At 45.2% G+C, this 70,319-nt stretch overlaps 3 protein-coding genes across 6 annotated transcripts in view; all 3 read left to right on the top strand.

The window, feature by feature from the left end:
• Nucleotides 1-11,649, top strand: part of LOC103064347 (tubulin alpha-1C chain) — an 11,724-nt gene extending 75 nt beyond the window's left edge. The window contains exons 1-4 of the mRNA XM_088138229.1: nt 1-69; nt 6,111-6,333; nt 9,457-9,605; nt 10,572-11,649. The exon at nt 1-69 is cut by the window's left edge and continues 75 nt beyond it. Coding sequence (XP_087994355.1) covers nt 67-69; nt 6,111-6,333; nt 9,457-9,605; nt 10,572-11,546 — 1,350 coding nt within the window. The 5' untranslated portion in view covers nt 1-66 and the 3' untranslated portion in view covers nt 11,547-11,649. The remainder of the gene's footprint in view (nt 70-6,110; nt 6,334-9,456; nt 9,606-10,571) is intronic.
• Nucleotides 11,650-30,191: 18,542 nt separating this feature from the next.
• Nucleotides 30,192-47,942, top strand: PRPH (peripherin). 2 transcript variants are annotated; one of them, XM_088138228.1, is made up of 9 exons: nt 30,192-30,842; nt 33,393-33,453; nt 33,887-33,982; nt 34,790-34,954; nt 37,509-37,634; nt 38,438-38,658; nt 39,583-39,632; nt 40,170-40,249; nt 40,522-47,942. In XM_088138228.1, exons 1-9 carry the CDS (start codon nt 30,277-30,279, stop codon nt 40,567-40,569), a joined length of 1,413 nt encoding a protein of 470 aa, XP_087994354.1. In that variant the 5' UTR covers nt 30,192-30,276; the 3' UTR covers nt 40,570-47,942. The 2 variants fall into 2 exon arrangements, with proteins under 2 accessions (XP_087994354.1, XP_007426284.1); XM_007426222.4 differs by lacking the exon at nt 40,170-40,249.
• A 1,520-nt stretch (nt 47,943-49,462) lies between these two features.
• Nucleotides 49,463-69,266, top strand: TROAP (trophinin associated protein). 3 transcript variants are annotated; one of them, XM_007426226.4, is made up of 17 exons: nt 49,463-49,563; nt 50,206-50,407; nt 52,825-52,981; nt 53,917-54,074; nt 55,778-55,859; nt 56,058-56,146; nt 57,060-57,184; nt 57,567-57,610; nt 59,921-60,078; nt 60,275-60,368; nt 60,466-60,590; nt 61,581-61,640; nt 62,682-62,756; nt 63,440-63,538; nt 64,271-64,586; nt 67,390-67,562; nt 68,772-69,266. In XM_007426226.4, the coding sequence occupies exons 2-17, from the start codon at nt 50,234-50,236 to the stop codon at nt 68,841-68,843; spliced, it is 2,001 nt and encodes a 666-aa protein (XP_007426288.3). In that variant the 5' UTR covers nt 49,463-49,563; nt 50,206-50,233; the 3' UTR covers nt 68,844-69,266. The 3 variants fall into 3 exon arrangements, with proteins under 3 accessions (XP_007426288.3, XP_087994353.1, XP_087994352.1); XM_088138227.1 differs by having other exon boundaries at nt 53,905-54,074; nt 64,271-64,448; XM_088138226.1 differs by having other exon boundaries at nt 53,905-54,074.
• The last annotated feature ends 1,053 nt before the right edge of the window (nt 69,267-70,319 follow it).

Here is a 70,319-nt window from a genome sequence, read left to right as displayed (position 1 = left end):
AGTGAGGAAGACTCTCGACCCGGTTTTTTGGGGGCGCTTTTCCCCGTGTCCTGCTTGCCACGAAATATGGTAAGTGAGCCCAGGATTCTCAGAATGTCCTTTTTGTCTACTCGGGAGGGAAAACTTTTCGGACTTTGTGACTTGTGCGGTGAAAGTGAGGTTGCGTGAGAAGTGTGATCGTGGGAAGGGGCTCCCGCGGCGCGTGTAAGAAGGAAGGGGTCGGGATGGACTTAAAGGGGTATTACATACAGTTACATGTAAATGAGGAAGGTGTGGGGAGTGATAAAAGTAAACTGTGTTCTCGCCTTGAGTTGTTTCTCCGAAGTAGCGCTACTACGTCTTTCACTTTCTCCCCCCCTCCCCCCCGCGGGAGACGCGACGCGACTCTGAAGTTTTTAAAGCCTTCAGAGCGCCGTTCTTGTCCGTAGAAGGGAGCGGGCCCTCGCGTGGAGCTCCGGCTGATAATAGCAGACATGACCGCCTGCGTGGATGGATGTTGGGACGTTTCGCCCATCGGGAGGTGGGAAGTCCGTGCGGCAGAGCGCCCAGCTCAGCCCCATCTCTTTGGGGCATCGAAATCCTCGAAAAGTATCGCGCGCGCATCTCAGCTTTACGGATTTTCGTCGCTGAAAGAGTCGAGCTCTGTCGTTGGTTAGTGTGTTGCTGCAGACTGGGGCTCCAGCAGACCTCTGATCGTCCATGATAATTAGAGGTGGGAAGTTGGCAGTTAGGAGCTGGTAAGAGCAGGCTCTGAGCTGTGCTGGACAGACTTGAATACTATAATAGTATCCGAAATAATTACTGATGGTAAAAATGCTTTTAGGATCTTAAGCAAGGGTTATCCTTGCCTCTGCAACTTAAACTCTTGCCCAAATCTTCCAGGCTTTATATAGAGAAAGAAGAGCATTTCTCTAAAATAAAAATAGAGCTACCAGTAGAATCTTTATCTTGCTTTAAGGAGCAGGATATGACTTGATGGCCAAGTTGGCAGCTTCAGTCTTGTGACTCATCTTCCTTGCCTTTGTTTTTTTTGTAGATACCTGTTGAGTCATTTTTCAGGGAAGAGGGGGACATCAGCATTTGAAAGACATTGAAATTTCAAATACTGTTGAATAGCCAGCCACACTGCTTTCCCAATACTTTGCATGTGTCCACTAGTAAAAGAAACCCTTTCCTAGATAATACTTCTCTATAGCAAATACATAAAACAATAAAAATGGGAAGTTGTTTCTAAAAACATGTTGCAAAATGACCAGCATTAGCACTTTAGGCCACACTTTCAAAGGCTTCCTTAAACACCATAATCTTGACTAATGTATCTTAAAATGAAAGTGGCCAAGTTTGAACTTGTAGACATGTGGCTTTGCTGCTGTAAAAAGCTTTGAGAGTGTAGCACAATGCCAGCTACGGGTGACCAGGGCAGGACTTCTGAATGCACGTGGTACATATGTGGTGTCCAGCCCAAATCAAGTCAGGACTGCACAGCCGCACTGCATAACTCAAAATGGTGGTTGGAGAACATAGGAGATGGATCTGGAGCATCTGTTAAACTGACATTGTTCAAAAACTTGATTTGAAGGATAAAAATTTTATTTTCAGTTTAGAAGGGAATGTGGTGTTTAAATTGGGGTTAAGGTAAAGTGCTGTTTAGCTTAGTATAAACTGAAGGTTTTTTTAAGGCTCGCTATAATTCTAAACTCTACAATGTCCGGCTATCTATCTGTAAGTGGTGCAGACTATATCAAATGCAGTTATCTTCCAAATGTTTTTGCTTTGAGTCCCGTGCTTCAAATATATAGGAATTCTGAAGTAAGTTCACTTCATGGTTTTTATTGTATTGCCCTCCAATGATCTCATGCCAAACTTTCTAGAATAAGAAATGAAGATGTCTCATATTGTCCTTGTAAATGAACAGTTGGTATCTACCTACGATGGGAAGGAGATGCAGTATATGTGCATATCTATTAAATCCGAAGCAGCTTGAGAACTATACAGTTGAGAGTGTGTATAAAGTAGTGCTGATCCAGCTTTTAGAGATTTGGGCTAACATTTGACTCTCTCATTACTTGTACTAATATTCTAAGCTCAGAATCAATTAAACATGATTTTTTGAGTTGAGGCCATCCAGATATCTTTGGACTACAGCTTCTAATCATCCCTACCCAACACCACCAGTGCCCGTGTTGTCTGGGAATACTGGGAGCTGTAATCTAAGGCAGCTGGAAATTGCTAAGTTGGAGAAGGCTGCTATTTTAATTCTCAGGCTGTTCTCCCCTACCCTTTTTTTTTTTTGGTGCTGAAAGATAAGATAATAAGGCTACATTGCTCGCCTGAAATGACTAATCTGTTTAGGTGGGTCAGGCCTGAGGATATTGCTGAATATTCTCTTTGATGCATGCACTAGTTAAAACAAGCCCAGTCCTGGTAGGATTCCTAAAATATTTTGCTCCTCCTCATCAAGCGGAAGGGTACTTTTATGAAGCAGCTTTCACAAATGTAGGAGCCATGTGAGCTCGCAACTCTATTCTGTACCCTTCGGGCTTTTGTTCAGCAAACCCCTCATAGCCAAGGGTTGGTAGTGTTTCCTTGTTTTCCTCTGATAATATATCTACCTTCTGGTTGGAAACCAAAAAAATGAAGACAAAAATCTAAGGGTCCCCTTTCCTCCAAAAGATGCTCAGTCTTCAGTACTACATGTGCTCTTTTCTTTGTGACACGTCTGTCTACTTCACACAGCTTCTCTTGTCTTAGCTTCGTTGTATAGTCTCTGCAAGGGTTGCACTAAGTTTTGCATGTTGAAGTCTGCCTTCATTAAAATGTCCCAACACTCCAGGATGTCCCACTCCAGAGCTGGGTATTTAGTGTCAGCCCTGGTACGTGAATGCATGAAAAAGCTATGGATGCTGGTGCTGAGTCTATGAAAAACAGAGCTCATCTGCTCGCAGTTGATAAGAGTGCCAGGACGTGATGATGCTTCCTGCCTCCTCTTTGCTAAATACAATGTGTTGCAACAGACATAGTGACTCAAGCAGGTTTGAGTCCCACCCAAAGCTTCTAGTGCTGATTAGAAGTGAGCAATATTGTCTGGGGGATTCAATGAATACTTCAGGGTTGTCTAACTTGCAGAAGATTACTAGATCATATACTGGTCTGGCTTGCACATTGTCCTCAGCCAAAATATGGTTTGTGTTTGGATTAACAGGCTGGGCAAATCTTGTTATTTGTGTATTATTCCACAAACTATGGGTAAGTGCATTGTGGCTTACCAAGATGTCTGAAAGTCACTGAGGACATGTTTGAGGCTGTCTTCCCTCAACCTGGTGCATTTCAAGAGTTTTGTACAACTCCAGTTCCTACTATTCTCTATCAAGCAGCATAGCCATTGGGCATGTCTGTTGAGTTATAAACTAAGGATCACCCATTGTGGAGTCTGATTTGATTTACCTGGGTTGTTGAATAAACCACAGTTGGGTAGATCACACAACAGGTTAAACCATGCACTAAGGTTTACGAACCACAATGGGTTTGTACAGTATGCTAAGCTGCAGTGTGTTTTCCTTGGTTCTGGTGTAGCATCTTGTAGGAACTATCATCCAATGGGTCTGGAGGAAGCCAGGGTGGGAAAGGCTGACAAACTCCTTTCTCATACAAACACATTCACATGCTACTGTAGTTGAGATTGTCTTTTCTGTCTTAACTCACTCAATTAGCTTCTTCCCATTTCTGTCACTGTTTACTTGAAGAAGGTCCATAGCATTCATCCTGAGTTAACCCGAAGTAAAAATTATGGAGGAATCCAGTGCAAGCCTGAAAGACTGAAAGAGCAGTTTGGTCTAGTGGTGAAGGCACCAGGCTAGAAAGCAGGAGACGGTGAGTTCTAGTCCTGCCTTAGGCACGAAAGCTGGCTGGGTGACTTTGGGCCGGTCGCTCTCTCTCAGCCCAACTCACCTCACAGGGTGGTTGTTGTGAGGAAAATAAGAGGAAGAAGGAGTATTCACTACTTTGAGTTATTTATAAGCATAATAAAGGTGGGATAAAAATAAATAAAAAATAAAAAAGACCCTTTGAAGAGCCTGATACAAAAAGGGGTGAGCTCTTTTAAGAGAGCTGCAAATCAAATAGGGAATGTCCATTGGCCTTATCTTATTCAATAAAGAGCATTAAATATTTTGGGGGAGCTTTTTTACAATTTATTGTAGGAATGTCTCCACTGATATGCTTCCCTTTGTGTAGGACTGAACCCTCCCTCCCAATGCTGACATTCTTCAGTACCTGCCCCTAAGGGAATTCTTGGAGGTGCATTGGCCTCCAAAGTGGCCACCAAGCCCAGCCAGGTCATTGTGACAGGCATCAAATTGTGCAATCCATTGCCTGCTCCTTTGAAAAAGAACAATGATGGCTGACCCTTAGCCCTTCAAATAACACCTTTAAAGCCATGCTGTTTATCTAATGTCTTGTGTGTTGTGAGCCAGATGATGACAGAGCCAGCAGGTTTAAGCTGGTTTGGGAAGTTGGGGGTAGGAAGGGAAGAGACATGCTAAGTTTAGGATCAAAGTAGAATTGAATGAGTAACTGTTGTTACACTGGCACTAGATTCTGCACACAAAGTTATCCTGGTCATGTAGCAATCAGGAATGTTCCTTGAGTTCCAGAAAGCTTGAAGCAGCCTGTTTAATTTCTTCAGAAGACAGGAAAGTAGAGATGTAATTCCAGCATTCTCTGCTACTGATTTTAAGCCAGTTTGTTATATGCTATCAGTACTGCTCAAAGTATGTAAAGACATAATTGGACTAAAATTAAGGCGCTTTTTAAATTATTTTGGAAGCATTTTTAAATATCTGTAGTGTGCCAATTTTAAAGATTGACATTTTTTGCTGGGGGTGGACTCGACTCTATGAAAGCTTCTATATTCTGTACATAACCGCATCTCAGGATAACACTTGCTAGGCTGTGCTTCACATTCAGGTTCCAAAAGGCGTTTGGAGTGTGCGGGATAACAACTAGAGCACCTGACTGCAATGCTGAAAACAGCTAGGTCTTGGGGAATAGTGAGGCAGGTATGAAGGGCAGCCATGTGATTCTGGAAAAAAATGTAGCTGCTTTAAGGTTCACTGAACAGGTGCCACATCTGCCCTCTTGCGCACACACAAGCATCTTTCAAAGATCAAATCTGAGGCCCTTGCAGCTCTGACATTTAATGTAGCGAATGAATAGGACTGCAGTCCCCCAAACACGTCGTAATGAGCCAATACTTTTTTAGATGCTGCACCTTTTAAAAATGAAGCTAGTGGCACTTCTAGCCTTTTCTGACCCATGACCTGAGTTGGCAACTGGTTTCTGAGTTTTTCAGCAATGGTTGAAAAATAAACTCGAATCCAACAGTGTAGTTCTTTAATGCACTTGGAGTTTTAAGAAAACGCAAAGCTAGGAAGTAAATTCTGAACCTGCACAATGCCTGCTTCTGCTCGTTGCCTCGTACAGATTTGTCATTTAAAAGAGTTCTTCAGATCAAGCTTCCCCAGCCTGACCCTGCCAAGTGTGCCGGACAATACTTCCCATAATCCCCATCATCAAGCCTTTTTCATGCTGGCTAGGCTTCATCACTGTCTACCTGAACTGGAGATCAAAAGGCTGGGAAAGGCTGCCTTGGCTGTTTATTTGCTAGCAAGCTATTAAGTAATATAGAATTGTTCTGAATGGGTGACTTTTGTGCTTTATCCAACTTCCATTTCCAGGAGTTGTGGAAGCAAGTGATGAACATACATATTGAGAAGCAGGGATAGAAATTGGCTATTGCAATGGCTGGCCCTCAACCACCCAGTGAATTAAAACTAAGTAGTTGTCAACATCTGCTTACACCAAAGTTTCAGACGTAGCTGCACCTTTACTTTACCCAGACAGAGTAAAGGAACAGAGCTAATAATTTCCAGCACAGCCATGCCCTTAAGTCTTGTTAATAGCTCATGCTTTACGTTGCGTGAAAACAGAGGATTATATAGTGCCAGATGGGACTTTCCTCAACTGGTGAGTGGTTTATTCATTGCAGCTAATTGCTAGTTGTGGCTCACTTGTTCTAGAATAAGTATAATGTAAGTGGTTTCTCTCCACAGCGTGAGTGTATCTCCATCCACGTTGGCCAGGCTGGTGTCCAGATTGGCAATGCCTGCTGGGAGCTCTACTGCCTTGAACATGGTATCCAGCCAGACGGGCAGATGCCCAGTGACAAGACCATTGGGGGAGGAGATGACTCTTTCAACACCTTCTTCAGTGAGACCGGAGCTGGCAAGCACGTCCCCAGGGCTGTGTTCATAGACTTGGAGCCAACTGTGATTGGTGAGCTACTGTCAGCAATATTAACATTTCAGAAACACTAAGTGGCACGAATGGCTAGAAGTTCATGGAAGAACAAACATTTTTTACTAAAGTCCAAGGTCCAATCCCTTGCATTTCAGGTATAAGGGGCAGTAGGTAAAAAAGAAATCAGACTTAGATTCTGGAGAGAATTGTCACATATCTGAATGGACTCTATTGAACTTTTTGACTGGATATATGATGGTTTCATGTTTTAGTATAAATAATTTGTGCTAAAATTATTATTTTTTACCTATTCAATCATGATTTTTAATTTAATATTCTTAATGTACAGTGCTGTGCAAAAGTTTTAGGCAGGTGTGAAAAATGCTGTAAAGTAAGAATGCTTTCAAAAATATATATTGTAATTGTTTATGTTTATCAATTTACAAAATGCAAAGTGAGTGAACAGAAGAGAAATCCAAATCAAATCAATATTTGGTGTGACCACCCTTTGCCTTCAAAACAGCATCAGTTCTTCTAGGTACACTTGCACACAGTTTTTGAAGGAACTCGGCAGGTAGATTGTTCCAAACATCTTGGAGAACTAACCACAGATCTCCTGCGGATGTAGGCTGCCTCAAATCTTTCTGTCTCTTCAAGTAATCCCAGACAGACTCAATGATGTTGAGATCAGGGTTCTGGGGGGGCCAAACCATCACTTCCAGAACTCCTTGTTCTTCTTTACGCTGAAGACAGTTCTTAATGACATTGGCTGTATGTTTGGGGTTGTTGTCCTGCTGCAGAATAAATTTGGGGCCAATCACACGCCTCTCTGATGGTATGGCATGATGGATAAGTATCTGCCTGTATTTCTCAGCATTGAGGACACCATTGATCCTGACCAAATCTCCAACTCCATGTGCAGAAATGCAGCCCCAAACTTGCAAGGAACCTCCACCATGCTTCACTGTTGCCTGCAGACACTCATTATTGTACCACTCTCCAGCCCTTCGGCGAACAAACTGCCTCCTGCTACAGCCAAATATTTCAAATGTTGACTCATCAGTCCAGAGCACCTCCTGCCATTTTTCTGCACCCCAGCTCCTATGTTTTCATGCATAGTTGAGTCGCTTAGCCTTGTTTCCATGTCGGAGGTATGGCTTTTTGGCCACGATTCTTCCATGAAGACCACTTCTGGCCAGACTTCTCTGGACAGTAGATGGGTGTACCTGGGTCCCACTGGTTTCCAGCAGTTCTGTGCTGATGGCACTGCTGGACATCTTCCTATGTTGAAGGGAAGTAAGCATGATGTGTCTTTCATCTGCTACGTTAAGTTTCCTTGGCCGACCACTGTGTCTATGGTCCCCAGTGTTGCCTGTTAGTTTGTGCTTCTTCAAAAGAGCTTGAACAGCACATCTTGAAACCCCAGTCTGCTTTGAAATTTTTGCCTGGGAGAGACCTTGCTGATGCAGTCTAACTACCTTGTGTCTTGTTGCTGTGCTCAGTCTTGCCATGGTGGATGACCTATGACATGAAACTGTCTTCCACAACCTCACCTTAGTAGCAGAGTTTGGCTGTTCCTCACCCAGTTTTAAGCCTCCTACTCAGCTGTTTCTGTTTCAGTGAATGTCTGTGTTTCAATCTACATATGAAATTGATGATTAGCACCTGCTTGGTATAACTGGTTAATCATACACCTGACTCTAATCCTAAAAGATCCCTGACTTTGTGCAAGTGTACAAAGTGTGCAAGTGTAAGAACTGATGCTGGTTTGAAGCCAAAGGGTAGTCACACCAAATATTGATTTGATTTGGATTTCTCTTCTGTTCACTCACTTTGCATTTTGTAAATTGATAAACATAAACAATTACAATATATATTTTTGAAAGCATTCTTACTTTACAGCATTTTTTCACACCTGCTTAAAACCTTTGCACAGTACTGTGCATAATTAACAAAATAAACTACCGTAAGTACAAAATATCATAAAATATCACAAAACCTCTGACATAATAACATATATTGCTGCATCTGATTAGTAGGAAATACTGTCCTTTCCAAAAGAGATCACACATTTCTGATAACCATTCCTTAATATCTGAATAATACCAGATTTCCAATTTCTCAGTATGATTCTTTTACCCACCCCCCATGTGCGGTATAACCATAATTCCTGATAAACACTCAGATTCCAAAGCTTTGGTATATAGTTCAACATCCCATTAATAACTTCCCATTTAAATATTTTCCCATAAATCTACTTATATACATTAATGCATTGTCCCAAAAAGATATCAGATAATCATATGACCCTATCGTATGGGTCAATGAATTCTCAAATTTTATACCTCCAACATAGAAAATCTGATTGTCCATCCTTTCAAATATATTCTTTGGGGAGTCCAATGTACCCTAAATACAATTTTTTTGATGAATTAACTTTAATCCCAGATCTGTTGACACCATTTTAATATTTTTAAGGGCATGAATCCATTGATGGGGCATTATAGGAGATTCCAGTTCTTTAGTCCTAGAAATGTCTGCTTTAAAAATATTGAGCTTTTGAGAGATATGTTTTAGGTTTTAATTCTGTCATGGATTCCATTAAGCAAGGAAGCATCTCAGGAGCCTTTGATGCAGCCAAAGTATCTGGCCCGTACTGATCCATTAGAATGTGCTTGAGTTGAAGATACACTACCGTTGGGCTAAGACCTGGTTACAGAATATACTTTTAGTCAAGCCTCTGAGCTTATTTTAAGTGCGATAAGCACCTGTCCCACATAGGAAGTCAAAGAGTAAGATAGAAAATGGGGTTTTTGGTGGGAAGCCCCATCATGTTCAAAGGAACAAAGTCCAATTTTAATTTACTTGGAAACAGAGAATGCAATTGAAATACACTGAAATTTGTATTTAAGGTGCCTTTACTCATCTTATACAGGAAGCGCTTGGCCACTTGCACAACTCTTCTTCATTCTGGATTTGTGTCCTCTGCAACCATCTCAGTGGTGTCTCTTACTTTTATCCCAGAACTTCAATTCTTCTGAAAAGACAAATCTCTTTGAAAGCCTTCTCAGTTAATACATTTTTGAACCAACATCTTGGGTTCATGTTCACACTATGTCACAGCAATCTAAATACCTTTCTCCTTAATTCTTTTCACAGATGAAGTGCGCACTGGAACCTACCGCCAGCTCTTCCACCCTGAGCAACTGATCACTGGCAAAGAAGATGCTGCTAACAACTATGCCAGGGGGCATTACACCATTGGCAAAGAGATCATTGACTTGGTCCTTGACAGGATTAGAAAACTGGTGGGTAATTTCTGCTGCCAAAGGAGCCCTGAGCTTGTAAGCTTAAAATAAAGGATTGTGGAGATGCATAGTTTTTTAAAATGAAAACCTCAATCTTAAGATGGGATAAAATCCCCTAATGTATCCCTTAGTTTCACAGTACAGAATTGTCCCCTGCTTCCAGTGTGGCTCACTGAATGTTCCCCCCCACCCTTTTTTTTTTCCTTTGTTTGCTGGCAACCCACTTATTCTCCTTTTAGCCATAATTGAGTTTTGCACAGCAAATGTGATGAATGAATGAGACAAGGGTGAAAGCATATAAAAACCCTATCCTATTTGCAGCCTTGCAACAAGTTTGTGGGAAGTTAGTTTGACAGTAGCTGAATTTGGATGCCATGTCAGTCATAAAATAGTGGGTTTCTTTTTGGCATAGTTATGTTTGAACCTACTCTTTGATTTCTAAACCACTGCTTATTGTTTTGCATCATGTGAACATGCCCATGTTTTACTGTACAAAACATGGTTTAGTGAACAGTGGTTGAATTCATGTTTCTCTAAAGAGGCTGGCCAGACTCACCAAATGAATGAAAAGAATTGTAGCTCAGTTCAAGAATTATATTCTGGAGGGCTGTGGAGGAGAAGTATAAATACCTAGATTGACAGGGAGCAAATGAGAAGGAAGGACAATTTTTGAGCAGCTCTTGAGGTTGTTAGATTTAAGTTTCCCTCATTCCTGATGATTGGTATGCTGCCAGGAGCTGGCAGAAATTGGCATTGACCAATGTCTGGAAGGCCAGTTGCTGTAGTCTGTGGCTGTTTGGAATTTATAGTGGCCCACAGACTATTCTCAAGCAACTGGCAGGGGATTGAATTTCTTCTGCCACTTTCTTAAGTGCTAAGTCTTTATTAAGCAAAGGCTTGAAAATCATTAATGAGAGAAGAATCTGGTTCTTAAAATCACTAAATCCCCTTTGCTGTTTTCAACAGGCCGACCAATGCACAGGACTCCAGGGTTTTCTGGTCTTCCACAGCTTTGGTGGTGGAACCGGCTCTGGTTTTACTTCCTTGCTGATGGAGCGCCTGTCTGTTGACTATGGCAAGAAGTCCAAGCTGGAGTTCTCCATCTACCCAGCTCCCCAAGTATCCACAGCTGTCGTTGAGCCCTACAATTCCATCCTCACCACCCACACCACCCTGGAGCACTCCGACTGTGCCTTCATGGTAGACAACGAAGCCATCTATGACATTTGCCGACGGAACCTTGACATTGAGCGCCCCACCTACACCAATCTCAACCGCCTTATCAGCCAGATCGTGTCCTCCATCACTGCTTCTCTGCGATTTGATGGTGCCCTGAATGTAGATCTGACGGAATTCCAGACCAACCTGGTGCCCTATCCCCGAATCCACTTCCCTCTGGCTACCTATGCCCCAGTCATCTCTGCTGAAAAAGCCTACCATGAACAGTTGACTGTAGCAGAGATCACTAATGCTTGCTTTGAGCCAGCTAATCAGATGGTGAAATGTGATCCTCGTCACGGTAAATACATGGCCTGCTGCCTGTTGTACCGTGGGGATGTTGTTCCCAAAGATGTCAATGCTGCTATTGCCACCATCAAGACCAAACGCAGCATCCAGTTCGTGGACTGGTGCCCCACTGGTTTCAAGGTTGGTATCAACTACCAACCCCCCACCGTAGTCCCCGGAGGCGACCTGGCCAAAGTGCAGCGTGCCGTCTGCATGCTGAGCAACACCACAGCCATTGCTGAGGCCTGGGCCCGCCTGGACCATAAGTTTGACCTGATGTATGCCAAGCGTGCCTTTGTCCACTGGTACGTTGGGGAAGGGATGGAGGAAGGAGAATTCTCAGAGGCTCGGGAGGATATGGCTGCTCTGGAGAAGGATTATGAAGAGGTAGGGGCAGACAGTGCTGATGGGGAAGATGAGGGAGAAGAATACTGATTCTGTATTGGGCTAATTTTTCCATTCATCACCCCTGCCTTCTTCTGGATTCTTATGACTGTCCATTGTGTGAAAGCTTATTAAAAGCCCTTTTCAGCTGAAAGCAGTCTTGTTTCTTTCTTCAGAGAACAAACTCTGCCCTTTCCAATGTTCTAGTGTCAGCTGGGAGCATGTTTGTTAAATGAATAAATGGTACGGTCTAGCTGTTAGCTTGGCAAAGCTTGAATGATTATGCATCAGGGAACATTAAAAATGTACAGTCAAGTGAAGAGTACAAGTGTAGTGACCCAGGCATTTTGAGTACCTGAACCCTCACTGCAAAAACCCAGTTTTCCCCAAATACCATTCTGAACATAGATTTATGATTCCCCTTGAGGTAAAATTCTGGAGGGGAAGAATTTAGGAATTGCTTGTGCTGCTTTAATTACATGAGGGAAGGTGGAGATCTGCAGTGGGAGGAGCTGTCCTTTGTAAGGACTGGCCGAAGGTCCTTTATCTCTCGAGGCAGGAGGAAGAATAATGGCTTTCTTTTCTTCACTTTTTCCCCCTTAGCATAGTTTACTTCCATGGATTCTCCTGAGAAGAAAATTCACTGTGCTAATTCCTTCATATGTTGAGATGTGAGAATGCTCTAGATTCTGTAGATTAGGGTACACAATCTTTTGGACTGCTACTAGTGACTTGGGGATGAAATGAATGCACATACCTATATACATGCGTTATGTAAATGTTCAGCTCAGTAATCAAGATGAATCTGAAATTGGCAGGGAGATGAGGGTAAAGCTCCTGCTTAATTTTGATTTATTGCGGTTGCAATTGCTCCGAGTTTTCTGGAGCAGTCTCTGCAAAGCCTTAGCATCTTAGTATTCTCGGTGGAGAAACCAAAGTGTCACTGGACCTTCTAAGGCTGTATTTCCTTCAAGACCTGACCAGAGAGTGTGTCTGGTACAGAAGCTTGAGCATTAGATGCTCTGGTTATGCATAGAAAGATCTTCCTGATTGGTGTACCTTACTGGAAGGGGCTTTTTTAAGAAATTAGCAGCAGCTGCTTTGTAAATCAGGTGGTGGGAAGTGTTGTAGGAACGTGCTGTAAGACCAAAAATCCTGTGTTGCCCATGGAAAGAAGAAAATCAAAATTTTTAAAAGTTGGGATGCTTATACCTAATTATCAAAGAGTCACAGAACTGGAAGATAAAAGTTCTTGTGTTTTCCTGGTGGCCATTTGTCACCTTTTCCATTGCTTGAGCATCTCATCCTTGATCATAGAACCTTTGTGTTGTTCCATCTGTGCATGTATGAAGAAGCAAACAGCAAGGACTGTAAATGCAATAGAAAGGAGAAAGTTATGTGTTGTGCCCAGTACAAACTCAAAAAAAAAAAAAAAGTCATAGGATAGGAGGAGGGAAGAATGTCACTTTGCTTGAAAGTAGCTGATGTACGTGTTTCAGTCTGCACCACTGATGACTTGGGCCTATATTTCCATAATAAAATATTTATGCAAATTACACACCATAATAAGGCATTTATGCACAACTCCCAGTTGTGCATGCAACTGTAGAAGCTATGCTGGAAAAACAATATGTATTTGCATGGTTAAAAGGAGACACATTAATAACAGTTGGAATAAAGAGGAAGAACTGAGTTCAGTGCCAAAAGGCTATGTAGGCAATAGATAAAGCAGAAAAAAGGATATTAATAGACATGGAATGTACAAACTTTTTGTACAATGATCCAGATACTAATTTTTACAAATATCTAAATACGTATCTTGAAAAAACAGTGCCTCTCTTTCAAACCTTACGTTTTGAGTTTTTCAGTAGCTTGCTCCAAGGACAAGCTTTTTTATGCTGTTCTAAAGGAATCCTACAGTTTATGACTTCTGTGAATGAACCATTATGGAAGGCCTGTAGAACCCCTACTGTTCAGACGCATGCTTTATGCTTGCCTTGGTCAGTAACTTCTAGCCTGTTCTTGAAGAGCTTTTTCTAGGCTAACAAGAAAGAGGGAAAGGTGCCATAAAGGTGAATGGGTAACAACAAGGCAGTTTTCTTGACAGGAGCACAGAAGTGGTTTGTCTTAGCCATCTTCTGGAATATTTTTTGTAGGGTGGATGTAGGTTTTCCGCTGTAGCCTACAGCCTTGGGGTTTCCGTCTGGCATAGTCTCCCATCCAAGCCCTAACCAGGGCCTGATCCTGTTTTGCTTCTGAATCTAGACACGGTTGGTTGGAAACAGCAGGGTAAGTGCTGTTTACTCATACTGCTAAATCAGCCCATGCGAAATTGCTTTCTGGGTGCCAGAATAGTTAAAGAAAATGAATGTGCAAGGAAGACATTATGTTAATGACTGCTGCTGTGACTTTCAGCTACACTGCACTCACTTTTGCATAAATCTGAAGCCAAAAGAGGCCACGTGGTCCACCTGTGGGAAAAAGATGCTTCTTGGCTGGTTAGCTGAAATCTGTAAGGACCAGCTCCCATTCTTTTGCTTAGTCTATCTTACTGGAGTGCCTGCCTGAATCCTTATAACTCAGGCTCTGCTAGCACTAGTGACACAACTGGGATGAGCAATTTTTTTTGGTGGCCATATTTAACACATCTGGGGAGAGGAGAGCTGCAGTGGATAGGATGACGATAGAGAGGGGCACGAAATATCACTTACAGACGCGTTGGGTTTTTTTTGTTTTGTTTTCCCCTTGAGACTTGGGGAAAATATTTAGAAGTTCAGTGGATTTGTTTTCTGTAATTATTAAGCATTTCCTGCCTCAAAATGGCAATAAACTATGCCTCTGATTTGTGGCAGTTCTGGTCAGAAGGGGCTGCAAAAGGGGGTTGGGTGAGAGCAACATACAGCCCTGAAGCTGCAGGATGCCCAAAATTAAAAAGTTAGGTACTAACATTTTCTCCAGATCTCTTGAAGAACGAGAGGGAAGGAAATATCCAGCAATATACAGGAAGTTTGGCTTCAGTTCGATTAAAATCTAGTGAATGAACTCTTGCGTGCACAAAGTAGAGCCCTGTTTTTCAACCTTGGCAACTTTTAAGATGTGTGGACTTCAACCTGTGGAATTCCCGGAGTTGAAGTCCACACACCTTCAAGGGGCCAAGGTTGAAAAACCCTGAAGGAGAAGCGTTCGTAATACAACCAGATACAAAGGGCCAAACGTGTTGGGAATGTCACTCATCTGTCTGGGCTACATCGGGCTAATGCCAAGGACACCTTCGTGGTTGCTGGCAGCGCCGAGCTCTTCTCGTAAGACCTCGCCACCCCATCCTGCTTTCTTGACTAAACCTTGATCGAGCAGCCCGCAACCCCAGTCACGTTTACCTTCGAGTGAGCAATGTGGCGTATTCCTGAGAGATACGGGGCCGAGCTACCGGGGAAAAAGGCCGCTTGTGTACTTTAGCCCCCATATTTAAAGGGCCAAATCCTTGCCCCGACCCCAGTCCAAAGGAGTAGGTGCTTGCACAGACCAGCTTCAGTGCAATGAATTCAGCATTTACAGCAACTCCAGCCTTTCTATGCTGATTCCCCCCTCCAATTTCTCTAGGCAGAAAAGAGGGTTTCCGTGAAGCTGCGTGGCTGAAAAAGCTCGCTCTCACGGTGTTTAAATGCAGGGTTCAGGAGGCGCAAGTGCCTCTCCCGCAAGCTTGTCTCTCATTCCCCTTTTGGTACGTACTGGATGAAGGTCACGTCCTCCAATCCAGCAATCAAGATCCCGCGTTAGCAAGCCGCGGCAGCCGGAATGAGAAAAGCCTATCCAAAAAATACATACTGGACAGTATAAGGCGCCCGCTTGTTGGGGGCACAAGGGCGCCCTCTAGCGCCTTGCTTAAAGTGAGCGCGGGGGGGGCAGAATCAGGAGGAAGGATGCTTTTCGGATCCAGCCGGCGCCGGAGCTGGTATTAAGCACTTGAATGTGTAACCCTGCGGTGGAGGAACGAGGCGGCGTGGAGAATCGCCGAAGTCGGATCTCCCCCAGTCCAGACCTCCGGCAGATCTACAGCCTCTGGCGATGCGCCGCTGGCGAGGGCAGAACGGCCCAGCCAGCAGGCATCGATCCGGCCGCCCGAGCGCCGCTGGTGGTTTCGAGGCTGGCGCCAGCCGCCCCACAACTCTTGAGCAGGGACCGATTCTTCCGGGGGAGGCGTGGCTGGAGCGGGTTGCAGGCGATCCCTGGGGGCGGAAGATCACCTGGTTTCCAAAGGACTTGTAGTAGGAAAGAGTTGCTTAAAAAGTGTCCGAATGTCACTTTTGCCGTGAATCCACTAGATGCCTCCTCGGGCAAAGCACTTTGTAACTTTAATGGGATATGGGGATAATGTGGCTTCTGCTTTAGGGTTGTTAAGGATCTGAAATACCGGAAAGGACTACATCAAGGTTGAAATTTGAAAGATGCCAAGTACAGGGAGGCCCACAGTGATTAATGAAGGGAAAAGCATTCTGTTCATGCTCTGAAGCAACATCTTTTTAATGGCTTCCTGTTGTCTCAGACCGTACTCTGCAGTTCAGAGGTTTTGTAGCTCATTCTTGACCTGGAGGACAAAGGAGCTTAAAGTTCACAGGCATAAACCATCCATCTGCCCTGCAAGATTTAAATGCGGGCTGGGTTAAAGATAAAGTTGCCTTCAAGTTGAGCTGTACTCATGATAATCTCATAGACAAATCCATGTAGTTTTCTCTGGAACAGCACAGAAGTGCTATGTCATGGACTTTCAGAGGCTTTGATCCTCCAGCCTGGCCTTCAGCCCTGGAGTTTCCTGAGCATCCCAATAGTAACCCTGTCCTATATACAGCTACTGTATATAAACAGGGAGCAAATGCCACCCTCCCTTGCACTGATGATGCTACCTAGTCAGGTAATGAAACTTCAAGCAAACAACCAAGCTCAGAGAGCACCAAAGACTCCGCAGTTCATCCCTGAGCTACAGATGTTCTTTTCTATCGAAACCTGTCCTTGCTTAGCTTTTCAAGATCGTCTTAGCTGGGCAACACAAGGATTACAGTCTGATGCCCAATCTGATGCCCTGTTTCTTGGGCTGCAATTCTCACCATCCCCAATAACATTACCTACCTGAGAGTTGTAGTCCAATACACCTAAAGGATACAAAGTTGGGATGACTGAATACAATCTAAATTAAGAGAAAACTGGTAGACTCTTGACTTTATCGCAGGTGCTGGCAAACTTCTGTTATATACCAGCTTGAGACGTATAAGTGCATATGTACTCTATGGCATAGAAACACATTCATTTTAGAGGTATAGGGACCTGTATGTAAATATAAGAAAGTGCTCTCCCCCCTTGCAACTGTTAGAATTTTTATTGGAATTACTGCTCTTCCCAGGTTGGGCAAATACGTTATTTGGCAACAAATGTTGACTGATGAGTATACTGTATGGCTTAACTTACACATGTATTTTTATCACTGATGGCTGTTGGCTCTATTGATGGCATCCATCAACGAGATATTATTAACCCACCATCAGATAAAGAATATTATTTACTTCCTCATCAATTCATTTATTCTCCTCCCATTAACCATCCCTAAGTTACAAGTTTTTCCAAAAAAATTTTCTTTTCATGTACACAGCTTATACTTTTAGTGTGTGTGTGAAAGAAAATTATCTATGTGTGTGTGTATGTACAGCTAGTCCTCGGTTTACAATGGCAGTTGGGACCAGAATTGCTGTCACTAAGTGACATAGTCAGAAAGCACAATGTCACGTGACCGCACCGCTTAGCGATGGCAATTCCGGCAGTCCCAGTTGCTGTCATTAAGCTAATCACTGCAGGTTTTTAAGTGAGGATGTCACATGGTTGCCATTTGCAACCTCCTGCTGGCTTCCCCATTGAGTTCACTTGTCAGAAGCTGGCGAAGAAGGTTGCAAATGGCAGTTGCAGGGACGCTGCGATGGCCAGAACTCCGAGGACCAGTCATAAGTATCACTTGTCCCCACCACAATCAACAGGATTCTCAGCAGCTTACAAGAACATACAATAGCACAATAAAACATCTACAGTAAAAAATAGAGAAACCCTTAAAAATTACACCAATATAAAATGCAAAATCCATCCAACTTATACTGGCATCATCTCAGTCCATGCAGGTTCACCAGAACAATTCAGTCTAACTCTTCCAAAATGCCAGTAACATGGGGGACAAGCTGATATCAATTGGGAGGTTATTCCTTAGTATGGAAGCAGTTCCTGAAAAATAATACACAGCATGCCTCAGCCCTCCCTTGCATCATGGTAATGGGAGACCAAAAGCAGTATTACTAGGATGTACAAGTTGCATAAGTCAATTCCAGTTGGAGAAGTGATCCAGGTCCTGAATGTATCTTGGTGCTAAGCTTTATAGGGTAAAAATGGCATGTTGAATTGCATCCAGAAGCAAATAGGAATTCAGTGCAAGTCCTAAAGCACTGCTGTAATGGGCTGATGGTGACAAGTGCCAATCAACAACTTGGCTGCTCTCTTCTGGATTATCTGAAGCTTCCAAGTGGTCTTCAGGGACAGCTCCATGTTCCAGGTATTGCAGTAGTCAAATTGTACAATAATGAGGGCATGTCACAAAGTTCTGCTTTAGGTAGGGATGCAATTGGTGCACCAGCCAGAATTGGGTAGAAGACCCCTGACTGTGGCCTCCACCTGTCCATCCAGCAGTAGCTGTGAATCCAGAGAACCCCCAGGTCATGGATCTGTTCCTTCAGGGGCAATGCTCCCCATCAAGAGGCACCACCAGATCCATAAGAGAACTTGATGATATACAACTCCATCTTGGGGATTTAAATTTGAGTTTGTTCTATCCTCTCCAGATCCTGACAATCTCCAGATCCTGGATTAAGACACTGACAGCATTTCCTGTGCCAGCTGGGGTAGCAGAGAACAGTTGGCATCAGCAGCATGCTGATGATTCTGTATCTCAAACTGATGGATGACTTCTCCCAGTAGTTTCACATCAATGTTAAATAATAAGGGGGAGAGAAGTGATGATGGAGGTTTATGTGATTTGAAATCCAATTCCCTTAAAGGGGACCAGGACAAGAAGACTGGTTTCTGATCGCACCTCGACTGTTATAGATGAAAGGGTAGTCTGATCCATGGCATGCCTTTTATTTGTTGCTCAGTCTCCAGCCATGACTGTGCTGGTAGTTTTGCTTTGCTGCTTGTTTTGGATGGGAAAGCGTTAATAATTCAACAAGGACCTAATCCACATTTTCTTGTAAGTAGTACAATCATAACAAGAAGCTGAGCATTAAATCTATCAGTCAGTAAAGGGTTATGCCCTCCAAACTGGCTCGTGATGTTATGGAATTGACTTGAGGCAGGAGCATTGCAGAGTAAGATGGGTACGACTGAAAAAGATTGTCTGGACCTTATGGGTCAGTGACACGCGGGATCCCAATTTCTTGGTTTCTTCCTGGAATTGGACTGGACAGCTCTTAAACCAGCTGGAATTTCAATTTCCTTTCTCAGCAAAATAATTATAATTGGGAATGGGGCGGAGAGAGAGAATGATCTTGAGAAGTTCCAAGTGATGTAGTCACTTGACAACCAGTCCTGCATCATCTGAAAAAGAAAGGACAATTCATCCCACTCTGGTCTCAGTGTTCTGGGTTTTCAGGTGCCTTGACCTCAACCTCGCTAGGTAACAATGGAGCACAGAAGACAAGTCAGTGCTTTCTGACCCTTTCAATAATTTTGGGTGTTGGTAAGATGTAACTCAACACACAACATTGATCTATTTTAGTCCAGAAGTCAGAAAGACCACTGGAAGGTGGGACTTCCAGTTGTTCTCAGGTTATGTATTGCTTGTGTTGCTTGTACCTTAAATAATAGGTGTCTAATTTTCATGAAAGTGGTAAATTTGATCAGAACATACGCTTTTCTACACAATCACATTAATTCCATTTAGATATCAAAAAGAAAATCCCTTCTTCAGTGTTTTAATAGGGAGAAGCCATCAGTCATGCCTAAACCCAAACAGCAGCTTGGGTCTTGATGAGAATCAGGCCAAGGTTGGAAGTCATTGATTATGTGTGAAAGATGATAATGTAGTTATGTGGGTCTGAATGAACTGCCAGAAGACAAGGTCCATAACCTTAGCCTGATTGTTTAGATTTCCAAACCCTATGGAAAATTGTGTCCATAGCACAGGGGTGTCCTCAGAATATGGGGAAAAAAGTCAAGATGGTGTCTGCCATGGTATAATTGAAGCATGTTCTATATCACAAGTTGCGGGGGGGGGGGGTCAGGAAGAATCTTGTTTCTTTATTACGTTCCACTTAGGATAATTGCATTTTCCCAAAGTGTAATTTGAGGTAGCCAATATGTTCCATTTCATGCAAGAAAAAATAATATTGCCCACCACCATCACCACCACCACCACCCTTCCCTTGATTTTTTTTTTTTAATTGATGGGGTCAGTAAACTTTCATGTCCTGCTTCTAAACAGGCTGCCTTTCAAAATGAATACAAATGAGGATTTCACTTGATTCAGCATCCGGCCCTTAGCCAAGGCCATTTTCCCCTGGCTGGTCTGGCTGCAGATGATCCATTAAGGCGGAAAATCGATACCATGTGGCATTTCACTGATGTTTTGTTGGCTGCTCTGCTTCCCTCGCTCTCTTTCCATCCTATCCAGCCCGAGTTGCGCCCTGGGAACCTTTCAAGGCAGGATATTCAATTGTCTGGCTTTCCTGTCTGTAGCTGGCGCAGGTCTCAGGCATGGGGGGTGGGAAGGTGGGGTGCGGGGGCATTAGCGGGGGAGAAGCACACAGGGCTGTGAGAGACGTCTGGCAGAGAACGATGGATCAAAAAAAAGGGTGGCCTTCTTTGCTGGGCTTAATTTCAAGAATGATTTATTTGTTACTTCATCTCCGTGGCCTGTCTCTGCAGCCTCACGTTGACCCCATTAGCATGGTTGACCTTACACCAGCTCGTAGCACTGTCAGCAGTATCAGGGAAGATATTCTGACTTTATGAAGTCTAGGAAAGAGACATTTCTTTGATGAGAGTTGGATCAAGCCTGCAGCGTATTAGGGAAGGCCCCCTTTGTTTGTGTGGGTTCGGATACTCTGTCCAGGGCAAAATGGCTGACTTGTTTTGCTGATCTCCTCAGATAAGGCCAAACTCTGACCTAGGATGCATCCTGTTTAATCCATCATTTGAATACTCTCACATTCAAAGCTTGTTATTGGGGCCTGTAGCATCCTGAGGTAAACTGTGGCTGAGGCCACACCCCATTCACAGCATGGTGTATCTTCGAGCGTTTTAGTGTAGAATTGGAAAGGCCCAGGTTCAAATCCCTCACAGGGTGCCTTTGGCTCATTTACTGTCACTCAACATAATCTGAGATTAAGGGATGTTGTGAGAATTGCATGGGTGGAAAAAAACTGTATCCCATTAGGATTCTTGTAGCAAAGGTGGCATATACATGTAATGGAGTAAAACAGGGCCTGGCATTATTTTAATGCTCCCTTTGTGCTTTTGGGCCCCACTGCTGTGATACTGCATCAGACCAGAGGCCTTGTGCAAAAGTTCCAGCCGGCCTAATAGTCCTGCTCCTGCCGCTGGCCCTGCGTGGTGGGGAGCGGTGGTGAGGAAGACAGCCTCAGCCGTTCTTCCTCACTGCTGCCCCCAAACTTGGTGTGAAGGCCACCAACGTGGATCCCTTGCCCAATGCTTCGCCCTCCACAATGCTTTGCCTCCATTCTCAGCTCCATGCCCTTGGAAATCACTTGCGCTACAAAGATGACTTCACCTACCGGTGCTTGGACTCCAACTCCATTGACCCCAACCAGCACTGGCAACTCTCTGAGGTGGTGGAAGGCTCCAATAATGTGGAGTGCTCCAGGCGCCCCACTTCTGATCCCCTGGGCCTTCCTTTTTAAAAATCCCTCTCCAAAACCTGTTTTGTTCTATCAGTCCCCACCTCATAAAATTGTATTTGCCTTGAGTTTTTCCCTGCAGACTTTGTACTCTGCATGTTCTCCCAGTGGCAAGATTGAGACTGTAAACACCTCAGGATAGGAACTCCTATTTGCCCATGTCTCTCCATACAGCTGTAAGGACATCAGTGGAACTAAGCCACTTTTAAAATCTCTCCCGTTCTGCCTACTCAGAAATGAAACTGAATTACACACTACTTTCTGGCAAGGAAGAGAAAGCAGAATAATTGGCCAGGCTCTGCATTGCCGCCGTTCCTTCTGATTTGTCACATTTATAGCATTTTTCCAGACGCCGAGAGCTCTATGCTAATTGCTTCCCTGATCTTCACATTAGTGGGGCGTTCACGTCCTTGTTCTAGTGCCAAAGGACTGAGACGGAGGCTAATGGAATGGGGAATCCACTTGCTCAAAGTACATGTACCCTAATAGTCCTTGCTCCAAACTGAATCCAGGCGTCAATCAATCAGGTTCTAAAGCTTGTTCAGATATCGCATAGCAGAAAAACCATTCCAAGGGTACCACTGGTAGCTCTTAATCATGAACTGGCACCCCCACCAAATGTGAAGCAGGGGGAACTTGGTGGAAAGAGCTCCCTTCCAAAGTGTATGTTTATTGCGAGAATATCCCACCTTAGCTGCTGGCATCCACTGGTGAGTGTATGAGAGAGTGTGAGCAACAGGGGAGCAAGAGCCGTAATGAGAGCAAAGGCAGGGCTTTCTCTTTTGTTGTCGTTTTTGTCTCTGGCTGTCTGGCTGGTCCTCTGGCCTCAGCCTTTCCTGCAGATGAAGGATTAGGTCTCCTGGGCTACAGTCTGTTGCTGCTGTTGCTTTTTCTGCTAAGGCCCATTAGTTGTTAAGAGGAAAGCCACAGGGGTTTGCAGGAAGAGCTCGCTAATCTCATTTTTCAACTTGCTGCAATAGCTGCATCCTCTCCATCAATCCTGCCATAATCTAGACTGGTCTACCCCCACTTGGTGTCCTTCAGGTGACTTGGACTGCAACTGCTAGCTATTCCAAGGAGCTTGGCCATGTAGTCCGGCACATTTTAATGCTCCAGGTGGGTGGTCTATTTTTGTTGTTCTGTTTTATGTGCAAGTTCCTTATGATGCTTTATTGGCTTATCCTCAAAAATCCCTTGCTTGCGCTACTGACATTTCTGGAGGGGGTCGGTGAGAAGGAAGGCGGCCACCATCAACCTGTAAAATGATCAGTAGTGGAGTCTATGCGCAGTATTATTGCTTCTGACTGCTAACGTCAGCATACACTAAAGCAAATTTGCCTGAGGAGATTTGGTCCAAATCTTCACCCTGAAACAAAGCTCTTTAAAATTGGGCAGGAACCATCTCTCCATCTAATCTACCACAAGAGTAATACAGGGGAAATCTGTTGTCTTGAGCTCTTGGGAGAAATTTGGACAATGTGTAATAAATTGGTGCAAAATCCCCTCTCTCCTTTTTTCATGTTTACTATCTAAGACATACAAAGATATGGTCTCATTGAGGTTTGCTGAAGCTCAACCTTCAGCTCATGCCTCCCCAACAAATTTTTGCGAGGATTTTGCAGGGAGATTGTACATAACACTAAGAGAGCCCCAGTGAAAGTCAAGATTCTCATTCTCCATTGTATCCATTGTTTTAGAATTCCTAATTGGCTTCAGAAAGGCCCTATGCAAAACATTAAGCTGAAAACAGAGTAACTTCACCGAAGGACTACGGTGGCTTGATTTCTAGAAGTTGCAGTTCCCACCCAGTTGGGAAGAGGCAAGACAGAGACCCAGCTGTTTCCTACTGTATTTCCATTGACCGGATCTAGAACGATACACACACATTCCCTCTAGAGGCACCTCTAGCATAGGATGACTTTGGGGTGTGAAAGAGCCAAATTGACTTAATTGCCATGGGGAAGGAGAATTTTAATATGAGACTGCAACCCTCCCATTTCTTTCAATGCAATGCTTTTTGATGGAGATGTGCATGAGGGTCCATCAAACATTGATATTCTGAATCCTGCACACACGCTTCCGTAAAATGCTATCTGGCCAAGAAAGGGCACCACCAGACTCCTACATGGCAGCTGTTGACATATATACCATCTGTCTCATTGAATCAGGTCCCTCAGACTGGCAACCTACAGGTTCCTACAATTTTTTGTATGGCAGGGAGGACCACCTTTTAGAACTGGTGGATGTGTTTTGCATTTTGAGACCATGTACTGGAACTTGCACAAAAGGATTGCTACAGAGAGAATTTCTATTCACAAAATGATTGCATGGTCTATTTTATTTATTTGTTAGATTTATATCCCATAGTTTATCCAGGAGTTCAAGGCGCCCCCTCCTTTTTTCCCCCACGTCAACAACCCTATCAGATTGCATGGGCTGAGAGAGAGAGAGTGGCTCAAAGCTATGAAGAAACCTTCAGTGGGTGAGGGTGAACTACAATTTTCCCGAAGCTCTGGCGCATGGTTTGGCTGAGGCCCTGGATCGTATCATACCTGTGTGGACTCTCTGTGGTTGGGGATCTGGTAGAGATCCTTGGTTTACCAAGGACCTGTGGGAGATGAAACGATGCAAGAGATGCCTAGAGCATCACTAACAAATGATGAAGACCAGGCTGACCACGCTCAGGTGGGAACCTTCACTAGGACCTATCTTGTGATGGTAAGAGTGGTGTAGCAAGCTCATTTCTCCACTCTTAGTACGTCCACAGATATCCAGCCGGAGGCCCTGTCTAGGGTGACCAGGTCCCTTCCAGGTAAGAAGGAACCAAGACCTTCCAGGGCTGTTGTGAGGAATATTCTCAACATCTGTTGGATAAAGTTGCTTATCTTTGCTCAGAGTTTGATGCTGCCTGAGCAGAAGGTGACCAGGGCATGTCCGAGGTTAGTTATCTGGGAAGAGTTCAATCTAGTTACTCCCAAGAAAATGGACAGAGTCCTCAAGACTGTGAGTTCTGCCACCTATGTTCTGGATCCTTGCCTCTCCTGGTTGGTTAAGGCCTCCCAGGAGGTGACATGTGGTTGGGTGCAAGCGGTGATTAATGCCTTACTGTGGGAGGAGGTGGTGCTGCCGGCCTTGAAGGAGGTGGTGGTATGTCCCCTTCTCAAGAGGCCATCCCTGGACCCAACTGTGTTGGCCAACTTTCATCCAGTCTCTTTCTTTTCTAAAAAGGGAAGGTTGTTGATAGGATGGTAGGTGCTCAGTTTCAGAGGGCCCTGGATGAAGTGGATTACTTGGATCCTTTCAGTTGGGGTTCAGACTGGATTATAGCATCAAGACAGCATTGGACAAGCTTGTGGATGACCTCTGGAGGGTTTGGGATGGGAGTGATACATCAGTCCTAGCCCTCCTGGATTTCTTGAAGGCATTTAGCGCCATCAACCATGGCATTCTTCTGGACCAGCTTTGGGAGTATAGGACACTGTTCTGTGATGGTTCTCCTCCTCTGGGGCTGGTTCCAATTGGTGTTAGTGGTGGGGGGAAAGAGGTCGAGCCCTAGACCCTTCCTTTTTAACATTTACATGAGGCCACTGAGGAAGGTCATCTGGCAGCATGAAGCGTGGTATCATCAATATGCTGATACCCAATTATACATTTCTACTCCTGGCTAGTCAGGCAATGTTGTTCAGATGCTGTACCAGTGCCTGGAGGCTGTGAGGATCTGGATGGGGAAGAACTGGTTTTGACTCAATCCTAGAAAGATGGAGTGGCTCTGGGTTTTTGGTCCTTCTGGATCTGGTGAGATGTCATCTTTGACTCTTGACAGGGTAGCACTCCCCCAGACAAAGTTAGTGCACAGTTTGAGGGTCCTCCTGACTCGTGGTTCCTGCTGAAGGAGCAGGTGGCAGCCATGTGATGGGGGCCTTTGCACAGATTCTTGTGCTCCAGTTGTACTCATTTCTGGACTGGGAGGTCTTGGTCACAGTCACTTGCACACTGGTCACTTCCTGGTTAGATTACCACAATGTGCTCTACCTGAGGCTGTCCATGAAGATCATCCAGAAGTTACAACTGGTCCAGAATACAGATGCCTAAAGATACTTATTTTTTTCTGCTCTTATTGTCACAGTATAGGCTTGAATCTGACCACTTACTCATATTCAGTCAATTTCACTCCTCATGTTCTGCCAGTGCTACTCTAGACGTTTCCTGTTGCTTCATCTTCGGCAGCTCTTCAGTCAGCCAAGCAGTTTCCCTGGACTGTTAAACAGGGAGAAGCTACTCAGGCATAATCCTAAGGCCATCTCCATGTTTCAGGAGATAACCAAGGACTCAGCAGCACCGCCCTTCCTGACCTCCAGTAAAAAAACTAAGTGGATCCATTAGGCACCTGGAGCAGACTGATTGAACAGTACCTTCTTCCCTGCAGAGGCTAATGGCACTAGTCAACTCCAGAGCAATCAGAGAGACAAAGGACAATGTTAATGTTTTCCACCCCCAGATCATATTGCATCTGCTCTGAGACAAAAAACAGATCTAATATGTAGCCACCCACATGAGTCAGGCCCAGAATGACTTAGGACAACCCAGGGCTGCCATGGTGGCTATGAACTCCTGAGCCACCTTTGACTCTCCGTCCCAAGCACGGCAAGTTGAAGATCCCCAGAACCAGGATTAAAATCACAGGGAAAGGAGCCTGACGTGCAGCAATGAAAGGGCCTCTCCCTCCCCATGATAGATCAGGCACAAAACCAACAGGTAAAACACTACAAGGTACCCTTGCAAAAAACTGCACACTTGTATAATTTGCTATGCACAATAATTTCCACTTGGAAGGACCATCTTTCCTTACAGTATATTTTGGCAGGAATATCTGAAGATATGAATGCCACAAGATGGGTGACCAGAAAGGCAGAAAGGAGAGAAAGGAATTGGAACATAAGTTAAAAGAGTGGAGTGATGCTATAAAATTTGGCTCAATCTAGAAATCCTAGCCACAACTCTGTGATAGCTGGGGATGATTGGAATCCTAAGCAGTATTTGCTGAGGAGGATCAGGTTATAATTTAAACAGCCTAAGACATCTGGAGAATGTACTGGGGAAAGCTGCAGTACAAGCTATGAAAAATCACTTAAGCTGTAACCTTAACTGAATTGTCACAGGGCGCATGTTTTCCCCTTGCATCACCACTGAGGCCCACTGTTCCATGTCATCCTCAGTCTGATAGTCTTCAGGGCCCTTCTCTGTTGCTCTTCTCTGTAGTATTTAGGCAGAATCTGCTGCTGATGGTTGTATGCAAGCTCCTGAGAAAGAAGGCAAATCAAGGCAGATCAAGATTTTCTAGACTTTCTTGTGTGCGTATGGAGGATATTATTTTTAGATGGAAAAAGCAGCTGATACCAAAAGAGGAGGCTGCAAGGGATTTCTAATCTTTGAATTAATGCTGTTTAAATGCTGTATGAATTACTTGTGTGTAAAAAGGACAAATATTTTTCTCCAATCCTCTCCTTGTCCTACCATCATGGTCCTTTAGAGCTATTTAACATTTTTAGGTATTAAAGCAAATGGCCACTTTTTTTTTCACCACTGATAAAAAGCGATCCTCTGAGCATGTGAACTTTGGCCATTTAAGTTCATTTTTGTCATGAAGTGAATTTAAAATGCAATAACAAGGAATTTTCTGAAGGCCTAATGCTAAACTTACTTATTTGGGAATAAGAATGTTTTGTTGTAGACTACAGTAACAGAACCAAACTGAACAAATGCAAATATTTTCTGCCCAGCCATTCCTGATCTAGCAAATGTTTTCAAAAATACAAAGAAAGAAAAATACAAAGATGAACAGCACTGGCCATAGTTGATCCCAGCATGCTCATGCAAACAGTCAGCATTGGTACTGGTGCTTTTAAAAGTTGGACTGCCTATGAGAGTTCGGAATTGAAGGACTGTTCTACAGCGCCTCCACTTCTTCCTGAGTAGATGATGTTGGGGAAGGAGAGGTCAAGTCCTTGGGACTTCAATATGGGATGCTCCAGGGTTTGACCTTCTCTCTCATCTTATTTAACATCTTTTGTCCACCTCTTTGGGATTAGGAATCATGAATATGTTGATCATACCCACCTTTACACCTCAACACCAGGCTGAAGAGAAGATGTGGCAGGTCCTGACCTGGGATCTGGAGGCTGCCAGGGAGCAGATAGGGCACATCCCAGCAAGATGGAGTTGTTGGTGGTTCAGAAACCTTCTGGTACCATGGATGTTCCATCTATAACTTGATGGGATGACACTTGAAGGAGCTGGAGGTTCTCCTGGACTCATGGCTCCTGCTGGAACAGCAGATGAAAGCCATGGTCAAGAGAGCCTTTGGCCAACGTTGGGATGGGTCCATCAGCTGCACCTTGTCGTGGACCAAAAGGCACTGTAGACATCTTTCTGTTAGATTACTACACTTTGCTTTATGTGGGGCTGCCCTTGAAGATGACTCAGAAGCTGTAGCATTAGCTAGTTTAGCAAAATAACACTTGTTCTGCAGAAACTGCATTGTCTGCTGATAGGGTTCCAGGTCCACTTCAAAGTGCTGCCAATTACTTACAAAGCCGTTATGGCTTGGACTCTTGTTACCTTCATTAACATCTTGCCCCCTACACAATCCAGTATAGAGAAGATGCTCCAGGTACTTGCCCAGGAGCTGGGACTGGGGGCTGGGACTTGGAGAACAATATTCTCAGCAGTAGCACCCCCTCTCTGGAACAGCTTGTCCCCTGAAGTCAGATACAATTTGTCCCTGCCCTGATGGTGTTTCTCACAATGGCAAAACAGGCCTTCTTCAGCATTCAGATTTGCCTGATTGTGGCAACAGTTTTTATTAGCAGTATTTCTTAAGAGTATTTATTGGTTTTAATAGTTTGGTTTTATTAGTATTTTATTGAAGCTTTGTGGCATTTACTGGAAGCTGCCTAGAATTATGAGCTGGCATACTGATAAGTAAATAAATAAATCTGGAAGTTGTCTGGTCTGTAGAGTCCTGTCGGGTCCTGGCTTTGGCTACAAGGCCCAGCCTAAAGGCTCTCTTGACCGTGGCTTTCATCTGCTGTTCCAGCAGGAGCCAGGAGTCCAGGAGAACCTCCTGCATCAAAGGCCACTGGCAAGAAGTTAGCAGTGGATGTCCAGGAAGAAGGAAACATGAACAAATATTCAAAGACTTCTGTGCCCAGTAATTCTGATCAAACCCTCCAGCCTCCCACAAGCGTGGGATAATAGTATATATAGCAATCATTTGCGTGGGTGTGTCTATCCACGCGTATCTATTTATCTGTACACACACATATATGAAAAAGAGACAGGAAAAAAAATCTATGTCTGGACAATGTGCCAAGATCCCCATCCTTTTAACCAGCGTTTCTCAGCTTTGGCAGCTTTCAGAGGTGTGGACTTCAGCTCTGAAAGCTGCCAAGGTTGAGAAACACTGCTTTTCACCATCTCCATTTTTGCAATTTCTCTCCTCAGCCACCAGGTGGAGAAGAGTGTCCCATCAGCTTTTAGACCTGATACATAGGCCAGTAAGTTGTGGGCCCGGTAGGTGGGTGTGTACTGTAGAAGTTCAGTTGGCTTGCATTGCCCATGACTTGCATCTTTTGGGTGCACAGAGTGCATGTCCAGGGTTTGTACCAATGTGCAAACAGCTTTCTCAAAGTGAGGGAACACCTGGTGGTGACAGTGCTTCTCTCTCGAACCTCTCCTCACTGAGTGTGAATCTGTTTTTTGTGCCATCAAATAGCTGCTGTGAAACTATTTGATGGCAAGCAGACAGGAAAAAAATGTGTGAAACAGATAAATCAGCATAGAACCAATTCTGAAAGATAGGACTCCTGGGGTCTTTCCTTTCTCAAGGATTAGGTCATGCCAAGCCTTTCATTCTCCACTCTACCTTTTCTGGAAAGTAATAAACTGTTTCCCACTCCAGAACAGAACATTCCCATAACAACAAGGAAACAACTTCTACTGCAGAATTACTATGAATGATGTGAATGGTGATTAACAAATTACCTGGGATTAATGACCTAAGCCTTTTCTTTTTAAAGTAACCCCCCAGTTCAGGGATGCACGAGAAACTGCCTCCCGCCCACCCACCCCGGCCGCTAAAGTGCAGGTACGTTAGCATTAATGCGATCTTATTTCTGCGTTGCTCTTCTGCCCCAGACGTAGGTGTCATTCAGTGGATGAACCTGTCTTGCCGCTACCTCCGTTTTTAAGAGATGTCAGATGCCCTTCGGGGATGGGGAAAGACCCCCCTGCGCCCAATAATTGCATAACTCTCCCCCTTCCCTTTTCCAGAAAAGAGGACATCCCGTCCCTCGAGTCGGGGGTGTTAAGAGGCAACCGAGCGGACGCTTACTCAGAAGTAAGCGCCGTCCTGGACTTTAGTATAGGGCGCCTTGGACAAGGCGGCACCGCGCCCCAGAAGCCGTCCCGCCACATGGAGGGCCGGGGTCGCCTCGGTGGGAGGCAGGGCAGGGCAGGGCAGGGCAGGCCACTCGGATGAGCGGCCTCCCGCTGGAGCGAGCAGCCTTTGCAGGGCGCGGTGCTGGGTGGCTCCCTTCCCCAGCCGAGGGGCTGCAGTGCGGAGTTCTGGGCTGCATGCGAGGGAGAGGAGGAGCGGGGAGGAGCTTGCCGCTCCCCCCGTCCTCGACAGATCGCTTATAAAGCAGCATCGCCGGACGCAGCGCCTTTTGCTCCCCGCCAAACACTTCTCGGACCTGCTCCTGAGCCCAGCGCAGCCCAGCCCAGCCCAGCCCAGCCCAGCCCAGCGCAACGCAGCCCTCTGGTGCGCCGCAGCAGCCATGAGCCACTCCAGCAGCATCCGCGCCACCTCCTACCGTCGCACCTTTGGGCCGTCGCCGATGCTGTCGCCGAGGCCATACTCCACATCCATGGCCTCGGCCTCTTCCGCCACGCGGCTGCTGAGCATGCCTTCCTCCGGAGCGCCCTTGCGCTCCTACCGCGGGAGCGGCGGGGGCAGCGCCATGTTCTTGCGCACCAGCGCGCCGGTGGTGGTGGCGGCGGCGCCGCGCTACGCCTACAGCGCCGAGAAGCTGGACTTCTCGGTGGCCGATGCCCTGAACCAGGAGTTTCTGGCCACGCGGAGCAATGAGAAGCAGGAGCTGCAGGAACTCAACGACCGCTTCGCCAGCTTCATCGAGAAAGTGCGCTACCTGGAGACCCAAAACGCCGCCCTGCTGGCCGAGCTGGGCCAGTCCCGCTCCAAGGAGCCCACCCGCGCCTCGGACCTCTTCCAGGACGAGCTGCGCGAGCTGCGCCGGCAGGTAGACGCGCTGGGCAAGGACCGCGACCGCTTGCAAGTCGAGAGGGACAACTTGGCCGAGGACTTGGCCGCCCTCAAGCAGAGGTGAGTTCCCAAGAGCGGGCACCCCGGACAACTCGGGGATGGGGTGGGGAAGCGGAAAGGACAGTCCGGCCCGGATCCAGAGAATGAGGCAGAACTTTGGGTTCCCCAGTCCAGTTTTAGAGGAGGGGTGGGCAGATGGAGCGAAGGGGTTAAAAGTGTAGAAAATCCGGTCTCTTACGTATGAATGGTAGGAGGCGTCTAGCAGAGAGGGAATATTGACTTTTTAAATTGGGCTGAATCTGTGCTGCTTGCTGGAATGCTAAAGTCCCGTCTCTGGAGCACTAAAAGAGAATGCCCTAAGCATACACAGAGTGCTTTTCCTTGACCCAAATTCAATAGTCTCAGGTAACTCACTCTCTTTGAGAAAAGGAAGGATTTCTTGTCAATGATGGGTAGGCTCCAAAAGAGAAGGGTGCCCCATTGATTACAGGAGAGATCAGGTGGCCCTGAGGAATGCGTGCAGGAAAATAAAAAGTGAACCATAAAAATATATCACTCTTCTGCATCATGTAACATGATGATTAAATCACTAGGAGCCAAATAAATGTGTATGTGTCTTTTTTTTCTTCACTGCCTATATGCTGTAGAAAGCAAATGTGTATAGCAGTGTTTCTCAACCTTGGCAACTTGAAGATGTGTGGACTTCAACTCCCAGAGTTCCCCAACCAGCATGCTTCTGGGAGTTGAAGTCCACACATCTTCAAGTTGCCAAGGCTGAGAAACAATGGGGAATAGTCTGAAGGAAAGAATAACTGCCTAAGAGTCAAAAGAGTGGTGTCTTTGCATTGGAGCCTTTTGTCCTCTGTGACGATAGAGGAATCTAATGATTTGGAGCTCACTGGATCAGGAGTCTGGGTTTATCTCCTGTCTCAGGAAAAAAGTTAGGCTGCAGTCCTATAAGCTGCTCTGAATAGGTGGCGACTTTCTTTGTGGGCAACTGTGTAACAGACTAATTCTGGCTCTCTCAAATGGCTGCATTTAGGAAGGAGAAGAGAGAGTTGTCAGGCAGATCTTGTGACCACACAGAGGAGTTTTAGGATCTCTGAGCGTGAAGTGGAAGAAAACTCAGGCAGAGCTGAGTTCTTGAACACGTGCACAGGAGAGAAGTGCCTGGGGACCAGATGCAGGTTCTAGACTGGCGGGTTGCTGTGCACAGAAAAGCGGTCCTTGAGATGAGCCCGGGGTGGGGTGGGGAGAAGGGTGTGGTGGGGATGAGTCTGGCAGACATGACGTGATAGGGAGGGGAGAGGGGTGGGCAAGGAGGCAAGGAAACCAGGCATCTGGAAAAGAGGAGGATGAGCTAAATATGGGGTGGGGCAGGAGAGTGGGAGGAGGATTGAACCTTCTGGCCCATCTTGAACTCCCCCTTTGGCCTGGGGGCATTCGTGTGACATCTGGATATGGCAGAGAAAAGGAAACGAGTGGCTACTTGGGAGGCTCAGTGAAGGGATGTAGCAGAGAAGACCCCACTAAGAGACCCTCTTTCTGGGTGGCAGTCAGAAGACACGGAGGAAGCAATGCAAGTTGGCAAAGGAAAGCGCAAAGGGGATGCCACATTGGGAGGGTCATGGCAGCCAGGCTGCAAACTCGAGGGACAAGCAGTGACTAAGGGGCCCCAGTGGCCTTCCATGAGCCTGCTTCTTTGCAGCAGAACTGCCTGCCTATTTTTCATCTATATTCAGGTGGAAGAGAAGACGCGTGACTGAATTGCCTAGGGCACTGTGAAGTGCGGTTGGTTCTTCTGCAAGCTGGCATAGCTCATGCTGTGGCAGATGGGGAGGTGGGAAGAAGGAAAGGAGAGATGAACATCAGGTGCTGAGTCTTGGAAGAGCAGCAGGCTAGACCCATTTAGACATACAAAATATTATGGAGCGCCCTCTTTTCCAACCTGACCCCTTCTCCCTCCCCCCCCATCTTACCTGTCCTCTGGGGACATAAAAAAATAGAAGTTGTCATCCAATATCCACATTTTGAAGATGCTTCTGTTTTTCCAAAAATAGGCTATAGATTATTAATTCTGCAAGGAGCATGGAATGAAAATGTTTTTTAAAAACAATTTTCAAAGTATTTAACTTCCCTCCAACTGCATCTCCTCCCTTAATTTAAACTCCCTTTCCCATTTCCAGTGCTTTCTTTTTCTTACTCTGAAGTCAGAAAATCTGTGACCAGGATTGTTATTTATTTACTTTTCTGAACAGTGCCTACCGCACAGTAAAATCATTTTAGTTTGCAGAGAAGTTTATGTAATTTTTTTTGTATCACACTCATGGGTTAGGAATTAGATGTGATAGATGTCTGCAAGTAAGGATATGGCCAGAAACTTAACATGTATAGCCCATTTGCCAAGCTACTATATTTTGCTTGGTTCCTGGAAGCAGAAGTAAAAAGGACAATAAATGGAATATTATTTCTGATGTCAATGGGACATTTAGTTGTGTGGGTTAGGGCAGAATTTGATCAGAGTTGTGGGCTGCACAGGTGAAATGAAGGCGACAAATTCTGTAGCATTCACCCAATTTCTGGTTTGGGGCTGCTCTCTGCCCTCTGCAGGCTGGATGAAGAAATGCACAAGCGAGAAGATGCTGAGAACAACCTGGTTCTCTTCCGCAAGGTGAGCCAAGCCTCTTCTAGATGAGAGAGCACTAGAGGAGGGAATAGTATGCTGGGCTCTCACACCCCCTTGCACGCCCCTGCATGTGTCCTTTCAGATTCATGACTCACCCTGCCATTTGCAAACAGTCACACTTTTTTATTTTCCCGTTCACACGTCAATGAATGCATGCTTCTACATTTGTTTTCATGGGCCTTAAGCCACAACCCTTGTTCTCGAAATCTCTGTTTGGGAGCTGCATAGGCTCCTAATTGTGCTAGACCAACGAGGCACGCTCTGTCCCTGGAATCCCAGGCCAGCTTGGCTGATCAGCCTCCCGACCACTCTTCCCATTCTCTGCTGTCCATTCTACTTGTTAACGTGGAGAGTGGTGGGCAGCTCGCTGGGGCTCTGACCAGCCTTTGTTTTTCCCCCCGCCCCCCCCCCCCGGCAGGATGTGGATGATGCCACCCTTTCGCGCCTGGAACTGGAGCGTAAGATCGAGTCCCTCATGGATGAAATTGAATTCCTCAAGAAACTGCATGAGGAGGTAGGAGCAGTCATGGGCTGCCATGCAACTGATGCCCTTTTGACTGACCAGTAGACCAGCCTTTTTGAACCAGCAGAGACCTCTGAAATAGGACCACCTTGTGGCTGCTGCAGGAAGACCCTGAGCCTGTGGTTGTGCAGCAGAAGCATCAGTGCTTCTCCCATCTGAATGACTGGCATCTTCCCGAAGGTGACGGTAGCAGCCGTGGGAGGAGATACGTTGTGCAAAAAAGAGCAGGGTAGATGCCTCAGGGAGGATGATGGGGGACTAATGGAGCAGGGATGGGAAATCCTGTGGCTTCCAGATATTGCAGTCCTATCTATTCTGATTAAGAGTTAGAGATGTTGGGAGTTGAAGTTCAGCAGCACTGGGAAGGCTACAGGTTCCCAGCCCTTGCATTTGCAATTTTTTTTAGGCAACCCTGCAGCAAGTGTGTTGCTTGTGGGCCATCTAGTGGTGCCTAGCAGAAAAACATCTGCATCTCCAGCCCCACCCTTGGATGTGTGGGCAGAATGACTGGTCTCCACCGTAGTTTTGCAGGGCAGATTCACTTGAGGAACTGATGCAAGGGGCAGGTGGTTGCTCCTGCGCTTTAATGCTCAGTGTATGCTCTGGTGGGAATATATCTTTCGCGTGCGTCTGTTCAATGTGGGCAGTGATGTTATGTCTGAGCAGTCCTCTGTCTAGATTGCCTTCTCTGTGCTATGCACTCTGCCACGTGAATGATTACATCTAATCTCGTCGACCTGTTTGCCGAGCACGGCTGCATTTGTGATGGGCCTTCCTTTGCGTGTCTGATGCATGCAGGAGCTGAACGACATGCAGGTGAGCTTGCACAGCCAGCAGCAAGTGCAAGTGGAGGTGGAGCAGGCTAAGCCAGATCTGACAGCTGCCCTGCGGGAGATCCGCACCCAGTACGAAAGCATCGCTGTCAAGAACCTGCAGGAGGCTGAAGAGTGGTATAAATCCAAGGTGCCTAAACTGGGTGCGATACGAAGGGAGAGAAGGTGGGGTACAGGGCTATTAACAGGACGCCTTTGTGAAACGTTATAGAGAGCAGGGAAGGTGACCTTGATGGGAATACGCTAGATGCGTGAGCTGGGCAAAAGAGACTGAAACATTTTTTAGGTCCAGGGCAATGGAATAATATTTGGAAGTGGCTCGGGCAGAGTGTAAGGAGGAGGAGGAGGTGCGGCACAATCAGACTTGTAAGAAACTCGGTAAAAGTAGTTTTAGGCTTTCTGCGGAGCTGATTTCCTAATCTGGTCTGCCTAGAGGGGCTGACAAATATTAATAGATGCTGCCTGAACTCCTTGGAGGAAGAGTGCATGAAAGATACAACAGGCTGAAAAGTAACTGGTGGAAATGTGAAGGAAAGGGCCACTGCCGAGTGGTAAAGCACCACGTTTGCAATACAGCAGGTCTCAGTTTTGATCCCTGGCGTCCCCAGTTGGAAAAGAGAATTAGATAATTGGAAAGACAACCAGCTTGAGAGTCTGGGGAGCTGCTGCCAGTCAGAATAGCTCATACTAGGCCAGGCAGACAAATTAGGCAGCTCAGTGAACCTGTATGCACACACTGAGCAGTTTTGACTGACCTTCTCAGCTAAGTAAAAAATGGTGACTGTTGAACCCAGGCCCCCATTGGTTGAAGGCAAGGTAATCTGCCAAGGAGGAAGGTCTCCCCAGCAATCATTTCTGCAGAAAAGGTAGATGAGGAGCATTTGGGCTTCAGATGGGGCATTAGAAAGAGAAAGCCCTCTCTTTCCCTCCCCTTATTCTCCAGAAGAGGAGGAACATCACTCACCAACTTTGGAGCTGCAGGTCCTGCAGGTGAGAATTCTTATCTTGGAGGGCTGGACAGGTAGGAAATCGAAGGAAAAGGTGGAGTGGATCAGGCAGGAAAGGAGGAAGGGAAGCAGTCCTAAGCCAGGCATTGTTAGGCTTGTGCACCCACCACAAGGTAATTTCCTTGGCTTCAAGGGGGTTCCTTAGCACAAGCCCCTGCCTTTGCGAGGCTGTAGGTTTTGATGTTCTGAATAGTATCACCCTTGTCCCCTGCAGCATTCTGCCCTATCTGTTGACTGGCATACCTGCTTTCTTGCTGAGTCAGCCCCCTCACCAGAAATAAGCATTGTGTGGGGAAGGTGCAGGGAACCACTGCCAAGGTAGTGGTCAAGGGTGCAGGACAAATGCAGTTTTGAAGGACATCTACAGATGTGTTCTCTGCATTCAGCTGGTGGCCTGAAGGGTTCAAATTTCTGTTACATGCAAAGCCCAAAGGCCAAGAGATTTTTTTTTTTTTTTTTACAGAATAATAGCTAATATGGAAGCTGGTAGTTTCTGAGCAAGAAAGCACTTGGAGAGACGAAAGCGTAGCCCTTTCCTCATAAAACATTTTCTGCTTGGAAAATCCATCTGCTGCTTAAATTCCTCGATGGTGGAATGAGCAAAGGGGTATCCTGACTAATATGAACAGTGGGTAGCAAAACAAGAGTTCAGAGTTAATCCTCCTGCTCTTTGACACACAACTGTATCTCCAGAAGCTATTTTTCATTTTTTTTAATGTGAAGAGGTGGCTTTATTTCCTGCATCAGCATATAGCAACCAGATTTACACATTATACTAGGTCATGGTTTGCTGGCTGGGGAATTCTGGGAGTTGAAGTCCACACATCTTAAAGTTGCCAAGGTTGAGAAACACTGGTTTAAAGCATTTTGCATTTTTAAGAGACAAAATGGGTGCCCTTATCTCTTCCCCTTTTTCCCAGGATATTATTAGCGGCCACATTTTTTGTTTTGGGGCAAAATGGGTACCTTCAAGCCTCTGCAAGCATGTTAGCCCTTGAACATCCTCGAAGGCTAAAAATGTAAAAAAGAGGGCTCTAGGCCACACCTCCTCTGTGGCTTCTTTTTCCAGTTGCTCTTCCATCTTTTTTTTTTAAATGCTGCAGGGCTTTTCTTCACCAGTAGAGGGAGCCCTAACACTGAAAACGCTGCCTCTTCTGATGGGTCAAGAAAATCGCTGCTTAGTGGAAGGGGGATTTTCTTACTACCATAAAACCTATTGATACAACAGAATAATAACCCATCCAGGATAAAGGTGACTCCACCTATTTCTGAAGTGTGCCCTTGACGTGTGGGGCAAAGCCTGATGTCACTGTTTTGATGGATGCCCTGCTCTAAGCCATAATGTGGCTTGGTAGGTGCTTGTAATGAGTCAGATCCATTAATGTGTAGTTTGCAGATTGTGGCGTAGGTCAAAACAGGAGCAAGAACAGGAGCGGGAAAGCCACACGTCAGGCTGATAGTGCACTGCAAAAGGATATTATAGAGGACCGACCCAGTGCTGTGGCCCCTGGCTGTTCTGTGAGATTTCCACAGAGGAGAAGAGGTCCATAGGTGGATCTTGTGCTCATGTTATCAATTCTCTTGTAGCTAGTTCATTGTGAATGAGTTTGGGTAGGGGCTGGTTAGTTGTTGTTTTGGGGGTTCTTGCCTCTCTTGATGTCCCCAAATTCTTTGCAGTTTGCTGACCTGTCAGATGCAGCCAATCGGAATCATGAGGCGCTTCGCCAGGCCAAACAGGAGATGAATGAATCTCGCCGTCAGATCCAGACCCTGACCTGTGAGGTGGATGGACTCAAAGGAACAGTGAGTAAAACACCCATCCTGCTCTCAGCCCAGGACAGTGAAGTAGCAGCTTAGTTTCACTGGGCCCTCTGCTCTGCATGGAGAAACCCCAGAGGAGAGATTGGTTACAGCGATCCTGTGGCTTCTTCATTATGACAACTTCATTGGCTACTGAGCTGTTTCCAAATGGTGGTTATGACCCACAAAAGCCCTGCATGACTTAGGATCATGATTTTTAAAAAGCCACCTCCCTTCACATGAGCCTGCCTGGGTTTTAAGATCTTTAGGTGGAAAGGGCCTTGTCTCTGCTTCAGCCTCACTGGAGCATGTTTGGCAGGAATACAAAAAGGGCCTTCTTGGTGATAGCTCCTCTCAGGCTCTAGAACCACCAAACCGGCTCCATCTTCTGCGTCTTGCTGGTGGTGGCAAAGACCTTCTTGTTCAGGCACGTTTTGGGACCTTAGGCTGATTTGTCGGTAGCTGAAACAGGTTTTGCTAAGTAGCTGCTATTCATTTTTTAATTCAGTTGATGTATTTTAATCAACATTTTGTATTTGGTTGTTGGTAGCCTTGAGCACCATTTATGGTGGAAAGCCAGACTGTAAATGTGATAAATACAATAAAATGAAGAGGGGAAGTCACCTTCAGTGCTTTCAAGCTATCTGGACTCATCTGTTTTTAAAGTCTGTTGGAACCAGAAGTTAATTCTGCACCCACAGTCTTACCTTCATTGCCTGTGAATTAGTGAGATTTTGGAGTCAATGGTTTGAGCATCTAGCATCATGGATTTCTGTCTTAGTGCTGCTTCCTCTTCACCTTTCTAGAATGAAGCCTTGCTGAGACAGATGCGAGATCTGGAGGACCAATATGGGGCTGAGGTAGGCTCCTACCAAGAGACAGTGGCACGGCTGGAGCAGGAGATCCAGCACATGAAGGAAGAGATGGCTCGGCATCTACGGGAGTACCAAGACCTGCTGAATGTCAAGATGGCTCTTGACATTGAGATTGCCACCTATCGCAAGCTGTTGGAAGGAGAGGAGAGTAGGTAGGTCACTGGTGGTCAGGTCCTGCCCTGCTCATCTTTTGGGTTCATGGGCACATTTTGAATGTCATGGGTGCCACCCATGAGTGGCTACTGCAGGCAGCATGGCCAGCCACAAAACCCTCTTTTCATAAAATGTAAACTGGCTTTTGGAAGACAAGGACTTGCCCTAGAAATGGAGCATAAAGCAGGCATGAAGAATCAACCATTTTCTGCTGAAACACAACACCCATTTTAGTGAGTGCTTTCTCTTGCAAGATCTTCCATCTAGCCTTCCCCAACATGGTACCCTCTAAAAGCCTTGGGACTGCAATTTTAAGAGTTCCTAGCTAGCATAGACAGAGGCTACGAACTCTGTGGGCAGCAGTTCTAATGTACCTGGAGGGCACTAGGTTGCAGAAAGCTGATCATCCCAAAGTTTCCCTGTCCTCACCCAACCCATTTTCTTTCTCTGAAACTTTAATTCACACAAATGCATCCTGCTCCTTAAAGTGTCCAGTCCTTTCTTCTCTTACCCCCCTGATAGGTGGGCATTGCCCTCAGTTTCCACCAATCCTGCTTCACTGCCCTCCCCTCCATCTCCTTTCAGCATTTTCATAGGTGGGGCACATTACCACCAAATGCATATATTCTTTTCCTAGGAATGTCTCGGGGATAATATAGGCCAACCTTGCTTTGCGGGGTGTCCTGTCATCTGTTTCTTATATTTCAGACAATAGGATGGGTGGGCATGGATGGGGTACTTCTGCACTGGGAAAGGTAGTCCTTATTTTTACCTGGTTTTATACAATCTTTTACAGGAGTGTGTGGGGAGGGAGGCGGCCTTCTTTTTTAAGAGGGATGAGGTAAAGCCCTTTTAAAGGAAAAGTTTGAGATTAGGTTGTTGCCATGTCCTATAATGCTCTCTGGCCTGTATATTCCCTGCAGGATTGCTGTGCCTGTCCAATCCATGGCGTCTCTCAGCATCAGAACCACAGGTGAGCCAATGGCCGGGATGAGTCCTAAATGCCTCCCGTGTGTTTTGTGTTGTTTCACAAGGGTTAGGGTTTCTGAAAGAGTAGTCACAGAGATCTGATGATAGCGCTGACATAGAAGTCAGCAATATTCTAGCTGGACCCAAGCATCTCTGTTTGCCCATTTTCTGCCCACCCTTTGTTTCTACCAAGCAGTGACTTGAGGGGAGCATTTTAGTTTGATGGGAACAGGCTTGGTTCTGGAGGTTCCCCCTTATCTCAAGTTGTGCAGGCAATCTGGCCTTAGCCTCAGTTGCTTTCTCTTGGGAACAAGCCCAAAGGCCCCCTTTTTCCCCCTCCACTTTCCGTTCTTTCTAATTTCTCCCAGCTCATAGCCAGGGGTCTTTTATCACAGGGGTATGAGTGAAGGAAGATGGCTGAGCTGGCTGGGCACTTGGGAGTTGCAGTCCTGAGTCCCCTGCGTGACCCTGGGGGGCAGGGGGAAGAGCGAGGGTCCTTGAATGCTGAGCCTCCTCTCCCCCACACCTCCCTCCCCGTTAGTTTCAGAGCCGGAGCCAAGTGTAGAGAGCCACACCCGGAAGACTGTGCTGATCAAAACCATAGAGACTCAGGACGGAGAGGCAAGTGAATTACCTGTTCCAAACTGGGAATATGTGTGAAAGAGGAACTTGGGGAGGAGGTGTGATTTTTAAGTTGTGGGAATTGGACCTCAGCCTAGGGCACAGCAAAGAACTCCAGAGGTTTGCCTAATTAGGGTTCTGCTATTGTTTCAGTCAACCAAAACAAGCTGGGAATAGCAGTCCCAACTTCCTGAAGGGCACCAGGTTGGGGAAGGCCAAAGGAAAGCATTGCCTGTACTGATCTTATGGCCTGACCTTTTCTCTACCCGCAGGTGGTGACTGAGTCAAGGAAGGAGCAGAGAGCCGAGATAGAGAAGTGAGGCTGGTCACCCCAACAGGCTCTCCCGGGCCACCGAGAGAGGCACTAAGCTCACCTCTTTGCAAGATCCCCCCTTCCCTCACTAAGCCACACTGGCCTTATTTATGATGGTGATGTTGATGATACCTCTTACCACTGGCAGCCTTCCCACACTGTCCCGGGCTTCCTGAGCCAGCCCTCCCTGCCCTTTGGACCGTATCCTTTTCACAGCCTGGTGGTAGTCCCAGCAATAACCACCCATGGTCTTGGGAGCGGGGATGGCTTCACCCTGCTCTCTTCTTCCACTGCCTCCTACCTCTTCTTATCATGCGCTTCCTCATCTCCCCCACTTCAACCAGTCTCCTCCTCCCAAAAACCAAGCTGCCTTCCTGTAAAGCACCACTCACAAAGCCAGCCCACCCTAGGAACCAACTTGCCAGGTGTGTTTAGATTGAATCTGAAGGCCGTGGCCTTCCAGCTGTTGCAGAATTAAAACTCCCAGCCTCCCAGGTCATACAAAGTGCTGCTAGGAGTTGTAGTTCAGCAGCTGCTGGAAGGTCCCAGGTTCCCTACCACTGCCAAACGCTTTGATGACTGCAGGTTGACAAGCTTTGACATCTTGCAAGGCCGACTAAGCACACCAACTTGGAAGCACCAAAGAAGGCCAGGAGCTTGCTCACAGCCTTGGTTGGCTGCTCCTGTTGAATCTAAAACCAGTTCTATGTGCTGGCCACAGACACCCCTCATAGTTTACAGAGATTCTCAAGAGAATCGATGGGAACTTGCTTTATCAAGATTACTGGTTTGGCCTTACAATCAGCTCTCACTTCTGTGGACCTACTTTGGGAAGGTGCATGGTTAGCTTCATATCACCTGCACTGAGAGGGAGAATAGGACTGGCCAACCATATAGGGCTCTTTTAAGGATGACAAGGTAACGTAACTGAAGCATTTTGAACATTAAATGCTAAATGGTGTTAATTCCCTCAGTTGTCATGCCCCAATCTGGTGTTCTCCAGATGTGTTAGACTCCAATTCTCAAAATTCCTAACCAGCATGATGCTGGCTGGGGTTATGAGAGTTAGTTAAATGCATCTAGAGAGTACAAGTGGAAAAAAAACTACTGCAGATCTTCTCAAATGTCCTCCAAAATGAATGCATATAAAACAGATGATTCGTTGCCTTTTATTTTTTAAAGCAAATTTTGTAAGGGAATCTTAAAAAAAGTCTAGAAGGAAAAAAAAGCCCTCTGGCCATTAATGCATTAATTCCTAATACTGAAGGGTGCTAGTGGTAATCTGAAGAATCTGATCCAGTAGGTGTTTACTCAGAAGCCTCAAGTCTTTCTTAATGTTCAACTTCCATTCAAATACGATTTTTACTGCACTCTTACAAGTGATGTCAGCTTTGCCTGCTAAGACGTAAGTGAACCTAGAAAGCTGCCTTACACCTGGAAGTGTCAGGGCTGGAAGCCTCCATCTGGAAAGCAAGGGCTCTTTTGACGGATCAACACTCCATACCTGACTTTCACAGCTGAGAAAGAGCTTTTCTTCCGAGCAATTCATATGCTCTGCACTCTCTCTCCAACCTAAGAAATTGTGAGTTATGGGGAAGAGAGTCTATCCAGGTTCCAGCTCCTTAATCCTCCTCTTACTGTCTGACAAGCAACTTTCTTCTGCTCTGCCACCTTTTCTGGTAGAAAGGACCAGAACAGGTCGAGGCTACCATGGAATTCCCCTTCATCTGCACTGCACGTGATTAAGTGTTGTGCGGGTGAGGAAAGCAGATGAGCAGTTTCTAGAGTACTGGGAAATACTTAGCAATTGCCTTTTTCAGAGTCTAAATTCACAGGGTCAAACGAACTGCAGAATAAAAAAGCAAAAATGCATTCTTCCAGAGGTGCTGATTCATGGCCTTAATAAGCAGTGATTCTCTCATGTGCGAAAGGCATCCAAGGCTCCTGTCTAGCAGAAGTGGTCACCAAGATCCCCATGCAGTTCCTGAACCCCTTGTCTGTAGTCTTGAGAACCCCAGCGATGGTGTGAATGCAATCCCAATTTGGTGGCAAATTGCCAAAATCAGAATGGCGTGCCTTTCATATGATTTTTTAAAATATAATCCCAAATAAAAAGAGGGTGTTTATCCTTCAGATAGGCTTAGCTTATTTAAGAGAGTAAAATAGAAAATGGCACGACACTTTAAACAGCTTAGCCCTACCCTACCTTCTCACCATGTTGTCATCATGTCATATCCTTGTCTACTATGGCCCTCAAAATGCTGCCTGTCTTTCCTTCATGGGATCTGTGGCTTCTCATAAGAGGTAGCACCAACCTCTTCTTGCCTGTCCATTTTTAATCAGATCCAGCTTTCTTGTCTCAGACTGATGTCTTCTTTTACATATTGTCTTTTCTTTTCAACTTTCGAACTATCCAAGGGCTTGTCTTTTCTTTCCTCTCATCCTGCCCTTGATATTCCATTTCTTTTCAGATACCTTCACTTAACTCCTTAAGAGTTTGGCAACCACTGCATTTCTGTTATTAACTCCATTCTTATCTGCCCTTCAAGGTAGGTCAGGTCAGGAATCAGATACCACCAAGACTACAGGAACTCTACTGTTATAAGCTATATTAACAAAATCTTGAAAGATGGAATTTTCCTCTGCTCCTCTTATACCAAAGAGAATCTACGTGGGATTATCTTGAGGTTTTTTTTTCTTTATCTCATCTTTCCCAGGGCTAAGTTGATGTTTACTTAATTCCTGCATTTCTTCTTCAAGGTTATCTTCATATTCCTGTACATTCTGTATCTTATGGAAGGAGGAAAGCTACAATAGAGGTTTTCTACCCTAAACCCAGCAGTCATCTTGATAGGCAAGAAGTTTTGTTTTCCCATTTCTCCCGATTCATCCCAGAAAGAAGGAAGCTTCAGGGAGACGCCTCTCCTCAGCTGTTGGGTTTATCCCTCCAGTTCTGTTAGACCAAGACCAGCCAAATTTTTAATGGCTGAGGCTGATGCTTATTTTTATTTTAGGAGACAGGGAATGCAGGGCAATTATAGAATAGATTAAGCTAATTTTTTGAAGGCATTATTTTGGCTCAATGTGCTATCTTTGCTTGGTTTGAATTGCTACCAAATCATATGGTGCAACACTAGGGGGACCCTGAATGTCATAAAAATGGTACTTGAGCTGTTTATAACCTACACATGGACCATAGGATGGAGTGGTAAAACATGCCTTTGGGGATGGGGATTTCTGAGACAGAGAACCTGTTAACTTGGATGACTTTCTTAGTGAATTAGCAGCTGAAGTAGCCTCTGTGATTATGCTTTCTTGTGTGATTTTCCCCCCCAGTCCATCACCCATATTAACTCTTGATTTCTCACTCCTGATTAATGCTCCAGTAGGGATGTTATGTTTTTCCTTGAAAACCATTAATGCTAGAGCTACAGAAATTCTTGGAATCTAGGTCTAACAGAAGTTTCTTTAACATCTGCTTTAATTGCTTAGTAGAGGCTAGGTAACCTCAGCCACACAGAAGCAATTTCTGACCATCATTGCTAGCAGTGGACAGCCCAGTTTCCCACCATCTGGATATGAAAAGACCAGGGAAACGATCAAAATAGGCATATTGGAGGAAAAAAAGGACCCCCCTCCTCATCTTCCCATGTGATGCAAAAGAGTATTGGGTGCTGCCCCTTGGTGGCCAAAGGGTTGCCCACTTCTGATAAAATGCTCTATAACTTATCTGGGTCAAAACAGATTTGAAATGCAGAGGAATTGCACATCAGTTTTTAAGCTGTTTTCCACTTCTATCTGCCGTGTTTGCTTGTGGTCCTGGAGTTTCCATGTGCCTTGGTCTACATGTAGCTCTTTACTGTGGTCAGAAACACCCCTGGTTGCAGGTGCCAGTTTGCATGTCAATTTTCTAACCAGTCATTCCAGATTACTTAAGACCAGATCCCAACCCACACCCCCTCCTCTATTTTCCTTTATGACCAGAGCCAAAAGATGGGTGGTACACTAGATCAGTTTGTCACCCTCTCCCTGTTATTTGTCTTGTTCCTTTGTTTCACTGATTCCTTTGGTTTCTTGATATCCATTTGGGGTTGCAAGGTTTCCTCACACATTACTCTTCAGGAGTATACTGGTTTCTTAAAAGATGCTACAGCAACTGGGACTTTTCCCTCTAAGGAATGGAGCAAGCAAAAGAACAGACATCATGAGAACACTTGGGCTGGCTCTCTTATTTACTAACCTCTTGAGCCCATGGGTGAATTCTCAGTAGTTATGCGTATAATGAAAGCAGAATACATTTTGTTATATGGAAGTCAATTCGGTATGAATAAGGTTTTCAAATACAATATGGGAACACCCATAATTGATGCCTCCCCATCTCATAAATCATACTTTAGAATCCACACAGTAATGCTTAGAATAATTCATATAAAAGATGAAGATTCCCCAAAGGACTTGGGGCCTGTTAGAAAAAGTGCCGTGTAGCAGACCAAGTACCTAGGACTTAAGTGGTGACATTAGTAGCATAAAGTGGCCTAGAAGAGACATTGGAGGAAATCCATTTCCACTTAGCTTCTTCTGTGAGCTTGAGCATAGAAGCTCATCTGAACAAAAAGAGATGCTTGTACCTTTCAACTGAGGTTCCTTAACCTGTCACGTGGTCATATAACCTATGAGTGACATTAATGTTCATTAATGCATTTAAGACTATAGCTTTCCTATTAATTTCTCCATGACCAAGGTATCCCAAGGGTGGTGATAGCTGCACCTTCACCTAATTCTTGAGTAGGGGTATTTCCTCAGCTTTTATCTGCATTATTCCCATGATAGTCCATGCATGAGCAATACTGAAGGATGCAGGGCAGCTACTTGGAAAGCTGACATCTTGATTTCCGAGAAATATCTGCTGCTGACTTAGAATGAATTTACAGAATCAATCTCCATTTGGGATCAATACCACTTATGGTTGCTAACTTCTATTGATCTTCAGTACAAGCTTCTTACTATTGCTTAATATGCAAAAATTAAGCTGCAGGAAGCTTAACAGGTAACAGTTATGTCCTAAAAGCAGCCAATCGTATCAGACAACCTTAATTTAATTGCAAAATCTTGAAATAGGTTATTGACAATTGAAAGGGGAAGCAAAGTAGCAACAGCTGGGAGCTAAATATATATATATTACTGAAAAGAAAGTCCAATTGAGCACAGAAAACTGTAGATACAGAAATAAGATCATAGCTTTTATCCTCAGGCCAATAATACCAATTTTTATACCTCTATTACTATCTCATTAAACAATTGATTTTTTAAATATTGCTTTGAGAACTTTTTATAGCACAATGACATTATTTAACTTTCCTGAAGTTTTAGGATATTGTGATAATGTTTTAAATCATTTCACTTCATGGCTGTCCTGCCCTGTCTTTTGTATCATCTGAGATCTTGTCTAGTCCTCTTAAACATCTATATTATTAGTATGACAGAATTATATGTACTTACATACTCCTTGCTCCTTCTCACTTGTTTTCTTTTGGGCTACAGGCAATAATGTATGTAGCTTTTTTATTATTTATTTACAGAAGCTCACAAGCCTTCAGAATATTTGCCCAATAATAGAGAACCTCAGTGTTATTGAGATCACTTTTCCTGACTTAATTTTATTCCAAGGGCTTCTTTTCCAGTCCTCAAGATCCTTTGTAATCTTTTCTCTCTCTGCCGCCTTTGTAGTTTTTCTTTCAGAACTTGTTAAAATCAGAACTTGAACTGACACCCCAGTACAGTACTATTCAAGTTTATTTGTAAGGATACAAGGAGACTTTCAAGATTACGTATTTCCCTAATCCCATTTTGCAACAAGTGCAGCAGCAGCGTGCTCTGAATATGGTACTTGCTGCACCCTTGCAGGACCTGCAATTTCTAGCTGACTGGTTAAAGCACAGAGTTGCTAATTGGCAAACCCAACTTAATGATGCTGCAGGAAATTAGGACACTGCCCGTCTGGATATTTTATCTTTTTACCTACACCTCCCCTCCCCTCCCCTGTTGAGGGGCAATTTTAAAGTCTCAGTAGCTACAGTAAATCAGAACAGGAAAGGAACAAATTGATGCGGGAAGTACACAGTATCATGCTATCTAATGAACCTTCCCACAAGTCTGGTTCATCAGGCTGTGTCCAGGCAGAACCTCACTTGTATTTGATCCTTCCAATTTTTGCTTTTCACAGCATGGTTCAGCATTTATTTTTTGTGAGCATGTAACTTGAGAGAAACAACTTTGTTATGTACTACCTACAAGAAAGTGGATATTCAATTTTAGACCATTATTGAAGTTGGCCTTCACTGTAAATACAAGAATCTTCCCCATGAATGACCACAGCATTTTCCCCCTTTCCTAGCCAGACCAATCCTGCAAATTAACTATGAAAATAAAGCATAATTTGATAGTAAGTGGGGTGGTTAAAAAAAGTTCTGCATTGCAATGCAAATAACTGCATTGTTTTCTTGCAGAGAAGCATAGATGTGTAAATCTTCCCAGTTTAAAGCACTAAGCTTGAAAGTAGCTGTTCTGTCAACTCAGGATACATACCAAACTTGAGATTTCTGGTAAGGTGGGAACAGCATCGGAACAGCTCCAACAAGGTTGGAGCAATTTCCTTTGATCTTGCCATGTTTTACACAGCTTTACTTCCTGGCCTCCCAGCCGGCATTCCCTTGCAGAGATCAGCATACAATACTCATTTCTGTACAGGGTTGTGGGGCCTAAATAGTATCTCCTGTGATCAGTTTCTTATAAATGGCTCTGGCACATTACGGAGCCCCAGTATTGGATTTCTGATACCTTGCACCTTCTTCCCTTTATCCAAAAAGGAATGATAGGTTTTGAAAAAAATGACCACCAGGGCTTACACTTTATGGGCTTTGGTACTGATTTCCTGCTTTTGATAGTTGTCAATTTCCATGTTCCTTGTTAGAGCTGGTAGAGATTCCTGGTGCTAACTCTTCCCATGCCAATGGATCTCTGCATCTCTCCTGCTATGCTATGCTATGCTATGCTATGCTAATCTAATCCTGGCCACCCCAATTCCTGCCCTCGGATATCCACATAAACTGGCTCTCCAGAATACCTTTCCTTGCAATTTAGCTTGCTTCATTAAATATCTAGCTTGGGGAAAGATGATGTAGCACGCCCAGGTAACAATGCAACCTATTACAGTGCATACTCCTGTGAAGAAGCAGGATACATGGAGACTGGGAGTGGTGGCAGTCATTTTGTTCCTGGTGCTTCCTGAACTCCCCTGAATAATGTCAGTTATCTAATGCCCACGGTCAGTGTGTGGAATAGGCCACATATGCTTTCAACCAGCCAATAAACTTAATGTGAAGAGTCTGTCTTGCTTTGTTCTCTTTTGGGGGGATGTTTTGAGTGTCAACAGGATCTTCCACACAGAACTCCAAGCTCCATGCACTGTTTTGTTACAGCTACATGAAGCTGCTGAAAACTATACTAGCTTTGCTCTTAAGATTTGTCAAGCAACACATTGATTTTCTTTGCCAGTTCTGCATTTAAAATTTTTTCTGTGACTGGATTCATACACTATACTAAGCCTTAGCTTGTAATGGTTGCATATGTGAACTGCAGTTTAGTTAATAAACCATAATTTTAAAACCATGGCTTGACATAATACACGAACTTGGAAGAACTGCCAGTTTCAGTTCAAAAGTTCACCATATAGTTGCAGCTACCAGCTTTGCAGCACATGTTGCTCCAAACCAGTGAGTCCAATAAGCATGGTTTAACTCCATGTTTAAATCCTGGCTAAACTATTTTCTGTAAACCCTGGTTAGCAAAAGTTCAGTGTGGCTTATAAAGGTCCAAAAACATCAAAAGTGTAACAGTTAAAAATCATATGTGAATTATGAAAAAAACAGGAAAGATAAAAGCTTTGGCTTTATCCTGTGCTTTAGACAAGATACAGGAATTTCATCCCCATCTAATGGGGAACTGGAAAAAACCTCATCAATATGCATCTGATTCAAAGTCTGCAGGGAAATTGAAGACCACTTGAAAAAAAATGTGATGGCCATTTTTACCTTTTTGCATGAAGCAAGGGTTGGGCTCAATGGTCCAGCTGCTGGATTACAGGTCATTACAGTACTGCTTTTGCTTGGCAAACAAACACACACGCTTGGTAAGCAACTAAAACCTACTGAAAAGCGATCATTAGCATGAGTTAGGCCTCAGCTGTAACCTCTTAGAAGTCCTGGTATTTACAATAATGCACAGCTGAAGGAAAAGCAAATCTGTACACCCTCAGAAAAAAGTAGGTTCACACAAAATGCTAAACCAAGGGTCGCTTAATGATGGTTTACTGAACACACCAAAACTGGCTAGGTTCACACAAGCACTGGCTAATACTTGCTAGGTTCCATATCACCACAAAAAAAGAAAAGAAAAAGGCCCGGTTTAGTGGTTAAGGCATCAGGCCAGAAACCGAGAGACAGTGAGTTCTAGTCCCTCATTCGGCACACAGCCAGCTGGGGGACCTTGGGCCAGTCCCTCTCCCTCAGCCCGGGGAAGGGGCAATGGCAAACTGCTCCCGACATTTTGCCAAGAAAACTGCAGGGACTGGCCCAGACAGTTGCCAGGAGTCAAGAGTGACTCGGAGAAAATAAAATGTCACCACCAAGCGAGCCTTACGGTCAGCGACCGGCAGCCCGGCAGCCCCCAGCACGAAGCCAACCAGCTCTGCTCCTCGCGAGCGTTGCCCCGCCCCCTTTCCCGTGGCTTAATGCTAGCCGCTCAACGAACGCCGAGCACCTCCCTTCCTGTCCTCGCCCGCCCCAGAACTCTTCTCAGCGTTCTAGCCTCGCCTCCTGGCAGGCCACGTGATCTCTCGGAAGGTCCAATCGGCGCCTTTTGCTGCTTTATGAACTAGCCCGGACGGCTGCGCTTCTCTTGCTTTGCGAGCGGAGGGATGGATGGAGGGGTTGCTCCGGAGTAGGTAGGCGACGGGGCCGCGGTGCGGGCCAGGGGTGGCCTGTCCCGCTAAGAAGGGTCGGGGCGATGGCGAGACGTAAGGAGGATGTACCTTTTTCGAGTAACGGTGTAGAGCAAAAGGCGGGCAGTCTTATGAATGGCAGCGACCAACGACGGAGATTAGCAAAACGCGTTGCGCGGTTTTCAAACGTTACACTGACGCTTCTAGCTGCAAACGGGTCGGCTAAACTTCAGTCCCTCGGTGTTAACGAGTTTCGCAAGGAGATGAATTTGCCCCCCGGGGGCAATTAGCATTATGCCTAGTCATATAAACGCCTCGACGGGTTTTTCAGCGAGAATGGTTATTCCCACAACCCCCAGTTCCCCGTATTCGCGTAATACACTGAAATATCGGTTACTCTGACGTAATTGAGCTCTAAGCGAATCAGGCTCTTTTAGCCTAATCTGTTATGCGGACTCAGCCTAAAAGTGCTGGGATTGGGGGAGGTGTAGCTGGCCCCTCATGCACTGATTACAGTGGATGTAAACAAAAGTGCGCAACGAATAAACGAGAAACCACGGCTGTGGGAAGGAGCATACTGGACTACTTGTGTTGTATTCTGCCCTGGTGGTTGCTACAGCGCTTGCTTGCTTGCTTTTAACATAGGTGCAAACTCAGGCAGAGAGGATCCTAAATGGCTCCAGTAGGAAAGGAAAACCAGCCAGTGCCTTTGCCCCTTCCGAGGACTCCTGCCGAACCAGGTCTGAAGGAGGGCACTTTGCTGGCTGCAGGTGTCTTGAGCAGCAGTAAGATCCCAGTGCTTTCCAGAAGCAGACACCGTCCAAAGTTGAAGGAGTCCCAGCCGCAGGTGAGCATGATGGAGTCACTTTTGGCTTAGCCTTGTTTGGAGACTAATACACAGTTCTTCCAGAAAGTGCATACTCTTCTAACCCAGTGTCTGGGTAAAGAGCCAGGACTGTGTCACTGTATTCCTGACCAGCTGCAGTTTCTGAGTGATCTCCAAGGGCAGCCCCATGTAGAGTGCACTGCAATTGTCTGAGAGAGGTGACTAAGATCTGAGTGACTGTGAGAAGGGATTTTTTGGTCCAGGAAAGGGCATAACTGGCATACTGGATGAATCTGGGCAAAGACCCTCCTGGCCACAGCTGCCACCTGTTCTTTGAGCAGGAATTGTGAGCCCAGGCACCCCCCAAATTATGTGCCAGTTCTGTGTGAGGGAGTGCCACATCATTCAGAACTAAAGATGAAAAATCTGTGGTACTGGAAGAACCAAAACACACAGCACTTGGTCTTGTCAGGGTTGAATTTAAGCCTATTCCTCTTCATATAGACCCCAACAGCCTTCAAGTACCAGAACAGGACTTTGTTTAATCTGGGGTAGAGATATGTAACTGGATATCATAAGCATATTGATGATACCTGACCCCCATGTTGACAGTTGACCTTGCCCAGTGGCTTCGTGTAGATTTCAGAAAGGAAGGTTGAGATTGCTGAGCCGTATGGCATTCTGCAGGTCAGGTGCCTTGGGCTTGACCTCTCCCCCATCAACACCAACTGGAACCAGCTACAGAGCACAGAAGAGAACCAATATACCGCCCAGTCGAAATCCCCACATTTGCTCTAGAAGGATACCATAACCAAAAGTATTGAAGGTCATTGAGAGATCAAGGAGAATCAGGATAGTTGTACCACCACCATCCTGGCTCTTCCAGAAGTTATCAACAAGTATGATTGATTCTGCCTTCATACTGTTTCCTAGCTGAAACCTGACTGAAAAGGGTCCAGATAGTCTGCTTCCTCCAGGGCCCTCTGAAGCTGCAATCTGACTGCCTTCTCAATAGCCTTCTATTGAAAGGGAGATTGGACACGTGTCCATCATCATTGGGTCCAGAGATGGCTTCTTGAGAAGGTGGCAGTGTAACCACCCCCTCACTCAAAGAATCATTCACTGTATCATAGATCTGATCATACATCACCTCCTGGACACCCTTAACTAACCAGGACGAGCATTGATCTAAAGGACAGGTAGCTGAGTTAACAATCCTAAGAATCCTGTTCATTTCTTCAGGAGTTACCAGATGAAACATCCCAGATAATAGGATAGAATGGATTTTTCACTTTGCATGGATTTTCAGATCTGAGCAACTTTATCTGACAGTATCTAGAATATTCCTCGCATCAGCCCTGAAGACATTGCTGTGACCTCCTTGCCACCAGAAAGTGGGGTCACCTTAAACAGGGCTGCTAGCTGGTTACCTGCAGATGCAATAAGAGTGGAAAAATAAGCACATTTGGATGCTCTTATTGCCACAATGTAATCCCTAATATGGGCGCTTATCCATGTTCTTACTTCATCTTTCTCCGGCGGTGCTCCACGCGTCTCTTGTCATTTCATCTCCTGGAGCTCCTTGGAAACCTGGGGAGCCCCATGATGAATAGGGAGAGGTCGCATAGAAGCAATCCAGTCCATGACTTTCATTATCCACCAAACTGAATGCTGGGGCTGGAAGGCAGAATCTCAAACAACAGCTCTGCCTTCCCTGTGAATGGCCTGCCCCCAGATTCCTACCATATTTCTCCCTGTCTGTCAGAACTGGGATGTGAAGCTTTGAAGGGGTGCTTTGCTTCAACTGAGCCTTCAGTGTAGCTCCACAAAGGGAAGCATGTCCTAGTGATATTTTTATGAAGCAGATGGCCGGCCTTGATGCTTTGCTCAGAGGCATCAGTGCAGGGTGCCTTGCTTTCAATGCCATGGTGCTGCTTCGGTCCAGCATTTGGAGTGAGGCAGCTGTGTTAAGCAAAGTAATGGTGCGTTGTACATCTTTAGTCATTATTAATAAAAGTTCTTGGAATCATTGTTACATTGCTAATAGTGTTGGAGATATGATTTTTTTCCAGCTAAGTAGTTATTCAAGATAATTACTTACTTTGCACATGCATGTATGTATATACACACACACACACACACACTTACCCCATAGTTATAGATGAATGAGAGACTGCTGGGTATGGGGTGGGCTATAAATGTAGTGAAATAAATAAATGGTTATTGGGACACTGTCATTTGGGGTTCTGTTCCAGGTCCTGGTTGTTCACTGAAAGATATTGTGCTCAGAATAGAAGAGCCAACAATATGGGAGTGGGGAGCCTGGATTTTTGCCAGATTTAGACTAACTGCCTCTTCTCTAACTAGATTACCACTAGGACAAGTTTTTATAGGAAGACAGTAGTAGTCTGAGTTCAATCTTCTTGTTTTCTCTGTAGGCATGTTCTTCCAAAGCAAGGAGCAAAACAATCAGAACTTGCAAGATATCTCATTCCAATCCAGTTGTGGAATTGGCAGCTGGGTTATCACCCAAGAGTCTTACCAGAGAACCCTTGACAGAGACGCAGTTAACCACCTCTGGTTGTAGGAATGAAGGTGATATGTCTCATGGCAAAGATGTAAAGATTATTGCTTATTGCAATGGATCAGGTTTTGCAGGCCATTTTTATGAAGAGCTTTAACTTGACTGTATGAGCCATCAATACGTGATAGAATTCTGGCTCTCTGTTTGGGCAATGTAGGTGGCTAAGTAATCAACATTGGAGAAGGTGGGCTAGTAGCATTAAGCTAGGACCAGTATTGTTGAATTTCAACTCCCATTGACATAGCCAGCGTTGCTAATGGCCAGGAATTATGGGAGTTATATCCTCAGCAAAGTTTTATGGGCCACAGATGTCCTGCTGCAGTGCCAAGCCATAGCTGAATATTTCAAGAAGAGCCTGGCCTCTTCTAACATGGACAGGTTCAGAAGCTTTTGTTCCTTTGCTTGGTAATCCATGGCTTGTTGGCTTGTCTGGAATTGTGTTTAATCATAACAGTGTCTAGTGGTGATAGAGTTTGAATCAACAGCACATAATGCAGTGCTTGAATGAGGACTGGTTTGTGCCTAACACTAAATGATAATGGTAAGCTCACACATGTTAAGCCCAAGCAAATCATATTAATGGCTTGGTGTTCTGGGTGAATCCACCACTGTTACGTCTCAACTGCTTTAAATTATCCAAATCAGTCTTAAAATTAGATTTTTCACATAGATAAACTATTTCTCCCTCTGCTTGTGAGAGAGCACGCTTTTGGATGATGCGGCTCTTATGGTAGGGCATGAGGTTCATGTGGAGCCTATTTTCAATTGGAGATGAAAGAGAAAAAAAATCTAATTCTCTGTGTGAGTCAGGCTTGGGAAGAATGGTGCAGACTTCTAGGGACTTCTTTCTTGGTATCTTGTATAATTAGCTGGTTGAGGCCTTTTTCCCAAACACGATTCCTTAACTTGTCTGTGTTGCTAATGCAAACTTCAGTTTTCCTTGCAGAAGCGAATGCAGCCGAGTTTGTGCCTGACCCAGAAGCTCTTGCCAGCATACTGTCCAACACAGGGCTGACTAACCAGATGGTGAGTGCAGCTAACAAACCCAGCCTGGCCCAGCGAGTTCCTCTGAAAGGGAAGAGAGCGTGCTTAACCAGCATTGGGGTAAGTCTCCATCATGTGCAAGAATTCTGCTGGGTTCACTTATGTTGTGTGTTCTGGTCTACTGAGTTAAAATGGAGCAGTGCAGATATCCAACCATGTACCTATTATTTCTTTATGCAGTAGTTCAAAATTAAAGGTGACCCTTAACTGCTGTTGTAGTTCAACAGAAAATATTACAATCATCATCTGCAGATATGTTACCTTAGCTATGCTTTTTTCCCTTTGGGTTTATCTTGGATTTTTTTTAAAGTTCCAGTTCCAGCACAATGTCAGTTTTGGGATGGTGTGCATTTCCAAGAATTCCTAACTAGATTCATACATTAAGTCATGATTATTAATAAACCACCAACTGGGTTTGCACAACATATAACACTAAAACCAAACAAATTATATTTTGACGCAGCATGATGTGTGAACCAGCTTAAGTATGCATGTATAGACCTCTGGCATCAAAAAATCCAACCATGTGAACAAAATCAGTATGTTGATGATACCTAGCTTTATATTTCAACCTCAGTCTGCGCAGGTGAAGCTGTTGATGTTCTGTCTGGAGGCTGTTTGGGTCTGGATGGGGAAGAATTGACTTTGGCTCGATCCTGGCAAGACTGAGTGGCTGTGGCTGTTTGGCCCCTCTGGGTTGGGGATGTTTTCATCAATGATCTTCGATTCCACTTCCTCATTTGAGACTGGTGTGCAATTTGGGAGTCTTCCCGGACTCATAGCTACCGCTTCAAGAGCAAGTGGTAGCTGTAGCCTGGAGGACCTTTGCACAGGTTCATCTTGTGTACCAGTTATGTCCTTTCCTTGACTGGGAGGCCCCTCAGATAGTCACTCATGCCTTGGTCACCTTCTAATTGGACTATTGTAATGCATTCTGCGTGGGGCTCCCTTGAACACCAAGCTATATCTGGTTCAAAATGCAGGGGTATGAGCAGTAACAGGCACTTTGGACTATGCCCACGTGTCATCACTGCTTTGTGAGCTGCATTGGTTGCCAGTTGGCTTTTAGGTGCAATTCAAGGTGCTGGTTGTTACCTATAAAGCCCTTCATGGCACTGGGCCTGGTTATCTGAGGGACTCCCTATCTCCAATTGTCTCTGCCTGCCTGGTACATTCACACAGAGTGGGTACGCTCCAGGTCCCCTCTATTAAGCGTTGTCACCTTATGGGACTGGGGAAGTGTGTCTCCTCTGCCACAGCCCCTGCCCTCTGGAACAGCATCCCCAAAGATATGAATGGTGCCCACTCTCCTAAGGTTCCGGAAGGCCCTTAAAACCTGGATCTGTTCCCAGGCCTGGGGTTATTGTGTTTGTGGGGGCCCTGTCAGGTTTTTATGGTTGTGTTGTTTTTAGTCTGGGCTGTCATTTTCTGTTTTCTGCTTTTAAATGTTTCAGCTGGGTACTTGGATTTTGTAAGCCACCCAGAATCTACTGGAGTGGGTGGGCATAACAGATGAAATACATAAATAAACACCATTCTGTTTACTGGGAGAGGATTCAGCATTTTGAAACTTTGTCCATCCAGACTGCATGCAAGTTCTGTTTTCTATGTGGACTCTGCTTGCCTTTTTCCTAAACCTAGAAAAAACCCTAGTGGCTAAAACAGAGAAAATGTAGATTTAACTACATATATATTAGGGATACCCTGAATCCAGTTACTTTCTTTTTAAAAATTGGATTTGGGCATGTGTTCTCTCTCTGTAGAGTACCCAGAGCTCCCTGTGTACAAAGGCTCCTACGATGAACCCTTTTCGCATGTCCCACATCTCGATGTCAGCTTCGAAAGGTACAACTTAACCTGGATTTCCTTCTTGGGGAAGACAGACTTAGGTCAAATAGTGTCTGAGGTTTATTCATACAGTTCCCATGGTGCAATTCACTGGGACTTTGAAATATTTGAAGGCAATTCTTACCGGGATTAGAAAATTGTTCTGAAACCACTGATGGTTTATCATTCGTTTGATTCTTTCTTGTCCCGCCACAGATACAGATCATCCACGGTCCTGGAGCCTTGCCTTGAATACGCAACAACTTAAAACACTGTCAGCTACACTCAAGAATCGGAAGCCGGGGGTGAGTAGTTGATTGTCTTTTGCAGGTGGAAACACCAGCAAAAAACCCTCCTTTTTTGGGAAGGGAAGGGATTGAGTTGGATGGTCAGCGTCAGTCTCTGCAGTACAAACGAGAGGTCTTTCATTTGGAAAGATTCTAGCCCAGCAATTTTCTTGTCAGTGTTGGATATCATAAAATTCTTCATTTTTGTTGTATCTGTAAATCTGTGGCTCAGTATATCAGGGATGGGCCACTTCAGGCAGTCTCCAAAAACAATATTGCTCCATTTTAGTTGCAAACTGGAGAAACAGAATGGCAAACAGGCTTCTCATTGTTTTTTGGCCCCAGAAGAATGAAAAATGGTATATAAGCCTTCATTTGAGTTTAAAGCCATCCTCCCTGTACAACCTCCTCTCAGCTCTTTACAGTTCAACAATGCCACTGTGTCCCTCAACAGGGGGCCCTTGAGCACTATATGTATATGTATATGTATATGTATGATGTGTGTGTGTGCATCTATCTTGTCTGTCTATCCACATGCACTGTAACACACACACATACCATATATACCCACCCTCATGTATATATATGTATATGCACACACGCACAGACATACACACACACAATGTATATGTGTACACACACACACTCCTATATATACACACATACATATGTACACACACACACAAACCAACCCTGTGTGGGCACACACAAATATACCATTGTTGAAAGGTTGACTATCCTTGCTTGTCATGGGCATCATTATGGGAACTGCTATGTTTGTACGTAGGTCTCTTTTTCCTAACCCTGTCCATTTGCAGTGTGTGGTCTTGATCCACTTGCTCATTTTCTTGTCTGTCTTGGGCTTCTTACTAATGGAGTAGTGCCGAGGAATTGCCTGCCACGTGTCTCTAGCGTTTGTCATTTGTGTCAGGCGGAGATGGCAAAGGCCGGCCAGCCCACAGAGACCGTGGATGGTGACCAGCATAACAGTTTGGCGTCCAGTCTGGAGGCAGAAAGTCTGAGCAATGTAGCTGGGGGCAGCCAGGCAACGCAAAGGTGAGAAAAGAGCCAAATGCTCCCAGCTGGACTGGAGGCTGTTCCCTTTGTGATCCATTGGGGTTCGGGTGGGTGGATCGCGATTTGTAGTAAATAAAGTCTTGGTGGCTGAGTTACCACACTGGGCTCAGCACGGCTTAATTCAGCTATGAATGGTTGAGCAATGTATTCTGAATTATACAGTTTTTCATTGCAGGTTTTTAAATTAGTGTTTTTTGCTTCTCAGGGAGAAGGAGGGTATTCTCATCTTTTCAGTAGAAAAGGAAAAAGTGTTCATTCCTTACTGTTTTTGAACTCCCACCTCTGTCTCCTCCTTCCTCCCATTATGAATTGCCACATAAATCCAGGCTTGTAACTTTGAATTGCTTTTGCTCTTAAACAGCAGCTCAGTTGGGAAGAAGGAAGCCACAAGAACCTCTTGGAAAGGTGAGTGACTGCATTCTTCTCTACAATCCAGAGCCATGGAGAAGGTTCTCTTTTCTTTTTTTGGAGTACAGCTAGATTTGCTCCCATGTCTGTCGATATAAATCGGATAGTGCAGATCGAACAGTACACTTTGTTTATACAGTGGTACCTCGGGTTACGAACGCCTCTGTGAATGAACTTTTCGGGTTACGACCAGCTCCGGCCGCAAAAAATTACCTCGGTTTGCGAACTCCGCCTCGGGTTACGAACCGGATCCGCGGCCATTTTTCTGCCCCTGACACGTGGTCCACGGCCATTTTCCGCCCCTGACACGTGGTCCGCGGCCATTTTCTGCCCCTGACACGTGGTCCGCGGCCATTTTCCCGCCCCTGACACGTGGTCCGCGGCCATTTTTCCGCCCCTGACACGTGGTCCGCGGCCATTTTTCCGCCCCTGACACGTGGTCCGCGGCCATTTTTCTGCCCCTGACACGTGGTCGTAGGGAGGGGGACTCTCCCTCCAAGCAATAGCCGCCTCCCTGTCCTCCATGCCAGAATGGATTAACGGTAATTACATTGAACCTTATGGGGAAATTTCCTTGGGGTTGCGACCAATTCGGGGTACGACCAGAGTCATGGAACAAATTAAGTTCGTAAACCGAGGTACCACTGTATTTCAGTAACAGTGAGATCAATCCAGTTCTTGCTTTCACCTGACCCTTGTTTTGTGGCCCTTTTTGCTACCATATAAAAAAATCCATCCTGCTCAGCACAAAGCATTCAGATGGAATAATATTCCTCAAAAATAGATAAAGATGGTTTTGAGATTTAGGGGCAACTCTTGTTTTTCTGTGATGGAGACTAGCTTTTCCCAACCTGGTGCCATTCAGATGCATTGGATTTTAGCTCCCTTAATTTCCCTCCAGTGTGGCCTTAATTCCAGTGTATCAGAAGGCATCTGGTTAGGGAAGACTGGTTTAAAATAGGACTACAGGTAGTCCTCGGGTTATGTCCATTCATTCAGTGACTATTCAAAGTTACAGTGGCACTGAAAAAATGGACTTACGATTGGTCCTCAAAGTTGTGGCTGTTGTAGTATCCCTGTAGTCATGTGATCAAAATTCAGGTGCTTGGTGACTGGCCTGCACTTACGACTGTTGCAGTGTCCCGTGGTCACATTCTCCTGCTCTGTGCGAACTGCCTCCACTTCAACTCCCCCCACCTGCCTATCTCTTCCCCCATCTCTGCCCTTTTAGCCTCCCTGCACAGCATGGCCAAGATACAGAGGCCACTGTATTCCGCCACCCGCCACCGCCCCCAGCTGACCTTCATCATCGTCTTCAGCTTGCCTCCTCTCCAGCAGGCTTGCTTCTGCCACTGCCTCCCCAGCTGCTGGGCTCCTGGCGGGCCCACCCTGCTTCAGCAGTATCAGCCTACCGCTGGCTGGGGGTCATACTGATGTGGCTGCTCCTCAGGGAGGGGCTTATGTGGGCCCGCCCTGGACCTGTCTGGTGCCCGGGTGCAAAAGTCCGGGTGTGACCTGCCACCTGCACCAGCTTCTGCTTCTCCTCCTGGTTCTGTTTCTCCCCACAAAGAGCTGCTGCCAATATGTGAGTCCCTCCACTGGGCCTCATTGTTGCTTTTGGGGTGGCTCTCTGGCCTTTGCACCACGGTGGCAAGGCAGGAGTGAGTGGTAACCGGGCAGCCCCAAGGTGTGTCTGGAGACTTTTGGGGTGGCTCTGGATGCAGTTCTGCCACTGTAACCTGCTGCTTCCTGCTTTGGTCCTGGGGCACACTGTGTGCTCTACTTGGGGAGTTCCTGCCTGCAAAGGTGCCACATGGTCTGGTCCTGCCCGGGGAAAGGTGCCACCACCACTGCTTGTGGCCCCCATGCTAAAGTTCAGCTGAGCCAGCCAGGACTTGGGTAGGAGAGGCTGTGTCTCCCACAGGGGGCTGGGGTTGGGTGGGGTGGGGAGTTGAGGGAGATGAAGACAACAAAGGTCAGCTTAGGGCGGCAGCAGGGGCCAGTGGTGGAATACAGTGGCCTCTTCATCTTGGCCATATTGTGCAGGGAGGCCAAAAGGGCAGAGATGGGGGAAGAGATAGGCGGGTGGGGGGAGTTGAAGAGGCAATTTGCACAGGGCAGTGTGAGGTCCTGGCCTAATGGCCGCAACTGGGACTGCCAGGAATGCTGTTGCTAAGCGGTGTGGTCATATGATGTTATGCTTAACAACTGCTTCACTTAGCAGTGGAAATTCTGGTCCAGATTAGGGTTGTAACCCAAGGACTACCTGTCTGACCTGATGGCACTCGGTATCCTTTATCCTTACAGAGGAAGAGTTCATACCAGACCCAGCAATGAAAGCGAGCATCCTTTTGAACATAGGCTTGAGCCACCCCACCCTTGGGGCCACTCGCAAAGTGAGCCTGGCCCAGCGGGTACCGCTGAAAGATGCTGGAAAGCCATCAGTTGTTTGTGACAACTTGCAGGTGAGCAACATCAGAGCTCTTGGTTTCCCTTTGTGACCCTAGGTGCAGCAGGATGCTTACCTTGCCTATGTGCACCTTGGGCCTTCCCTTAATCCTGTTGTCTGGATGTTGGTGCATTGCTAAGTAGGTTTCAGCTACAAGGAGGAGTTTTAATCTGTGGTGGCTGTTGGGCACTGACTTTATTTTCTGTCCGCAGGGTGAAGGGGCTTCTCTGTCCCAGCCCCGCATGAGCGTTCTGTCAGCAGGGAAGTTTGGCCGTGTGTCCTGTCGTTCTACTCAGGGCCTTAAAGGTACCGTTCATAGAGGACCTGGAACTTAATTTAAGTCTTGGAGCCTTTCATGACTACATCTCTGTAATTTCTAACTTCTCTCTTGCTTGTGTTGCAGGTCTAGAGAAGTTGGAAGCTTCTGGAGCCCAACAAACCAACACCCCCCATGGGAGATGTTCCACTGTTGAATGTTCACCTTATGGACTAGCCAGAAGAATTCCTATTACCAATTCACAATCCTTGGTTTGTACTTGAGGCAGATGGAGAATCTCTGAACTGTATCCTTAGTATCCAGCTAGTTCTGACTAACCGTAGGCAAATGCTTGACAAACCCATATATGTTCAGCACTGCTGGGTTCTTGGAGACAAAGGATACCCTTTATTACTCTGGATTCATATATTAGATGGGCATTTCCACTCCTGGCCCATATTTCATGAGGGCTAAAACCATGTTTGCTGGTTTCTTGTTCGTTTAGGCCCAACTCAGAAGTGATGACTTTTAATCCATAAAGCCCTCTTTGTCTTGAAACCAAATACGTCTGCCCGCTTCTCTGTTGTGGATGTGAACTTGTGGCCCACCAGAAGTTGCTGAACTGTAAGTCCCAGCATCCCTCACCACTTACCAAGCTGGGTGAGACTGCTGGGATTTGTAGTTCACAATATCTATAGTGCAACAGGTGTGTCACTCCATTCTGTATAGATTTATCTAGCTGTAGTGTTATCTTTGGGTTCTCCTTCATTTGCCCTCACCATCAAAGGATATGCAGGTGTCAACAGATGGCAGATGGTGGCATTCTAGTTATGGTGCATCTTGCTCGGGGATACTAACACCACTGCTTTTAGTGACAGGCTCAAATAACCCAGGTTCTTCATGGGAAAGTTTAATGTTTTTAATTGGCTGCGTATATCAGATGGAAAGTGATATCCCACATCTTTTACTGTTGAAGCTATCATCCCTAGATGGAAAGGCAAAGCAGGCTAGAATAATATAAAAACATGTTAAGCTGTCCTATAGCAAGATGGTCCATCTATCTCAGAACTGTTTCTTCTGACTAGCAGCACCCCTGCAGAGTCATAATTGGATGTCGTTCTAGAAACCTGCATACAAAATGTGCTGTTATCACTGAATGATGAGCCCACCTTGTTCGATTTGCCCCTTTTGAAGTGTTCTCTTGCAGTTCTCTGTGATTCCATCAAGTCAGTCTCTGAATGCTTTCTCTTGTACTGCACCAGCATCGCACGCCTTGGACATGCAACCGTATACCTGTTACCTCCAGCACTAAGGACAACAGGGTGGGTATCCATCACTTGAAAAAGATATAGCAATGGAAGACTAGGCAGCTATCTAATTCAGCTTCTTGTAGCCAGGGAGGCTCTGGTTCAGAAGCTGGGCCCTCCTGTTTGACAGCTGGTCCAGCTTCCTGTGCTCCACATGCTGGAGAGGAGGCAAACTTAGATTAACCTTGCTCTCAGGGCTCAGACGTGCTGGGTTGAAGTGTAGGCATTCAAACCTACAACAAACCATAATTTCAGGTTGTGGCTTAAGGTGTTCTTCCCCAACCAGAATTCAACCAGTTTCATTATTTTCCCATTCACATTAAAAGTAAATATTTGTCCACAGCTCCTGGTGATCGGCTGCACTAGACCTCACAAAAACATGATTTAGCATTTTGTGTGAACTGGATGTCCGTTACAAGCCAGTTTCAAAATGGTGATGTGCATCATGACATCATCATACAAATTTTGCAATTACACACTTGCATCATAATATTTGATGCAAGTACATAAGCTGCACCATTTTTCTGATGGTGTCATTTGTACCCTGGCAGATGCCCATGGATGGATGCTCATGTGTTGATATGCACAATCTTGTGGCAGTGTATTGTGTCAGCTGCTACATGTTCCTGTAAGAAGAATTAGATTTCTGTTGTTCTTTGGGGAAAGTAGCATTTATTTTTAATTATTATTTTATTAGTTTGTTTATAATTAAATTTGTATGCCGCCCTACTTCCAATGACTCTGGGCAGCTCACAAGTAAAAAAAAAAAAAAAATGCTTTTCAAGTCAATAGATATCTGCCTCTGTATCTTTTCCATATGAAAGAATTGCTCCCAAAATTTGATTCTCATTATTGTTCCTTGGTTCCAGAGATAGAAAGTAGATGCAGGGTGATTTTATTATTTTGATGCTTTACCTTTTGGCTTATATAAGCATTCTGATGGTGAATGTACTTTCAAAATTTTGGCTTTAAAGAAATTTGAGTAAGTTGTCACTTCTTACTAAGAATGGGCAGTAATGAGCAATTTATTTTAATCCTCTAATTTGTTCTTCTCAGGTCAAGTGGTTAGACAGAGTCACCAGACAGATGGGTGCTATTGGCTCCAAGGAGGAGGGCACCAGTGTGCCCTGGGTAAGTGTCCCTATGGTGAATAATAGTGTTGCACAGATAGACAATATGTCTATAATTAGGGCTTGTGTTCCTCAGGTCACAGTGCATTCAGTCCATCTAACACATGGCCCAAAGTTCCTTAGTGGTACATAATTTTGGATAGTTCAGCCATTTTTCTTATTCATGTCTGCCACAAGCGAAGGTCTGTTATTATAAAATATGTCAAAGACAGTAGATACATAGATGTTCATTTAGATCTTGATGGAAGCTGGACCAGATAACTCTTGGTTAGGGTTAGTATTTTTGTTTTACTTAAAGAGGTAATCATGTGATTATAGCTGTCAAATTGCTAAGAGGCCAGCACAGCATAGCTTGTGTTTTGTGGTACATCATTGGTTGTTTATTCTTTCCCCTTTATCAAAGTTGCAAGTTACACAAATTGACTTCTGACTTTTTTAAAACATAAGATTGTGTTCCTAAAAACTGTAAAACCAGAAGTGATATAAACAGAAGCCGTTCTTTTGGCAGGCATGGCAAAAATATAGCAGCCATGCTAGGATGCTTGCTGGGACCAGCAAATCATTGCTGAGCAGAAGATGGGCAAGACGGAAAATCTTCCTCATGTTTCTGCCTGTTCTTGACAGCCCTTTGGTGGGATGTGTTTCAGAGGAAGTGATGTGACATTTCCCTATACACACACACAGGAGAAAATAGCTGTGCGCCTTTTTGATGACGAAATGGCAGGATCGGTGAAGAAAGTGCCAGCTGTTCCTGTGATGAGCACAGGAATGGGAAAGCTTCAGGTAGGGAAGGGAGGCTTCAGGGTGGGAGGTCAGAATTTGCTTTTTTTTTTTTTTTGCAGAAATGAGTCTTGAATGGGGAAGGTGCTGTGTGGTGATTACTTAACTGCAAGTAAAGCCAAAGTCTGAGGTTTACAGAAGTGGCTACTGCAGGCTGTAAACATGTGGTCTTTCCCCAAAGGCTTGGATTGGGCCCCCGGAATGGCTCTCAGAGGTGATGCTCACTGGTGATGTTAAACATGCAGAAGAGGGTGGTTATTAAAGATACGGGAAATAAGCAATGGCAGCCTCAGTGGCCTTGGCCGATCTTGAAAACCTAGACAGAGATGGCCCTGGTCAGTACCTGCCTAGCCTTGCAGGGCTCCAAGGGGTGCAGGCCAGATGAGGAAGCTGAATACGCTTCCCAGGAGAAGGCAGTGGCAAACACTTCCACGTAGTTTCCATGAAAACTCCATGGGCACGCCCGCTGAGTCTCCAGGAGCCGACTGCTCTGAAAGCCATAGGAGGTGCGGTGGCAGTGACGTTACAGGGGTGGATGGTCTGAAGTACTGCATAATAGCATGCTCTGGAGGTTCTCTGGGGGGAACTGCAGCTCATCTGCCTCTGGTACAGAGGAAACAAGCCCCATGCGGATGAGGTGGAGCAATGTTGCTTGCTAGGTGAGCTGATGTCTCCTGTGGATTGAGACTGGGGCTACCTTTTTCATCGCAAACCTCTGCATTCTTCTCCCTCCAGAGTATTGAACTCCTTGCCCAGCTCTTGCAGCAGAAGATGGATGGTCACGTTGATTATGAGGAGGCCCCTTCACTACAGGAATTGCACAAGCTCTTGACAGCTCACTGCTCATCAACCCCAGAGGCTTCCAAGCCTACCCTACCTTCCGCACCTCCACAGGATCCTGGGCCAAGCATGGGTGAGCGGGCCCCAGATTTGACTGGGGCTGCTACCTCTGCACTTAGCTCCCCACACACCATCTCCAGCCAGCAGCGTTTCTGCCACAGCCCCTCCCTGCAAGTAGTCAGCGGCCCCTCATCCAGTGCAAGAAGTACAGGTGAGGCAGGAAGGGAGGGAGGGAGGGAGGGAGGGATGGGTGAGGGCTACGTTGTGGGAAAGAATTAAACGTTCTGCTGATACGTTATGTGGAATGTAGTCTGGGCATCTCCCTTCTTGAGAATCCAAGACCAGGAAAGCTCACAGGGTAATTTGTGGCCAACTGCAACAAAAATATTTGTTTGCGGGGAAGACAGTGGAATGCTATAAATGGTGCATTGGGCCATTTTCCCCCTTTAAACTTGGGATGCGTATCGATCCAGTCCCAGTTCCACTATCCTGAATGCATCTTCAGGCTTTTCTTCACGTGTATCTTGCTGTTCCGCATACTGTAGTTGTGAGGAAAGGAGCTGGCAGACTCTGGGGTTCAGATCTGTATCTGCTGTGACACTCATTTTGAGAGTGACCAGAAGGATGTGACTAAATCAAGATGCATTACTCAGTACGGGATTACTTCTGTAAAGCCTTTCTTTATGATCAAGGATGATAGGATGCCACTGGAGGGGGCAGGGTTAGTATTTTCAGGCTTTTTACGACTTTTGAGAAGCACGGAAATTTTAAGGTGAGAAATGTGTGACTTTAAACCTTGCAGAGGCTTTAGGCACCCATTTTTCTCAAATACCCGAAAGGGGGGGAAATTAGCTAGCTTTGGGCTTAAGGCAATGGGTTCCTTAAGCCTCTGCAAAACTTAAGGCAGCTGTTTTTCCCCTCTAATTTCCCCTCCCTCACTGGAAGGTGGAATCTGCAGGCTCTAGTTGGGGGCTGAGACTGTTGTTTGAACACTCCTGCTCTAGGGCCCAGACAGACCTTAGCTTGTAAGAATTATTTATTATGGCCAAAGGCCACCAATTTGAGCTGATGACATAATGGGTGGTGATTCACTGTACCTGCTGACGGCATTCATCAGTTTTGCTTGTGACCTCTCCTTATATATATTAGAATTTTTCAATATAATAAAAGTATACAAAACAAACAAAAGAAGAGATAGTAAGATAAAAAGAAAGGAAATGAAAAAGAAAAAGAAAACATACAGTTATCCCTTCTGCCTTTCTTTCTGTTGAGTAATTATCTTAATCTTTTCCCTGTGCTCTTCATCCCTTCTTAATCCCTGAATCCCAAAATCAATATTTTCTTCTTTCAACAAAAAGCCCATATAAGGTTTCCAGTCTTCCAAAAAAAAACCAACGTTGTTGTTTCTTCTCTGACCAAACTGGTCAGCTTTGCCATTTCTGCAAACTCATTAATTTTATAATCCAGTCTTCCACTGTAGGTATTTAATTGCTTTTCCAACTTTTTGCATATAGTATTCTTGCTGCAGTTACCGTGTGCAGTGTTAATTTCCCATATTTATTTTCTAATTCCTTGTCCATAAAAACCAGTAGGAATAATTCTGGTTTCATCATGACGTTAGTCTGCAATATCTTTTGCATCTTTGTATGGATTTACACCCAAAGCTTGTGACTCCTCCTCAATGCAGCACCCTATGTGCCATTGTGCTGCCTTAGGGTATAGCATGTTCCTGTCCTCAAGTGAAAGAGTGAGCAGGAATTCAACTGGACAGCCTGGAAAGATTAATGGGGGAATCATATTTCATAGGGAGCTTACTGTGAAGATCCCTATACGGTTCAGAGAATAGCAGGAGATGCCCTACTGTTTTCAGCTATAAAGCAGGTGCCCTTCTTGCAGGGGGCCTATTCTGCCTTCCAGCAGAGCACAGAGAAGGAAGGAAGGGAAATCTAGCTTGAAAAAAGGCTCTCTAGTGGGGGTGGTTAGGCATTTTTAAGGAAGTGAGATATTTTGGTGGCTCCAGACTAAGGCTCTAGAGCTTCCTGTTGTTGCAGATGAGATTCAGCTCATAGCACCTTTCAGGGTCTGGGACTTGCTATTTAAGAAGTGCCCTGACTTGATCACAATCCATGGACAGCAAAACCTCTGGAGATAGGCCATAGGTCTGCAGTTTATACCCTAGGACAGTGTTTTTTAACTGTGGCAGCTTGAAGATGTGTGGACTTCAACTCCCAGAATTCCCCAGCCAGTAAGGCTGTCTGGGGAATTCTGGGAGTTGAAGTCCACACATCTTCAAGCTGCCAAGGTTGAGAAATAGTACCCTAGGGTCTACTTTCAGAACAAGTAGGGTTTGCCAGAGGTTGTTAGAGCCAGGTCCATAGGTTAAAAGTAAAGCTTTAACTAAAGATTAAAGATTGCCACCCAAGCACCCCCTTTCCACCAGTGATTGGAGACACCACCTGAGAATACTGAAGCACTGCCGGCTTGGCAGTCTGTCAAGAGGAGCAGGCTGGCTTCTGAGGCACACCTTGGAGGTATGACAGAAGGACTTCCTAAACTCTTTAAGCCTACTGACAGATCTCCCCCTCCACTGCTCCCTTCAGGAAGAAATGACAAGGCCAGTAAGAACCTTGGAGCCCCTGCAAGGGACTATGAAGGGTTGTGAAAGAACTGGGGGCGCAGATGGTATTTTCTCAAAAGGTCTGGCTCAGGAAAAGGGGGGAGAATACTGGAAGTGAACAACTGTGGCTATGCATGTGGTGACCACGGGAATTATTTGGAGTGCTTGAAAATGGGATGTTTTTCTGAAATGAGGGACTCCTGGCAAGAGATGTTTTGTTCCTTACAAGAACTGGGCAGAATGTATTGGGAAAGTGCCTTACAAACCTGATCTGGAGGGCTTTAAACAGATCCCCATGGGGGAGGGAGATGAGAGACTAGAAAATAGCCTGAAGAACAGTAACCAAGGAACCTGCAGTTGACCAGGGTTCCATGCCTCCTCCTGTTTGCCCCCATAGGTCTTGCAAAGCAACGGTTGGATCACCTCCTCACTGCTCCCCTTCGTTTCCATGAAGCCTGTCTAAATGATGAATGCGCCTTCTACACTTCTCCCCTTGCCTCCCTGACTCAGCCCTCAGTGGATCGGTGCCAAGATCCTGTGGCAAAAATGCTAAATGCTCAAGATACCATGGTAAGATCCAGAACCCAGAGTTAGCTTGTTGATGTGCTGAGTGGGTGGCAAGCCAAGGTCACATGAGCTGAAAACAACTCCTGATGTTCACTCAAAGCATTTTGTTGAGAGAAGGATCCACACTAGGATCCTTATCGCTCCCCTTCTGTTTGTGTATTATGGGCTATGCTGCCATCTTCCCCACATGAAAAAATGCTCTGCCCTGTATGGTTTGTAGATAAGTCTGTTTGCTTGTTTGCCCTCCAGTGCCCAAACTGACAGGATCTCCAGTGGGATGCATGCACAAAAGGGGCTGGGCTTTTTATGTGTGTTCCCGCAACTTTGGATCAAATGTGGTGCTTGTCAGGGGGCATTTACAGGTTTAGAAGGATCTATTTCTGGGAAAAAGCCAAGATACCAGAAATATGTCTGTTTTGCAGAATGAGGGACTGCAAAACATGCAGGTGTGCATATGACAGAGCATGTGCATACCAGAACATTCTTGGCATGGCGAAGTTATGTTCCGAGCTGCTTTCTGTGGCAACCAATAACTTCATATTAACCTTTTTTTCAAGACAGGCTCATTCTTCAAATGAAAGGGTGGATGCTTGCTCTTTTCTACTAGACCAGATTGCCATTAAACGGCTGACATTTTAATTGCTGTTTTTGCCTAGACTGGAATGGTGGCCACTGGCATTGTAGTTCAGCTTGCTGTTTGTCAAGGATGTATATCTTTTTCTTGTCTATATTCCCTCTACTTGAAATTTATCAAGGCATTAAGAACTGTCGGCTATAAGTGCCTAAAATCTGTAGCTGACTTGGCGGCGGGTCTTATTTATCCAGAATTATTCTTTTTTTAAAAAGAGGGGCAAGGAAGAAGCCCTTCAAGTATTCTGGTTAAATTTTCTAGTAGGTTTTTTTCCCCCCATGATACACATTTCTGGCCTTTTTCTTCTTTAATGTTTAGAAATATTTTACATCCCATAGTAATTATCATTTACATATAATTTTTGGTAATATGGCACTTTCAAAAAGTTCTCTGGAACTGCTGTTCTCCCAAGGCTAAGAAATAAAGTTAGTCCTTAGAGAATAGATTTTTGATGTAACCGTTGTTATCCCGCTTCAGGAGATGTTCTTGGTCAGAAGTTCTTAGATGCTTGTTAATGGCCAAGGAGTATATATATCTTTGTAAGTCATGCTTTTGCTCTTTTTTTTTTTTTTTTCAATCAGCACTTTATACCCATCTCTGCATCTGCACGTCTTTCCCCACCTTCAGAAGCAGAAAGGACTCCATTCTCCTGAAAAATGGGGCCATGCCACTATTTTGTAGGGTGGTCAACATGGACAGAAGTGCCCTGTTCTCAATACAGTATCATAGATCCATCTGCATATGTGGATGCCCTGTTACCCCAAATGCATCAGTCTGGGATGCTGGCTGGGAGGAAGCTGAAATCTCATGTAACACCCCTCCCCCCCCTCCCCCCCACATCCTCCCAGTGCTGCAAAAAGGGAAGGAAGAAAAAGGTGCAAAAGCTGCAACTCTTTTTAAACTGCAAGGAGCTGCAAGATGTTGCTGCAACAGATGATACACTAATGTTATATTAATTGTATGTAAACAGTTTTTTTTAATAAACTAACTGTAAAAGAATTGCCCTGATTTTAAAAAAAAAATGGGGGTAAGGGGAGAAAGCAGGGAATTTGTTTCAAGTTCAGAAGACTTTTTAATAAAGCCATCCTGTGAAATAGCCTTGCCTTGCCAGATTTTGTTACAAGTGCTCTCTACCTCTTACTGTTTTTGTAAGGGGGAGGGGGCTTGATCACAGTTAATTACCATATGAAGGTAGTAAAAAAATTGGGTTAGACCTTTTGTGGACCAGTACTTGTACTGAAATAGAAAAATACTAGGCGAGTAGCCAGTCTCCTTATCTCCACTTTTCCTTCTTTTTAATTTATAACTAGAGTGAACTGATGCTATCCTGTAAATTGAGGGCTATGGGTATGGTAAAAACAAAATAAATCCTTTAAAATACACTAGTATGAAATACAAAACCATTATCATTGGCATCATCTCAGCTACCTGTGGAACAGTTCAGTCTAAGAATTTCTGGAGGGCCAGCAGTGTGGATGCCCTCTTCACGTGGAATATCCTCCTGATTTATAATGTGGGCACAGCCACTGAAGAATCCTATTCAGCTTGGCTCCTCTTATCGTGTTAATGGAGGATCAGTAATGGTTTCTCCCAGAATACATGGGCTGGTTGGGACAATTATGATGGAGAAGACAGTCCTAGAGATATGATGGAGGCAAGCTGCATAGGGCTTTAGAAATTAAAATCACCACTTTGAATTGTTCCAAGAAGTGAATTCAAAGCTGCTATAATGTGGTCTAAAGTACTAGTATAACATGGTTGTGATGATGAGTGGCACTCAACAATTGGGCTGCTGGGCTCCAGATTAAATGAAACTTCTAAGTGGTCTTCAAAGACAGCCTCATATTGAGTGAATTGCAGTACAGCTAGTCCTCGTTTAGCAACCACAGTTGGGATCGGCAGCTCTGTTGTTAAGTGAAGTGGTTGCTAAATGGGAAATCACATGACTGCAACTGTGTTTTTCTTTTCTCCACTCCCCTGCCCTTCGGAATGCTCACTCTGGTACTGAGATAATTAGCAGGAAGGGAATTAATGTTGTATTTACATTCATTGGAGAAGAAAGGATTACAAGAGAGTAAGCAGGCACACAATGGGAAACACATCAAAAGCAATGCGCTGGTGCCAGCAGC

Source organism: Python bivittatus, unplaced genomic scaffold (genome assembly GCF_059951505.1).
Source record: "Python bivittatus isolate LINGU-HERP-01145 unplaced genomic scaffold, Pbiv_v1 ctg000220_np1212, whole genome shotgun sequence".
Lineage (NCBI taxonomy): Eukaryota > Metazoa > Chordata > Lepidosauria > Squamata > Pythonidae > Python > Python bivittatus.
Note: the sequence above shows the minus strand (reverse complement) of the source record. Positions and strands in the feature narration are given on the sequence as shown.

Coding starts and splice junctions, on each gene's coding strand:
- TROAP (XM_088138226.1), top strand. CDS start 50,234: ATGGCTCCAGTAGGAAAGGAAAACCAGCCAGTGCCTTTGCCCCTTCCG. Junction 50,408..52,824: donor TGAAGGAGTCCCAGCCGCAG/GTGAGCATGATG, acceptor TTTTCTCTGTAG/GCATGTTCTTCCAAAGCAAG. Junction 57,185..57,566: donor GGCAGCCAGGCAACGCAAAG/GTGAGAAAAGAG, acceptor GCTCTTAAACAG/CAGCTCAGTTGGGAAGAAGG.
- PRPH (XM_088138228.1), top strand. CDS start 30,277: ATGAGCCACTCCAGCAGCATCCGCGCCACCTCCTACCGTCGCACCTTT. Junction 30,843..33,392: donor TTGGCCGCCCTCAAGCAGAG/GTGAGTTCCCAA, acceptor TGCCCTCTGCAG/GCTGGATGAAGAAATGCACA. Junction 39,633..40,169: donor TCTCAGCATCAGAACCACAG/GTGAGCCAATGG, acceptor CCTCCCCGTTAG/TTTCAGAGCCGGAGCCAAGT.